Raw genomic sequence first — 72,089 nt, 5'->3', positions numbered from 1 at the left:
ACAGTACACAGGAACAACTAGTTTATATAGACGGTGGACCTTTTCTCTTTATTTACCTGGACCAACTGTTTTACATGACGCATTAAAACATCAGTTAAAAACAAGTCATACAAATAGAAGATTTTTTTGCTTTATAAAACTAGATTTGTTTTTCTTATGCAAATTATTTTTTTAAATGTGTAAACAATCAAAATGAACATAAAATTGTAAAATAATATCAGTCGGTGAATTTCGATTTTTAATATATAACTACAGTGACGTGATGTTTATTAATTTCAAGGACTGAAATAGCATAACACTAAGAAAATGCAACTATTCGTCATTCTACCAGACAAAACGAAAGCAACAGTACCTATAAGGAAATGCAAATGTGTGGTTATACCACACGAACCGAATTGGACATAGCACCTCCATGGAAATACGAATGTATGTCACTGTACCGCAAGAACTGAATTCCATTTAGCATCTACAAGGAAATACGAATGTATGTTACTGTTTCGCTAGAACTGAATTCAACTTAGCATCTACAAGGAAATACGAATGTATGTTTCTGTCACGAGAACTGTAAGTAACACAGCACCTCCACGTAACTGCGAATAAATATTACAAGAAGTAAATTCAAGATCACACCAACAAGGAAATGCGAATATTTGTTACTCTGCTACAAGAACTGAATTCAACATAACATCTCCAAGAAAATGCGAATCCATGTTACTCTGCTACGAAGATTGAATTCAACATAACACCTACACGGAAATGCAGTGTATGTCACTCTGCAACGATAATTGAATTCAACATAACAGCTACACGGAAATGCAATGTATGTCACTCTCCGGCATTTGATGCTTGGCAAAAGTGGCTATTCGTCGTGCACAATGACGTCGTTAGATAACAATTGTGAGTTCTTGCAGAATGGCGAAATATCGTTTAAGGACCTTCTAAATTCCTGGTAAGTACATAGTCATCTTTCTTTCTTTTTTCTTCTTTTTTTACGGAAGTCTTTCATGAATAAACGAAGTTTAAATTTGTGAAAATTGTATTATGTAAGTCTTGTAGTGTGTGGATGTCAGTGTTCTGTATTCTGTAAGTTTTATAAGATAAGGAAAGGAAAGCAATGTTTGTTTAACGACACCTCAGCACATTGTTAAATTAGGGAAAGAAAGAAAGAAATGTTTTGTTTAACGACGCACTCAACACATTTTATTTACGGTTATATGGCGTCAGACATATGGTTAAGGACCACACAGATTTTGAGAGGAAACCCGCTGTCGCCACCACATGGGTTACTCTTTCCGATTAGCAGCAAGGGATCTTTTATTTGCGCTTCCCACAGGCAGGATAGCACAAACCATGGCCTTTGTTGAACCAGTTATGGAACACTGGTCGGTGCAAGTGGTTTACACCTACCCATTGAGCCTTGCGGAGCACTCACTCAGGGTTTTTGAAGTCGGTATCTGGATTAAAAATCCCATGCCTCGACTGGGATCCGAACCCAGTACCTACCAGCCTGTAGACCGATGGCCTAACCACGACGCCACCGAGGCCGGTTGAGTGTTAAAATAGGGATGTTATCTAATAAAAGTTTATTTTGGCCATTGGTCAATACTGAATGAGTGTGTATGTGTGTGAGAGAGAGAGAGAGAGAGAGAGAGAGAGAGAGAGAGAGAGAGAGAGAGAGAGAGAGAGATTTTACAAACAGAGATGGGGTAGGGGGCACTTGCTGCCGTTTAATAGGCTATTCCGTGTTAATCCATATCTGTGACATCACACTATTGGTCAAGGTGTAGATTATTTTTCAAGAATCAATACCTGTGAACAGTGTAATTTGAACTTTCTATAAGTTTAGGTCAGGGATTCGAACCCACTACTGACAGAACTTGTACATTGTAAACACGAATAACGCTTCAGCCCACGAGGCTTAGCATCTGCATAATCAAATAAACATGTAATTTAAGCCTTATAAACTGGATACTAGTGATAGTAATGGATTCTGGCGGAACACTGCGAGGATTGTCGGAAACTAAATCGGAAATCATGTTTAGCACGTGCATCGCGCTTAATTCCAGCTATCCACTGCTGAAGTTTTGTTGTCCCAATCGTTCAGGTTAGGGAGGGGGGACGTAGCCCAGTAGAAAAGCGCTGGCTTCATGCGGGTCGGTTTTGGGATCGCAGTGGGTTATTTCTCGTTCCAGCCAGTGCACCACTACTGATATATCAAAGGTGTGGTGTGTGCTATCCTGTCTGTGGGATGGTGCATATAAAAGATCCCTTGCTGCTAATGGAAAAATTTAGCGGGTTTCCTCTCTAAGACTGTCAAAATTACCAAATGTTGGACATCCAATAGCCGATGATTAATAATCAATGTGCTCTAGTGGTGTCGTTAAACAAAACAAACTTCTTATTTTTCGTTCAGGTTAGGTCCGAAAGGATCCTACCGTTTTGGGTTATTAGTTTTGTAAATATTCTCTGCCATTTTAACCAATATTTTCATTAAAAAAGATAAAATAGAAGTTAATTCAGCAATCACGTAATTTGTTTTAATGAATAATGGATTAAGTTGGAGAATGCATTTGGAAGTGTAGATTCATGGAAAATAATTAACTCACCTCTACGGGGCTCGTGAATTATTGTTTATGAATCTACACTCCCTCGTACATTCTCCATTACGTAATTTGTCATTAGCAGCTAGGGATCTTTTTTGGTAATTCTGACACAGTCTTCAGAGAAAAGCCATTATATTTGTCCATAAGCAGCAAGAAACCTATACGCGCTTTCTCACAGACAGTGGACGTAACGGGAGTCCTCTCTATCTCGTCTGCCTGTCTGTCTGTCTGTCTGTCTCTCTCTCTCTCTCTCTCTCTCTCTCTCTCTCTCTCTCTCTCTCTCTCCCCCCCCCCCCCCCCCCCCCCCCCCACACACACACACCGTTCTGTTATCGTTAAGTGAAAACGCCGCCGCTGTTATTAATGTTGTCACCAATACGTAGCAGATTATGTCTATCTGTTCAAGAGCAAATCGATAAAACACAAGAGACGATCAACAAAACCTGTTTAGACATGCCGCTTGTAGTCTTGTAAATATGCAGGTCAGGAAATGGAACAGAAAATAAACTTAATAATAATGTATCTCTTCTTTGAACATTTTGGTACACATTCTAAAACCCGTTTTTTCGGAGGTTTTTATTTTTTTTCGGTTTACCTTTTACGTCCAGACATCCACAGCTTACTTCACTAAGCACTTTATTGCAAATTCCGCCTACCTTAAACTTGACCTCCACCCCCCCCCCCCCCCCCCCCCCCCCACCTTCTGCCATGGACTCTGTCGAAGTCAGAGGTTGGATATGCCTGAACCTTCAATGGATATAGGCAAGTTAATAGTTTCCCATCCCATTCCATCTTGTGTCAGATCTCATAACAGGCGCGTGTGCGGGAACGTTTAGCAGGTAGGTGCGGTCTAGACTGGCAAGCTAAATTTAACGCGGGTGGAGTCATTCTCCCAAGGAAAATATATTGAAAAACAATTGCTTGAGCAGGGTGGAGGTTAGGGTCCATCCCCGAAACCCTCCTTCTGCACATGTGCCTTCATAATTCTAACTAGGACGAGTTTGAATGTTAATGAGGGCTGGCCATGGTCCCGTGGTAAAACACTCGCCTGATGCACAATCGGTATAGGATCGATCCTTGTCGGTGGACCCATTGGCACTATGGGAAAAAAAATCAAGAGCCTGATATTATTAAATAAACATTAGTAAACCGAAGTGATCCATATATTTCGTGTTTTAAATAATAAACATTGTTTATTTTGGTAGAAGTTAAAATATTTCTATTTATATAGAATAGGTAAAAAATGCCGTACATGTTCGTCCTCTAGTGGGTTTCTACGGGCATGTCCCGTAGACTAGTACATGCAGAGAATACGACCTACAAGGCAATACTCTTCATATTGCACGATCGAACTTGTCTTGTCCTTCCCAAGACTTTGTACATGCAGAGAATACGACCAACAAGGCAATACTCTTCATATTGCACGATCGAACTTGTCTTGTCCTTCCCAAGACTTTGTACATGCAGAGAATACGACCAACAAGGCAATACTCTTCATATTGCACGATCGAACTTGTCTTGTCCTTCCCAAGACTTTGTACATGCAGAGAATACGACCTACAAGGCAATACTCTTCATATTGCACGATCGAACTTTGTCTTGTCCTTCCCAAGACTTTGTACATGCAGAGAATACGACCTACAAGGCAATACTCTTCATATTGCACGATCGAACTTGTCTTGTCCTTCCCAAGACTTTGTACATGCAGAGAATACGACCTACAAGGCAATACTCTTCATATTGCACGATCGAACTTGTCTTGTCCTTCCCAAGACTTTGTACATGCAGAGAATACGACCTACAAGGCAATACTCTTCATATTGCACGATCGAACTTGTCTTGTCCTTCCCAAGACTTTGTACATGCAGAGAATACGACCTACAAGGCAATACTCTTCATATTGCACGATCGAACTTGTCTTGTCCTTCCCAAGACTTTGTACATGCAGAGAATACGACCTACAAGGCAATACTCTTCATATTGCACGATCGAACTTGTCTTGTCCTTCCCAAGACTTTGTACATGCAGAGAATACGACCAACAAGGCAATACTCTTCATATTGCACGATCGAACTTGTCTTGTCCTTCCCAAGACTTTCGAAGGAAGGAAATAGTTTATTTAACGACGCACTCAACACATTTTATTTACGGTTATATGGCGTCAGACATATGGTTAAGGACCACACAGATACTGAGAGAGGAAACCCGCTGTCGCCACTTCATGGGCTACTCTTTTCGATTAGCAGCAAGGGATCTTTTATATGCACCATCCCACAGACAGGATAGATCATAACACGGCCTTTGTTATACCAGTTGTGGAGCGAGCACTGGCTGGAAAGAAAAGTAGCCCAGTGGGTTCCCAAGACTTTGAAGACTAAAGAACAACAACATCAGTTGTAAAGTGGTAAAGCGCTCGCCTGATGCGCGGTCGGTCTAGGATCTATCCATGTCGGTGGGCCCACTGGGCTATTTTTCGTTCCAGGCAGTGCACCACGACTGGTATATCAAAGGCCGTGGTATGTGCTGTCCTGTCTGTGGGATGGTGCATATAAAATATCCCTTGCTACTAATGGAACAATGTAGCCGGTTTCCTCTCTAAGACTATATGTCCAAAATTATCAAACGTTTCACAGCCAATTACCGATGATTAATGATCAATGTGCTCTTGTGGTGTTGTTAAAACACACACAAAAAAAACCACATTAAAATTGTCTGCTGCAAATTATATATTAGAATGCGTATCCTGATACAGGGAACGCAAAAGTTCTCATAATACCCATCACCATAATTTTTACATATTGTGGCGGCAAGAGTTGTTCTCTCTTGTTATCTCTCTGGCTATTGTTTGACGTCACATAACCGTAATTGGCCAAAGTAAGCATGTATGTCTCATTAGAAATCAGAAAATTGTAAAAAAAATTAAAAAATTAACATAATTAAATTAAATTAAAAATTAAAAATTAACAAAGGCACATTAAACATATTGAAAAGCATGCGTGTCTAAAGGATGTGAAACTCAGAAAATTGGGAAATCAGCTGATAACACACTAAAGGCGCAAACCCTGGTTTCAACCCGTAAAAACGGACACTAAGTTTAGTTAATCTACAAACCCGTAAAAACGGACACTAAGTTTAGTTAATTTACAAACCTGTAACTCATTTGCATAAAGTTACATCAGGGTGACTGTAATATTGATTTGATATCGAGTTTTCAGACCACTAAGTTGGTACTAATAATGAAACATATTAGGGGATGCTACAGTGGGAATAGATCCTGTAATCCTGCCGAGCAAGTGACAGTATATTTGAGCTAAGGGTATAACCCCAAAATGACAAAACAAGATTTTTTTTTTTAAATGTCAATGTAAATTATGACATTTGTGATATAAGATGCGTCATTTGTCGTTGTGACATTTGTGGTTGAGACCTGTGTGACATCTGTGGTCGATCGTGTGACATTTGTGGTCGATTAGGACATTTGTGGCAGTAACATTGCGACATTTGTGGTCGTTGTGACATTTGTGGTCGTTGCGACATTTGTGGGCACTACACGCGATACGCTGCACTATAGTTTGTATTGAGTATATATTAAGTATATACTACAATACAGCGTAGCGCACGACTCGTTCCATCGAGTGGTACTAACGAAACGCTCTGAAACTCCAACCAGGACCCGAACTCCCATGCTATAACCATACGTCACTTGTAGTACGTACCCTTATTTAAACATCGACAAATAAACCCCGATATTCCTTAATCCACGTAAACCCTGTACATATACAACGGTGAAGTAGTAGGCCTATAGGAGACGGGGTTTTGTGCGTGTCTTTGTTTTCCCCCTATAAATGTAGCTGTGTATGCCATGCATTAGACATTAATATTTAATCGAAAAGTCTGAAACATACAAAACGAAATCTGTGTGCCATGACAACTCTGTATTATTAATTATGAATGGATCTGTATGTCTCCGTCAACCGAGTCACAGCAAATGATAAAATTTTGGATTTAACCAGTAACGAATTGAGAGTTGTGTAACAGTTATAACGAGAATCAAAACTCAGGAGGCATGGCCTGGGAACGATTGTTTTACTTTTGTGACGGTGTGTTGTTCTATGAAAGGAAAGGAAAGGAATGATTGTTCATTACACCTGAGAACAAGATTTTTCATATACACTTTTTCCATAGACATAGTACACACTTTGGCCTTTGATTTCGCAGTTGTGGCCCAGGGGGGCACTGGTTAGGACGAGCAAAAAATCTCGAGTCATTTGAGGGTGATCGATCCTGCTATCCATCGCACCTCAGGCGAGCGTTCTGTCACAGCTACATCCCGCCCTGTTGTTTTTGTTCTGTTGCTGTGGATGCGAGTTCTTTTGAAACAATTCGGGATTTTTGAGGCCTCTGGAAGGACATTTCAAAGTCATTAAAATGGAAAGGAAATAGTCTTTTGCCTCTACTTAATTATTTAAAAGGTGGCGATTTTTATGCTGACGGATTGTGTATACACAGGGACGTGTCATTCACTGAGGAACGAGCAACTACGTTACAGCCTGTCTATAACGACCGCCTAAATAACGTACACAATGTGACATCTATAACGAGGTGATAATATTTAAGACCAAAACTTTTAAGTTTAGATAAATATTTAGCGGTGATCTGCACATATAATGCAGAAGGGACAGATTTGAACTGTTTGTTATAGACGGGTGGTTGGTTTAAACAGCGCCTTTCACAAAGGGTTCAAGTGAACGCAGTCGCTACAGTATTTGTTTCTTCGATAAACATCTTTATAACAATGCACAGAATGTGTATAATATGTGTTCTAGTCGTTTTACCATACAAAAGGCAACACTGCGTGTTTTAGAAACAATATCCACGTTGTTGCTATTTTATTTGGTTCTTTATTCATCGAGATTCACCTAACAGTTTCTCTGCATGCTAGCTGGTTGTGAAAAAAAAAATATATATATATCATTTGATAAACCACCTCAGGGAAAGTGTCTTAATACATGCATTGTGTAATACAGGACATTAAAAAAATCGATAGTCTAAGAGAAATCTGATAACCATTCGACTGTGAAAAAAAATATATAACTGTAACAAACGAATGACAAGGTTTGGGATAGCTTGTGCAATGACAAATATCCACCGCAATGGGATCTATGTATATGGGGGTCGACTTGCTAAACCACACCGGAGGACTCTTGTGCACGATGAACAAACGAAACTGGTCATCGGTCGTGACCTCAGAGGTCGTGACGTCAGAAGAGAAGTCGGGACGAGAATCTCGGTTTACCAGGCAAGTAGAAGAGACTAAGCTTAGTGTTAAAAGTAATGATATTCCGCGATGATTAGAACATTTATCACTTGGGAACTGGCGATGTGATAATTGATTATGAAATCCATGATCACCATGTTTAAAAAAACAAATCGATTATCGTTGAAAATTTTAACAAATGTTTTCCTTACTTACGGATAGAATTTTTAATTCACCACTTTTATGAGTTGTGTCCTTCAATTTTGTCAAACTGGTATATTAAACAGGGCCGTAGCTAACGGTTGCCCCCCCCCCCCCCCCCCGAAAAAATCTGGAAACCATTATAGAAACTTAAAGAAAATTCTCTTCTTAACTGTTTAAGAAGTTTTAGACTATTAACTACTCAGTTGCCCCCCCCCCCCCCCCCCCCCCAAAAAAAAAAAATCCTAGCTACCGCCCTGTTAAAACATTCAGTTGGTATTAATTCAGGTCCGGAAATCGTTTAAATTTAATAACTAAACTACGAACATCTCATATGATGAACTAGATGTAAAACCTGTTGGTGTTAAACATTGTTTCTATGCATATATGTAAAGACAACAGATAGGCTATATAGAATATATATTAATATGTAAAAATTTTAAACTTTATGTCCTTGTAAACACAGCAATAGATCCATAGAGCTAATGATTCAAAGTTTAAGTAATATTTCTGATCTATTGCATAATCGAAAGTTAATCGGTTGATGAAAATCGATTATAACCGATGATTTTAGAACATTCCAACTAAACTGGGTACATATGTAATTATTTTATAAGTATGAGGACTGTAACTTTGATATTTCATACTTATTAATATATTTGGATATTTGCCTCCGGTGAAAATATTAGGCCTATAGGTAAAATATTGTTAAAATAGCAACAGATTCAAACCTGAAGGTAAAACAATTTGACGCCAGTCAGGAGGGCAGTAAAGTTAGTTCTTTTTGTTTAATGACACTACTAGAGCACATTGATTTATTAATCATCAACCATTGAATGTTAAACATTTGGTAAGTCTTGGAGAGGAAACCCGTTACATTTTGTCCAATAGTAGCAAGTGACCTTTCATGTGCACCATCCCACAGACAGGATAGCACATACCAAGGTCTTTCATATATACTAATCGTGGTGCACTGGTTGGAACGGGAAATATTCCAATAGGACCAGCAATTGGGTTCAACCGCACGGCAAGCCACTGGGCTAAGTCCCTTTCCTAAAATGTGTAGTGCGTCATTCAATTTAACATTTCTTCCTTCCTTTCATTGGTAGAAGTTCAACTTATTTGAATCGGGACAAACTTCTGTTAGTTCTCACTACACAGATGTCATCTGCCATTGAAACCCATGTTAAATTGCCCAACTTCAAATGAAGATTGCCAGTAGAACGGGTTCTCGTTGGCACTAACGACATACACCATTGCGAACATACATTGTATAAGCATTTATTTTCATTCAAAAATTGAGAACATTTCCGTCTCAGTTGTTTGCTATATGACCGCATCTGGCTGTAGTACCGGTCCGAACAGGTGGTTTATAAATCGATTGCACTATACACCCATGTCCCAAAAGGTCAATGCACAATATTACAAAATAACAAGGGCAAGATACAGCCAGAAGGCTTACCATTAAACATACATATTGTTTTAATTCTTCATTATTTCCCGGAAGTGAATATGTAACAGTTAGGAACTATAGTGGACCGAGATCCGTGATGAATGAACTCTCATCCGGAAGTAATCTGTGTAGAAAGACCTCAGTCAAAATTCTTATTGCCAGAACTTTGAGTCCAATATAAACCCAATTTATTTCTCTTGACTATAATGGCAAAATGAAACATATAGAACATATTAGATGTTATATTTTGTTTGATTTTTTATACGTTTTCTGACGCTACTATTGTCATGTAATATTAATAGATCAGTTACAGAAAGCTTACGGGTTTATCCAAGCTGAAGGTTATTGTTGTTTTTGTTCGGCTGGGTTTTTTTAATATATATCTTTGTTCTGTTTGCCGTCTTTTATTTTGTTGTCGTTTTATTTTATTTATTTATTTTTATGTTTATTATTTATTTATTTATTTATTTTTTTTTTTTGGGGGGGGGGGGGGGGGGGTCGTTTATTTGTTACGGGTTGTTTTTGTGGGCGTTTTTTTTTTTTGGAGGGTGGTTTTTTGTGGTTGTTTTTAGGGGGTTCCTGGATTTTTTTAATTCTTTTTTTTTTTTGAGAGGTGGGGGCTGGGGTTGTTTTTGGGGGTGAACTTGTAGGTCTAACGGATATTAAAGGAAATGGAATGTGATCGTGCAACTTCAATATTGCTGATAATAGAGCGATTAAAATCTATAGTTTATCGACAAATCCATCTGATTTCAATGAATAACGGATGAAGTAAAACGTTTCGACATAATGAGTTTTCACTGAGAAAAACGAACGCGTCATTACGCTTAATTTTATAACAGGTAAAAGACCGGAAGTAATTGCTGTGGTAAGGAAATTAATGCCAGGTGGGAATAAGTGATTGGTTTAGCTTCAAAGAAATTGCTGAAAAACATTGTGTCCTACCGACCTTGATGGCACAATTATTAAGCCATTAGTTTCAAAGTTGCTAGGTACAGGGTTCGAATTTTAATACAGGATCCAGTACACCAGTAGTGGTGTAACAATACATCGAACTATCAATATGTTGCGATAGTCAGTGCCTCGATAGCAATGCATCGATAGTTAATTCAACTATGGATAACTATCGCAATTGTTTGCTCAGCTATCGATAGTTTCGATAGTATGCATAGTCAAATAATACAGTCTACGACGAACGCATGATTTCACTATCTAGTAACATTATTACAAATAATAAAGTACAAACACAGACATACGTACATACGCACATTCACACAGACCCCCCCCCCCCCCCCCCCACCACACACACACACATTTGACGACTCGGGGTAGTTTTGCGAAATATCTATTCATATTATTGTTATCAAGCGATTTAAGAATCGCAATAGTCACCTCTATACACCAGTTCGTGGGGATGTGCAGCTATGGCACCAATTCTCTCTCTCTCTCTCTCTCTCTCTCTCTCTCTCTCTCTCTCTCTCTCTCTCTCTCTCTCTCTCTCTCACTCTCTTTCTATCAAGATAGCCTAGATACCTGAGGTTTGTTACCACACTAACGTGGAGATGAAACAGCGGGGCAGTGCACATCATCCCACCCCATCCAATACAAAATCTATGGAAGTTACGCTGTTGTGTGCATTAGGTTTGTTTGACCTTCATTGCTGGGGGGGGGGGGGGGGGGGGGGGATAACTATAAGTACGAAAATTATTTAAAACGTATGGCACGAAATGTATGTCGTGTTGGGGTTCAAACCTGCAGCTGCTTGAATGCCATTGATTAAATGTCATTTCATTTTAACAATAATCTATCAACTGGATTGATTCTTTAAAATTTAAAATATCTTCATATTCAAAACGGCCAAGCTCTACAGCAAAAAAAAAAAAAAAAAGAACACACCCGTATGTTAAGAAAACGTCGCTATAATTAAGAATAAATAAATAATCAACTTTGTTTATCAGTCAGGTCAATCTTAATAATATATATCCTGTTTGGTACATTCTTGCGCTAAATCTAAACAAAAAATCTCACAATCTGAAATTCAAATAAATCGAACACAACGCATCTTTACACGCCATGACCTTGAACCGGGGGATTGTTTTACAAAGTTTATCGGATATATTCCAGATAGTATTTAATACTAATATTTTAATAACTTCAAGTAGAGGAAACTCACTCTACATCTGAAGTTTACACAAAGCATTCTGGGAATGGCGTTTCCATGTTGTTCAGATTAGTAAGTGCTGGACAAGAGTGCTCGAGTCTGCTGTTGCCGCGAACCGACCGGAATGTCGTCTGCACCCGGTCGTTAACGCGGGAAACTGTCTGTTCATGTGATTTAGAGAAATAACAGCTCCTACTATTTACTCTGCCTGTTGCGCGAGGACACGTAGTCTAGTTTGAATGGACTGTGACTGTTTTCACCAGGAGTTGCTGATGTTGACAGTTTGCTAATCTATTGCTAGAGATTACAGACAACCAGTGTGTTAAAATAGTTCCAAAGAGTAGACAAGCACAGTTCTGCTGTTGTTGACAGTTTGTTAAAATAGTTCCAGATATTGTAGACAAGCACAGTTCTGTTCCTGTTGACAGTTTTTTTAAAATGGTTCCAAAGAATGTAGACAAGCACAGTTCTGCTCTTGCTGACAGTTTGTTAAAATAGTTCCAGAGATTGTAGACAAGCACAGTTCTGCTCTTGTTGACAGTTTGTTAAAATAGTTCCAAAATATTTCCAGAGATTGCAGACAATCACAATTGTGCTGTTGTTCCAGATATTGAATACAACCACAGTTGTTGTTGCTGTTGGTAGTGTGTTAACATACTTCCAGAGATAGAAGACAACCATACTTCTGCTGTTGAATATGCTGTGAAAAATAACTTTCTAAAGTGAATGCTATATACATCTACAGGAAAAGTAATTGTTGTGGATTTAACTAATGCTTCTATGATATAATATCATGTTACGCCAGCTGCCTATGACAAAACACCGCAGTTTGTATGAAGGGACGACTGTTCGTCTTATTATTCTGTACCACCTAAGATGTACAAAATAGTGTAGGGTTTTTTTTTAGCAGGCGATATGTATATGGAGGTTACAGAAGCAAGTGCATGCAGAAAAAAGTCATATGTGAGGCGTCCGTTAGGGATAAGTGATTGCTATACAAAGTGCCCGCCATAGACAAATGATTTCTACACAGGGTGTCGTTTGTAGACAAGTGATTTCTATACAAGGTGTCCTTATAGGTGATTAGACTATATACCACTTACATTTATTTACAAAAAGAAATAATTAGAAATGGGTACGAAAACGAAAAGGGATTCTCAAGTGAAAAGATACTCATTGGGTTTTTTTAATGTACGTGATCAAATTTATCAACGAAATGTACACTTCCGGTGACAGCAGTGTACCATGCGATTTACAAAATATTATACATTTATATTTAGATTGGTTTTATTCTAAATAATGCATCAGTGAATCGGATTAACACGATTGGATCATTGGGTGCCAGAATTGTAGCATAGTGTTGAGAAGTTGTACGACCTGAACAATTTCAGTCACCATCGCTACAGATGAAATAAATGTACTAAAGTGGAATATTAAAATGAAAAAAAATAATTAATCGATGGTACATTATGAAAACAGAAAACACCAGTAACAAAAGAGGTTGCTTTTGTTTTGGGGTGGGGTTTGGTGGGGTGGGGGTTTTTGGGGGGTTTTTTTTACAGTTTTTAATCTGACGCCATCTAACATTTTGAGACATTTTTATTACGTTATGTAGACCGAAAACGGGTGTATCTAAAAGCCTTTCTGGCTGTCCTTGCAGTAACGCGTTTTGCCGACAGTAGTCTAGCTTTCAGACGTTAAACTAGTCTGTGATAAAAATTCTCACTTCTGCCAACGATGACTGAACTAAAAGGAAATTAACGAATTATTGCTTGTGATTTAATAGAAGGTACACTATTTCACGAAACTGATATCGATTCTTACATCAATATTTAACCCTGGAACTCGTTAGGCAGTTTGTTTCGTCTGCAATGTAAATCCAAGCTCGGACGCTCCGCGGCACGGCATCCACCCCGCGCACACTGATGACGTACCAGACGTGCACGTCCATGGACAAGTTCTCGCTGTCTTCGAGATCTCTCACTCTTGGAGAACCCCTCGTTATTTACCGTTGTTCTAAATTCAGGCCACCGACGGAGAATCGTCCAAGAATTGTCAGGAGAAAGCTTGGTGTCAACAGAGAGACAAGTGTTGTATGCTCGGAGACTGAAAAAAGCCGTCTGCTACAGGCAAATGTCGTCTGCTTGGAGACTGAAAAAACCCGTCTGCTACAGACAAGTGCCGTCTACCCGGAGACTGAAAAAGGTCGTCTGCTACAGACTCGAGAATGCGACAAGGAGGTGACGTCATCGGCACCGGTCCTACCCGATGCGGCCAAACCAAACTTTTCAAAGTTAGATCTGGTGAGTAAATGTTTTAGTGACACATAATGCTTGTTTGTTTCTTTCAACGATAGCAGTAAACGTGGACTTTCTTTTTACGACAAAAGCAAACGACGACAAGATAGATCTTTATTGTAAAATGCAAGTAGACAATGGACTTTTCCAAGTCAGAAATTGTTCCAGGATGTTATATCACTGAACTGAGGTCTACGATACACAATAAATATCTTACCGTATTTTCACTTGAAATCCATATTTCATAAAAGGTACAATTTTTTAATCACAAGGTTTTCTTCAAACACGGTCAGGTGCATTAGTAATGTTAATTTTTTTTTTTAAACGGAAACGTCATGTATCCAGTGTATGGTTATTGTAAGGAGATGCAAAGTGACGTCATTGGAATACTGACGTCGTTCAAATTCAAAATTAACTATATTATCACAATGCTTCGCCACATTAAAATAAAAACGGGTCTACTAATCTTTCTATAACAAGCAGACAAGGCTGTTTACATGTCAGTATTTTTTTTTTTATTATTATTTTTTTTTTATATAATTCTGGATACAATATTAAGTTTAAGTTTTAAAAGATGAAAGAAATAAAATAAAAAGTACCTTTTGTCAAATATATCATATCAAAAAATTACCGTTGGATATGCTATATTTATTGTGTTCCAAGCCAAAACAAGGGTGCGGAAAGTGACTGTCGTCGACCTTAGCTTCCTCTGATTACCAAATGTTTGACATCCAACAGCCAATGATTAATAAATCAATGTGTTTTAAGCCTAACGCACAGTGGTGTCGTCAAACCAAAACAAACGTTTTCATAAAGAAATTAGTGCATTCCAGTACTATATAGAGATTATTATACGAGCTCGTGTGTCGTACTGGTTTGACGAAACGAGTGGCAGCATTATTGTATTACCGGAGAGAGAGGTTAATACATGAATCCTGACACAAGTTTCGTAAAATCAGTACGATTCACACGCGAGTGTAATCATTCCTTTAGTATCCACATTATCCAAACTATTATTTTATGAATAACAAGCTAGGGCCATGTCAAAACGTTTCAAAGGTTACTAAAAAGAGACGACGAAACGGTGTCATTTTCCGAAATGACGTCATTTTGATAAACGTTTACACTGGGGAAGTCGCATTAAGTTATGACGTCGCTTCACAAAATTACGTCATTCGTTGTGCACGTGATATCATTATGACACAGGTGGGTCATACTGGTTATATGTCCCGGAATATCTTGATCTATGTGGATAATAAAAACATTTATTACCCATATGGTTAAAAATATCTTTGTACATACCAAAGTGATACGTCCTACTAGAATGCCAAGTGGACGTAACACTTTTGACGTCACACGATGGCGTCATCAACTACAACCTTACAGGAACGTCAACGAAACGAGATGAGTGATATAAATTAAGATCGATTATGGGTAATAAATAGGATATTAAACTCGCTACCATTTCGAATCATGTTTATATCCCTCGTGAAATAATTTTCATTGTCACTCGCTAAAGCTCGTGACAATTAAAAATTATTTCATTCGGGACATAAACATGATACGAAATGGAAGCTCGTTTAATATCTTATAAATACTCGTACAATAGTCATGGTTCCACCAAATTGACACACCCTTCTTTAATATGACAAAACACCCACCTCCACCAAATACACCCCTATCTCATTCGTTTAAATGTTCCAAAATGAACCCATATTTATTTATTTCAACTTATTTTCGTGCTTATATCCAATTAAGGTTCAAGCACGCTGTCCTGGGCACACACTTCAGCTATCTGGGCTGTCTATCCATGACAGTGGGTTAGTTGTTAGTTGTTAGTGGTTAGTGAGAGAGAAGAGGGTGTAGTGGTCTTACACCTACTCACTGAGTCGTTAAAACTCGCTCTGGGTGGGAGCCGGTACCGGGCTGCGAACCCTGTACCTACCAGTGTGGTAGTGGTTAGTGAGAGAGAAGAGGGTGTAGTGGTCTTACACCTAATCACTGAGTCGTTAAAACTCGCTCTGGGTGGGAGCCGGTACCGGGCTGCGAACCCTGTACCTACCAGTGTGGTAGTGGTTAGTGAGAGAGAAGAGGGTGTAGTGGTCTTACACCTACTCACTGAGTCGTTAAAACTAGCTCTGGGTGGGAGCCGGTACCGGGCTGCGAACCCTGTACCTGCCAGTGTGGTAGTGGTTAGTGAGAGAGAAGAGGGTGTAGTGGTCTTACACCTACTCACTGAGTCGTTAAAACTAGCTCTGGGTGGGAGCCGGTACCGGGCTGCGAACCCTGTACCTGCCAGTGTGGTAGTGGTTAGTGAGAGAGAAGAGGGTGTAGTGGTCTTACACCTACTCACTGAGTCGTTAAAACTAGCTCTGGGTGGGAGCCGGTACCGGGCTGCGAACCCTGTACCTACCAGTGTGGTAGTGGTTAGTGAGAGAGAAGAGGGTGTAGTGGTCTTACACCTACTCACTGAGTCGTTAAAACTAGCTCTGGGTGGGAGCCGGTACCGGGCTGCGAACCCTGTACCTACCAGTGTGGTAGTGGTTAGTGAGAGAGAAGAGGGTGTAGTGGTCTTACACCTACTCACTGAGTCGTTAAAACTAGCTCTGGGTGGGAGCCGGTACCGGGCTGCGAACCCTGTACCTACCAGTGTGGTAGTGGTTAGTGAGAGAGAAGAGGGTGTAGTGGTCTTACACCTACTCACTGAGTCGTTAAAACTAGCTCTGGGTGGGAGCCGGTACCGGGCTGCGAACCCTGTACCTACCAGTGTGGTAGTGGTTAGTGAGAGAGAAGAGGGTGTAGTGGTCTTACACCTACTCACTGAGTCGTTAAAACTAGCTCTGGGTGGGAGCCGGTACCGGGCTGCGAACCCTGTACCTACCAGTGTGGTAGTGGTTAGTGAGAGAGAAGAGGGTGTAGTGGTCTTACACCTACTCACTGAGTCGTTAAAACTAGCTCTGGGTGGGAGCCGGTACCGGGCTGCGAACCCTGTACCTACCAGTGTGGTAGTGGTTAGTGAGAGAGAAGAGGGTGTAGTGGTCTTACACCTACTCACCGAGTCGTTAAAACTAGCTCTGGGTGGGAGCCGGTACCGGGCTGCGAACCCTGTACCTACCAACCTGTAGTCCGATGGCTTAACCACGACGCCACCGAGGCCGGCATGAACCCATAAACGTCTATAATTATGAAATATTGCGTGGGAGTACTCCACCATGTTATATAAAAGCTCTCTACCTTCAATGTAGGTACGCGGTAGTATTATATATATATGTAACACTTACTGTCAACAAAATGTGAGATAATAAGATATAAATGTTTGACTGATGATAATTACAACAGAGCTGTTAGTACCTGAAGGAGATAGAACAAAAAGAAGAAGAATCAAGGCTCTATAATAAATAGGGGAAAAGATAAAGTTTGTTTTGTTTAACGACGCCACTAGAGCACATTGATTTATCAATCATTAGCTATTGGATGTCAAACATTTGGTCATTCTTACATATAGTCTTAGATGAAACCCGCTACGGTTTTTTTTGTTTTTTTCATTAACAGCAATATATTTTTATATGTACCTTCCCATAGACAGGACAGCACACACCACGGTATTTGATATACTAGTCGTGGAGCACTGGTTGTGACGGGGGGGTGGGGGGGGGACCAGAGAATGGATCTACTGAGGGGTTCATTGCTGCGTTCAAGAGCACCTCGGGCGAGCGACCGACTGAACTAGACCCTGTCACTTGGGGGAAAATAGTAACTGTTCTTTGTAAAACCCCAGTCACACTAGGTTTGCGACCACTTGCGACCACAAAAAATTCGGGTGGTCGCAATTTGGTTGCGTATGGTCGTAAAAACGTCTTTAGTGGTTTTAAATTGGTCTTCACTGATCGCCGATTACTTTTTCGTCATTTTGGTCGCAAGAAGGTTGCAGGTTTGGCACTAAAAACCTTCTTGCGACCAAATTGGTCGCCAAAAAGTCGCAAAGCTTTTTCTTAGGTGGGGGATTAGTTGCCGATCAGTAGGCGATCAGTCCCAGACCGGTTACAGATTAGTCGCAAAGTGATTTTCTTGGGTTTGGGGTGGGTGGGGTGGGGGGGGTGGGGTGGGAGGGAGGGGGTGGGGTATTTTGATCGCAGACCAGTCAGCGATCACTTGTCGATCATGGAAGTCTGATCGCCGACGATCGCCTACTGGTCGGCACCCGTGGCACACTGTGACAAACACCAGCAACCAATCAGCGACCAGTCTACGACCGATCGCCTACCGCTTGCGACATGCTTGCGACCACTCGCAGACCACGTAATAGCACCATATAAATGCATGTGCTGAGAGGTCTGCGATCATTCATTTGCTGATCGCCGACCAAGAGACAAAACCGAGAGAACAAACCTACCAGAGTAGAAATACTACAGCCACCCAAAGCCATCTCAAAAAGGTTGGCGATCGATCAGCAGCTGATCTGCAATCGAACTCCGATCACTCGCCTACCAGTCGCAAACCAGTCCCTAATCAGTCTCCAACCAGTCGCCAACCAATCGCCAGCCAATCTTACCTGGTCGCAAGAAGGTTGCTGATATTTGTGGGGGTTTTTGGTCGCAAGTGGTCGTAAAATGGTCTTTAGCTATGTGTGACTGGGGCTTAAGCGCTGTGATCAGTCGTTAGACTCATGTTTTGCGTCTGATACCGTCATAAATTATGTTTTTAATGTTTAGTGTAAATGACCTCTTTTTAGCTGTCATATCTACCACATATTTCAAGTGTATCATACATTTGACATCATATACTGAGTTCAAATGCAATGGTGTCCTTGGCTACCGTGCTATAAGCAGACAAACCTTACCTTACGTCAGGTTAAACTGTTTGATCTCATCGCATGTTATAAATCCAGCATGGATAATGAAAACTAATCGATTGAGTAAACAGCAAACATTTTGAACAACAGAGCGATTTATTATTGTCAGTGGAAGAACGAGTTGACAGCCGTCGTTTTGGGTTGTAGAACACGACAATGCTTTCTGCGTTTCCTTCGCTTCGTCACGAAGGTATTTTTATACATGAAATATGATCAATTGTAATATATTTTAGTTCTGGTGTCTGAATTCGGGAAGGATGCATGATTTTTATAGTGAGATGGTGCAATTTTTGTTTTTTTAAACTGATAAGTATATCTACTATTTTCCAAAGTACACTAATATACATTATGTTACACCCTCCTGTCCAGGAATTGGCCACTGGCGACGTCAGAGGTGAAGTTCGGGATGAGGGTGTCTTAGCTTAGCTTAGTAACTGGTTTAACGTGTCCATATACCACTAGGGTTTCAAACACGCCTATCCCGAGTCCGGCCTCCGATAGGATCGGGGGTCTGACTGAGGGTGTCTGAATCTCTTTTGGATATGGGCACGTTAAAGGAGTTCCCATACCCATTATATTACAATTTGTTCCCTCCATCCCACCCAGTGACCCTGACTGGTGTATCAAAGACAATGGTATGTGTTGTCCTGTCTGTGCTGCTAATGGAAAACAAACTAAATGAGCTTCCTCTGTTGAAGACTATGATAAAATTATCAAATGTTTGACATACAAAAGCCAATGATTAATCAATGTCTTTAAAGAAACTAGTTTTTATAAACGTGTACTTTAGTGATGTTCCCCAGTGATCGATTAGAATCGAAAATCGATCAGTTTGGCCCTACCGATGTGATGATCGATTATAAAACCCATAATCGATTGTGGGGGGAAATGTAAACTGTAAAAAAATGTCTCCAGTTTCGATGATGGAATTCATGTAAATATCTTAGGGTTGGGGCTTGTTTTCATGTATACGTAAGAAATACAAATATATTAAGCAGTTATTAAAGGTAAAATTAACAATTTGGAGTGTCCATCACAACAATAGGTACATGACACTTACAATTTAAATCATTCTGATGTTCATTTAAGTCTAACCGATTGTGTAATCGAAAGTTGATTGATTGGTGAAAATCGATTATAACCGATGATCGATGATGAAATTCCTACTGATTATTTATTGTTTGATTGTGCAGTTTATTTTATGCTACGCATTTAGAAGTTGTACCCCGATGTGACTACAATCGAGTGAAATGCTATACATTGTTTGATCTTGTACATACTTAAATAATCTTTTTAGTAACACTACTGTACACATTTCCCATCGTTAAGAAGAAAACAACGGACGTGTTAAGTGTAGACTGCGTTCATGACGGGTCGCAACGGTGGGGCAGGAAATGCTCATCATTCGCGAACACCTGACATCATCACTGTTTTGACAGAGATTCATGAGTACATACTATTTTGTTTAACGACACCACTGGAGCACATTGATTGATTAATCATCGGCTATTGGATGTTAAACATTTGGTAATTCTGACTCGTAGTCATCAGAGGAAACCCACTACATTTTTGCTAATGCAGGAAGAGATTTTTTTATATGCATTTTCCCTCAGATAGGAAAGCACATTGGTTGGAACGAGAAGAAACCCAAATCAATTGAATGGATCCACCGATGTGGTTCGATCCTGTAACGCAAACACCTCAAGCGAGCGCTCAAACGACTGGGCTAAATCCCGCCATCTGATGGAAACATGCAAACAAATTACCCACCTTCACACCCATAGGTGGGGTGATAAACATAAATAATGATTAATTTTGGTAGCACAATGTCGAACAGTTACATGTATCAGAGTCATCTTTATAACATTATTCACTACATGCATGTCAATTAATGTGTCGTGACCGACTCTGACAAGCAGAATAAGTCACAAAAGATTGAGTACCAGCACCACCCCCCCCCGCCCCGCCAGCGTAAAGGGAGATAATTCAGTGATTTACGCATTATAGCGGGCTTGATTCATTTAATAGGGTAACCAATGTCGAAAGAATCATGTTAAAAAAAACCCCAACAAAGACAAAACAACAAAAACAACAAAAAACAACAACAACATGGACATGGACCAGCTTGTGAAAAGGGCATCCCGATTTATTTCTATTTTTTTTACGACATCACTACTAGTGACACTAGTGCCCATTGAGTTATTAGTCATTAACCAGTAGCGTTCGAGTGTGAATCTACGCTTACTTGCTTCTTAGGTGGGTTTTTATAAGCAAATCGTAATGTTTGAGCATGCTGCCTTTTGATGTTTCGGTTTTGAGTTTTAAAACTACGAATTCCTGTGATGACCATATTGTTTATTGATGTCTTTTTTCTTTAGACGACCCTCCGTATGTTGGGATGGGCGCACGGACAACCACCGAAACAGCCAGATAATGAAACCACTGACAGTAAGTGAAATTAATTAATTAGTTAATTGTTAGATTGTTCATTTGACCATCATTTATCATGCAGATACTTCACGTTTTACTGATATTGATTCATTCATATACTTACGTCCTTTGTTTGACACATAGCACTCGTTACAACATTTCGTGCTGGGGTGTTGTGAAACATAGGCCTACATACATTCATTCATTCATTCATTCATTCCAACAGCCGGTTTCCTCAAATTGTTTATTTGGTCCTTAACCATATGTTCGACGCGTAAATAAAACTATCTAACTCTCTCTCTCTCTCTCTCTCTCTCTCTCTCTCTCTCTCTCTCTCTCTCTCTCTCTCTCTCTCTCTCTCTCTCTCAATCAATCAATCATTTTCTAGGTCACCATAGTACGTAAAATTACCACGAAAGGTTAGTTCTAAGGTAGAACATGTAGTAAAACGTGCTGGATTGGTTCATTTTCGTGGTGTGGGGTAGAGGCACGCAATTATATCGTGCTATTCCTTATTCCTACCCCACCCCCAGTGGCACCAGACAGCATCACTACACCTCGGGGGTGGGGGGGGGGGATGAAGGGGTTAGCTCAGTGGATAGAGCACTCGCCTGAGGCCGTGGTACGTGCTGTTCTGTCTGTAGGAAAGTGCATATAAAAGACCTCTTGCTGCTATTAGTAAAATGTATCGGGATTTCTCTGTTAGAATTAATAAATGTTTGACATTAAAATAGCTGATGATTAATAAATAAAGTGTTCTAGTGAGAGAGAGAGGGAGAGAGAGAGAGAGAGTCTAAGCGTGGGAGCCGGTACTGGGATGCGAACTGGGATGCGTACTGGGATGCGAACCAAGTATCTACACGCCTTTATGTCCGATGGCTTAACAACTAAAACCACCGAGGCCAGTAAAACCCAGTGATCCAAAGAAGAAAAAGGTTCATCGATTCAAACATTTTTCCGGTCAATATGCTTGAGCCAATTAATGAAATCTTTAGCCTAACGCTGTTAAAGCCATTCACCAGTTAGTGGACCTGTTCGGTTGGTGTTCACTGGTCAAACGGCAAGGTAGGCTTCTCAGTGGGGATGAAAACTGTGAGCTGTAGTTTTGTTACTTGGATATGGATACGGAGAACGGATACACTTTATGGATGTGGAGACATCTGATAAGCAAGTTTAAAAAACTACAAGGTAATGGCACGCCTGATAGATCAAATAACAAAGTTTAATGTTTGTTTTTGTTAACGACTCCACTAGGGGACATTGATATATTGATCATCGGCTGTTTCGATGTGAACATTTCGTACGTTTTGACACGAAGTATTAGAGAAAACCCGCTACATTTTACCATTAGCAACATGGGATCTTTTATATGCACTTTCCCCATATATAGGACAGTGCATACCACGGCCTTTGATATATCAGACGTTTAGCACTGGTTGGGACGTGGGGAGGGGGGGGGGGGGCAATCAGAGAATGCGTCTACAGAGGAGGTTCGATTCTGCGACCAAAGCATCTGAATGGAGCGCTCTGTAATGCCGCATATAGCGCGTACGGATAACGCTCACAGTTGTGCTATATGCGGCGCGCGCTATATGCGGCGTTACAGCGCTCTGCCGACTGAGCTAGATCGTACCCAACACACATCAGCTATTGGATGCCTGGTCGTCGTCCACTTTCAGTTACAGTCTAACAGTTGGAAATGTTACAAGCTGTACCGTGCTCAACGATCACACTAGGAAACTAGTCATTTAGCCCAGTCGGTAGAACGCTCACCTGAGTTGCTTCCATGGTCGTATGGTCGAACCTCATCGGCGTTCCAATCAGAGTCCGTGCTTATAAACCTTTTAGAGTCCAGACTCAATCTCTAATGACGTCACATGCATGCATACAATTGGTATGGCATTGTCATGACATTACTGTCTCAGACTCTAAGAGTCTTTGAGTCTGGACTTTAAAAGTTTTATGAGCACCAGGCCAGAGTGCTACGACTTGTATATCAGAGGTTGCGGTATGTGTTGTCCTGTCTCTTGGAAAGTGTTTATAAAAAATTCAATGCTGCTAATAGGAAAATGTAGCGTGTTTGTTTCCAGATGAAGATTACATGTCTGAATTACCAAATGTTTGACATCCAATGACGATTAATTAACCAGTGAGGCGGGACGTAGCCCAGTGGTAAAGCGCTCGCTTGGTGCGCGGAGCAGGACGTAGCCTAGTGGTAAAGCGCTCACTTGGTGCGCGGAGCAGGACGTAGCCCAGTGGTAAAGCGCTCGCTTGGTGCACGGAGCAGGACGTAGCCCAGTGGTAAAGCGCTCGCTTGGTGCACGCAGCAGGACGTAGCCCAGTGGTAAAGCGCTCGCTTGGTGCGCGGAGCAGGACGTAGCCCAGTGGTAAAGCACTCGCTTGGTGCGCGGAGCAGGACGTAGCCCAGTGGTAAAGCGCTCGCTTGGTGCGCGGAGCAGGACGTAGCCCAATGGACGTAGCGCTCGCTTGGTGCGCGGAGCAGGACGTAGCCCAGTGGTAAAGCGCTCGCTTGGTGCGTGGAGCAGGACGTAGCCCAGTGGACGTAGCCCAGTGGTAAAGCGCTCGCTTGGTGCGCGGAGCAGGACGTAGACCAGTGGTAAAGCGCTCGCTTGGTGCGCGGAGCAGGACGTAGCCCAGTGGACGTAGCCCAGTGGTAAAGCGCTCGCTTGGTGCACGGAGCAGGACGTAGCCCAGTGGTAAAGCGCTCGCTTGGTGCACGGAGCAGGACGTAGCCCAGTGGTAAAGCGCTCGCTTGGTGCGCGGAGCAGGACGTAGCCCAGTGGTAAAGCGCTCGCTTGGTGCACGGAGCAGGACGTAGCCCAGTGGTAAAGCGCTCGCTTGGTGCGCGGAGCAGGACGTAGCCCAGTGGTAAAGCGCTCGCTTGGTGCGCGGAGCAGGACGTAGCCCAGTGGACGTAGCCCAGTGGTAAAGCGCTCGCTTGGTGCACGGAGCAGGACGTAGCCCAGTGGTAAAGCGCTCGCTTGGTGCTCGCTTGGTGCACGGAGCAGGACGTAGCCCAGTGGTAAAGCGCTCGCTTGGTGCGCGGAGCAGGACGTAGCCCAGTGGTAAAGCGCTCGCTTGGTGCGCGGAGCAGGACGTAGCCCAGTGGACGTAGCCCAGTGGTAAAGCGCTCGCTTGGTGCACGGAGCAGGACGTAGCCCAGTGGTAAAGCGCTCGCTTGGTGCACGGAGCAGGACGTAGCCCAGTGGTAAAGCGCTCGCTTGGTGCGCGGAGCAGGACGTAGCCCAGTGGTAAAGCGCTCGCTTGGTGCGCGGAGCAGGACGTAGCCCAGTGGACGTAGCCCAGTGGTAAAGCGCTCGCTTGGTGCGTGGAGCAGGACGTAGCCCAGTGGTAAAGCGCTCGCTTGGTGTGCGGAGCAGGACGTAGCCCAGTGGACGTAGCCCAGTGGTAAAGCGCTCGCTTGGTGCACGGAGCAGGACGTAGCCCAGTGGTAAAGCGCTCGCTTGGTGCGCGGAGCAGGACGTAGCCCAGTGGTAAAGCGCTCGCTTGGTGCGCGGAGCAGGACGTAGCCCAGTGGTAAAGCGCTCGCTTGGTGCGCGGAGCAGGACGTAGCCCAGTGGTAAAGCGCTCGCTTGGTGCGTGGAGCAGGACGTAGCCCAGTGGTAAAGCGCTCGCTTGGTGCGCGGAGCAGGACGTAGCCCAGTGGTAAAGCGCTCGCTTGGTGCGCGGAGCAGGACGTAGCCCAGTGGTAAAGCGCTCGCTTGGTGCGTGGAGCAGGACGTAGCCCAGTGGACGTAGCCCAGTGGTAAAGCGCTCGCTTGGTGCGTGGAGCAGGACGTAGCCCAGTGGACGTAGCCCAGTGGTAAAGCGCTCGCTTGGTGCGTGGAGCAGGACGTAGCCCAGTGGTAAAGCGCTCGCTTGGTGCGCGGAGCAGGACGTAGCCCAGTGGTAAAGCGCTCGCTTGGTGCGTGGAGCAGGACGTAGCCCAGTGGTAAAGCGCTCGCTTGGTGCGTGGAGCAGGACGTAGCCCAGTGGACGTAGCCCAGTGGTAAAGCGCTCGCTTGGTGCGTGGAGCAGGACGTAGCCCAGTGGTAAAGCGCTCGCTTGGTGCGTGGAGCAGGACGTAGCCCAGTGGTAAAGCGCACGCTTGGTGCGTGGAGCAGGACGTAGCCCAGTGGACGTAGCCCAGTGGTAAAGCGCTCGCTTGGTGCGTGGAGCAGGACGTAGCCCAGTGGTAAAGCGCTCGCTTGGTGCGTGGAGCAGGACGTAGCCCAGTGGTAAAGCGCTCGCTTGGTGCGTGGAGCAGGACGTAGCCCAGTGGACGTAGCCCAGTGGTAAAGCGCTCGCTTGGTGCGTGGAGCAGGACGTAGCCCAGTGGTAAAGCGCTCGCTTGGTGCGTGGAGCAGGACGTAGCCCAGTGGTAAAGCGCTCGCTTGGTGCGTGGAGCAGGACGTAGCCCAGTGGTAAAGCGTTCGCTTGGTGCGTGGAGCAGGACGTAGCCCAGTGGTAAAGCGCTCGCTTGGTGCGTGGAGCAGGACGTAGCCCAGTGGTAAAGCGTTCGCTTGGTGCGTGGAGCAGGACGTAGCCCAGTGGACGTAGCCCAGTGGTAAAGCGCTCGCTTGGTGCGTGGAGCAGGACGTAGCCCAGTGGTAAAGCGCTCGCTTGGTGCGTGGAGCAGGACGTTGCCCAGTGGACGTAGCCCAGTGGTAAAGCGCTCGCTTGGTGCGCGGAGCAGGACGTAGCCCAGTGGTAAAGCGCTCGCTTGGTGCGTGGAGCAGGACGTAGCCCAGTGGTAAAGCGCTCGCTTGGTGCGTGGAGCAGGACGTAGCCCAGTGGACGTAGCCCAGTGGTAAAGCGCTCGCTTGGTGCGCGGAGCAGGACGTAGCCCAGTGGTAAAGCGCTCGCTTGGTGCGTGGAGCAGGACGTAGCCCAGTGGTAAAGCGCTCGCTTGGTGCGTGGAGCAGGACGTAGCCCAGTGGTAAAGCGCTCGCTTGGTGCGTGGAGCAGGACGTAGCCCAGTGGACGTAGCCCAGTGGTAAAGCGCTCGCTTGGTGCGTGGAGCAGGACGTAGCCCAGTGGTAAAGCGCTCGCTTGGTGCGTGGAGCAGGACGTAGCCCAGTGGACGTAGCCCAGTGGTAAAGCGCTCGCTTGGTGCGCGGAGCAGGACGTAGCCCAGTGGACGTAGCCCAGTGGTAAAGCGCTCGCTTGGTGCGCGGAGCAGGACGTAGCCCAGTGGACGTAGCCCAGTGGTAAAGCGCTCGCTTGGTGCGCGGAGCAGGACGTAGCCCAGTGGACGTAGCCCAGTGGTAAAGCGCTCGCTTGGTGCGCGGAGCAGGACGTAGCCCAGTGGTAAAGCATTCGCTTGGTGCGCGGAGCAGGACGTAGCCCAGTGGACGTAGCCCAGTGGTAAAGCGCTCGCTTGGTGCGCGGAGCAGGACGTAGCCCAGTGGACGTAGCCCAGTGGTAAAGCGCTCGCTTGGTGCGCGGAGCAGGACGTAGCCCAGTGGTAAAGCGCTCGCTTGGTGCGCGGAGCAGGACGTAGCCCAGTGGTAAAGCATTCGCTTGGTGCGCGGAGCAGGACGTAGCCCAGTGGTAAAGCGCTCGCTTGGTGCGCGGAGCAGGACGTAGCCCAGTGGTAAAGCGCTCGTTTGGTGCGCGGAGCAGGACGTAGCCCAGTGGTAAAGCGCTCGTTTGGTGCGCGGAGCAGGACGTAGCCCAGTGGTAAAGCGCTCGCTTGGTGCGCGGAGCAGGACGTAGCCCAGTGGTAAAGCGCTCGCTTGGTGCGCGGAGCAGGACGTAGCCCAGTGGTAAAGCGCTCGCTTGGTGCGCGGAGCAGGACGTAGGCCAGTGGTAAAGCGCTCGCTTGGTGCGCGGAGCAGGACGTAGGCCAGTGGTAAAGCGCTCGCTTGGTGCGCGGAGCAGGACGTAGCCCAGTGGTAAAGCGCTCGCTTGGTGCGCGGAGCAGGACGTAGCCCAGTGGTAAAGCGCTCGCTTGGTGCGCGGAGCAGGACGTAGCCCAGTGGTAAAGCGCTCGCTTGGTGCGCGGAGCAGGACGTAGCCCAGTGGTAAAGCGCTCGCTTGGTGCGCGGAGCAGGACGTAGCCCAGTGGTAAAGCGCTCGCTTGGTGCACGGAGCAGGACGTAGCCCAGTGGTAAAGCGCTCGCTTGGTGCACGGAGCAGGACGTAGGCCAGTGGACGTAGCCTAGTGGTAAAGCGCTCGCTTGGTGCGCGGAGCAGGACATAGCCCAGTGGTAAAGCACTCGCTTGATGCGCAGTCGATCCCATCAGGCTATTTTTTTTTGTTATAACTAGTGCACCACGACTGGTATATCAAAGGCTGTGGTATGTGCTATTCTGTCTGTGGGATGATGCATATAAACGATTCCTTGCTACTAATGGAAAAATGTAGCGGGTTTCCTTTATATGTCAGATTTACCAAATATCTGACATCCAATAGCCGAAGAATAATAAATCAATATGCTCTAGTGGTGTCGTTAAACAAAACAAACAAATTAACAGACCATTGGGGCTTGTTGGTTTTGGGGAGTGTTGACCTGCATTGTAAATAAATAAATAACTCGTGCAATTTATCAACTAAGATTCGCCAATCAAGGGAAAAGAAATAAAACCCGTTTTAAAACAGAGGCGACTAATTTAACATAAAAATACGATAGAAGTAACGGACGTTGAGATTAAATTTAATTATTAATGTACCTTCAATATTTATAGAAATGTCACCACCTGTATGTTGCTACAGCATTGATTCGTCGGCAGTTAATTGGAAATCAGTTATCGATAACAAATAACTGAACATTAGTTATCGATAACAGTGAATTGCAAATCAGTTAGTGGTAACAATTAACTAGAAACGTGTTATCGATTGTAGCTACTTGGAATTAGGATTATTAAATCTTGTCATGACCGTGGTGGTTAAATATTGAATGTAAACTTCTCGTTACAGTTAAATATTAATGTGTTTAACAACACATTCAAGGCGCAAGGTATAAAGACACTACACTAGACTGTAACTGCTCACCAGTTGTCAAGGAACACAATAATAGTCCAGTCGAACTTGGAGATTCCCAAATACCTACCACTATGAATTCTATTCACGTGGTTGAGAAGTCCTTGTATTGTCATTCTAGTACGACGTCATCTTGACCAAAACATAATTATACTAAAAGGCAAAAGTTATTGTGACACACAAAAGACAAAGATAATTGATGATATGTTTTTTACTGCCGTGTATGAAACGTTATAACCTGGAAAGAGAAATGGATGAAGGTATGGAAACGAGCAATAGTCCATGAAAAGGGCGCACCTGTCATATGCAAATGAGCCACTGGAAAGAAAGAAAGAAAGAAATGTTTTATTTAACGACGCACTCAACACATTTTATTTACGGTTATATGGCGTCTGACATATGGTTAAGGACCACACAGATTTTGAGAGGAAACCCGCTGTCGCCACTTCATGGGCTACTCTTTCCGATTAGCAGCGAGGGATCTTTTATTTGCGCTTCCCACAGGCAGGATAGCACAAACCATGGCCTTTGTTGAACCAGTTATGGATCACTGGTCGGTGCAAGTGGTTTACACCTACCCGTTGAGCCTTGCGGAGCATTCACTCAGGGTTTGGAGTCAGTATCTGGATTAAAAGTCCTATGCCTCGACTGGGATCCGAACCCAGTACCTACCAGCCTGTTGATCGATGGTCTAACTACGACGCCACTGAGGCCAGTCACATCACTGGAATACACACAGTCAGTAGCGAGTGTATCAACCTTGAGCATTGATATAGGCCTGGCACCGTTGTCTCATTGAGGCCACTAAACGCTGGAGAAAGTTCCTAGGAATGCCATTTCGCAGATGCATGGTTCGGATCCATGTGTCTTGGCGAGGGGTTGTCACGGGTGGTCGGCCGCTACGGGGACGGTCCCTGACCTGGTTGTTTTGTTGATATCGTTGCCATAAGTGCCATATAGTGTTTCTGTGGACGTTGAATTGACGTGCGACGTCAGGTCCCAGATTGAAGCATACCTATGACTCGCCATCTGTCATTTTCACCGAGGCGTGGCATGACGAAATTGCGTGTTCACTAATGGTGTTTTTCAGACTTCTGGTCTTCTGAAGGCTACACAGAGTGGCAATAATTTGCGACAGAATGTTTGGCCTTTTATGGTGAACACTGGACAGGATTTCTCCCGAATATTCTATGTTTCTTGCACAAAGCATGCAATCGCTGCAATAAACTGCTTGGTTGCATTTCTTCGAGCTGTTTCGTGCACATTTTCTCTGGTTTATATCCATAAATCTATTCACAAATTTATTACTCATTTGGAGTAAATCCATGTCACAATAACTTTTGCCTTTTAGTATAGTTTAGTAAGAAATAAACTATTAATTTTTATGTTCAAATGATCCTATATTATGTTTGTTACTAGGTTTGTTATTGGGTTTTTTGTTGTTGTTGGGGTTTTTTGTTTCTTTGTTTTACTTGGTTTTTTTGGAGGGGGTGTTTTCCTCTTCTTTTTTTTCTTTTTTTTTTTTAATAACACTCATACAAAATATTCATTACATCTCGTCCATTCAGAATAGACGTTCTCTGTTTAAATATAATACGGTAACTTCATATAGTGTCCGTCGGTCGTACTAATGGCCTAATGAGCACGACTTTGCCCCACCGATCAATGACAGAATGCAAGCAATGGCGTGTAAAGCTTGACACAAATGGCGATATTAATCTTTGTGTTTCTGTTTCTTTCCACAGGGGAGGCGCTTAATCGCATTACCAAGGTAAGCTTTGTTATCATTTCCTAGTTCATTGTCAGCGTAGCAATATACAGAGGCCCAGTCGTTATGTTAACTTTAATGTGACAAGTTTATGACTGCACTCTGATCTGTGCCGATATTAACTATTGATTGCATGAGAGCCCGCAAAGGATTTATATCTGTAAAGCCTGGTTTCCATAAACTTGGAAACACGTCTGCGACCGACGCAGATCAAAGGTTTTTTTTTTATTATTATTATTTTATAAAAAAAATTAATGGGGAAAACAGCCACAGAAATACGTCAAGGACTGTTTCCATTTAAAGAAATAGACTTTTTGTTATTGTTGTTTGTGGGTGTTTATATTTGTGTTGTTGTTGTTGGTGGGGTTTTGGGTTGTTGTTTTTGGGGGGAGGGGTTTTGTTTGTTGTAGAGTTTGTTGTTGTTTTTTTGTGTGGGTTTTTTTTTTGGGGGGGGGGGGGTTATGGGTTTTTGTTTTGTCTTTTGTGCCTAATGTAAAATAATTATGATATGATATGATAGAAGACGATAGCGTTAGTCTAATTGTTTGCGAGTGTTAGGCCTCCTGAACACGTCACTAGCTTAACGGAGGAGACTGTATAACTATTAATAGGGAGAGATGTGGTGGGGTATGAATGGGAGGATTTCTGGACATTGGTCTGGATTTTGATTGGGGGAGGGAGGCGGGTTTTTTTGTTTTTGTTGTTATTGTTGTTGTTGTTTAAAGGAAAAAGAAACAAACAAGCGCCTTATCAAAACAAAACAACAAAAACAATCGACAACAAAAATTGTTGTAGTTTGCAACCATTCCACAAAATACATTTGAACTTATTAAGATGTATTTACCGATAGTGCCCTGGTCAGTGGGAGGGGGTTAGAAGGGAAGCTGTTTGGGCCCAGCCCCACCCCCCAATTCTTACCGATTCCTAATAAATGGAAAATATTAATAGTTTAATTTTTCGACTTAGTGAAAAGCATCACAGTACACGTTTTACTTTTTAAACTATGTTTTAAAAACATAATGAAGATTTGTATAAGAGAACTATCCGGTTGAACCTGAAATTGTTACAAAGACATGTACATATATATTGCATACACATTACATAAACATTCATAGAGTATCTAGTACTAATTTTAAACGAATAAGCAGTGAAGAATTAGTCAAAACAAGAAAACCGTATTACAAATATAATTAAAAGACGAAATATGCAAGAGGTTGTACTGTAGCATATTAAAGACTTCCGTGTCAGAGGTCATGGTACATTAAGTAAAAGCAGCTCCAGCGTTGATTGGTTGTAATTACATGTACAAATACTATTACCTATATACATTATTATTCTTTCTTTAGTACACAGTTGTTGTTCACGGTACAAAAGTGTTTTTAACGTTCAAGGCACATTCAATTATAATAAAAATATGAAACTACGATGTTCTGCCAAAAATGAGGGTTGCTAATAAAAACATTCTTTAAATCTCATACTAGTATTTTCTTGCAGTTAGAGATATCACACTTTTTATACATTTTTTTTTTCTTCTCTAAACCTTTATTACCCCGAGATCACTGGCAATGTCAAGGTTGGGGTGCCTTGAATCATCGTCTTACAATATACAACAATAATAAAATTGTAAAATGATTATGTGTACCTGTATAACGGCACGGTAAAGGTTTTATATTTCATATTATGTATATAAACAATATGTGATATGTATGGGAATTATATTCATTACATTTCTTATCATATACTGCACAACCGTATTCATATACATACATATACCTACATATACATACATACATACATACATACATACATACATACATACATACATACATACATACATATACATACATACATACATACCTACATACCTACATACATACGCATTTTAAAATGATCTGAGGGTCAAGAATGATAGGTGAAACGAGCTTACATTGGAGTTTTCCGATGTGATCAGTGTACTCCATGTCTGTGATGTTGTGGCTGATCAACTCGTCTTTCAGAGACCGGATTCTGGCATCGACAGTGCGGTATTTTCGTTTTCGTGCCGGAGCTCGCCAGTGACCATCTAACTGCTGTAGGTTAACTTCCGCTGTAGACTGCTCACTTTTCAATAGACCTACCACCTCAAATATGTTCGGATGACTCTTCTGGGCGATTTTATTTATTTTATGGTGCCATCCTTTCAAATGGTTATTTGTCCGGTGGCTATGATTGTCAAAGTGGTTCCACATTTCTGGATTTCATGGTCCTTCTATCGAGGTGTTAGTGACGTAGTCCATCAGTAATGTTACCTTTTCATCCTGGGAACTGTCGGCAATTGTGTCAGCCCAAACGTCCCAAACTTTGTCCAGCGGAACCATCGGAAGGGCTGAAGCACGCCTTGCCACCTTTTATAAATCATCGTTTTCAATATATTCTCAATCGTGTGGTGGGGAATACAGTGCGTACAGCGTTGTGAGCAGATATAAAATACAACCCAGGACAGTAATTATTTAACAGTAGAGACCAATACGAGCAAAATAAAACAAAACTGAGGAGAAAAAGAAGAAATAACATTAATAATAATTTTAAGAAAAGAAAACACACACAAGCGCGTGCTCAGTTGCTACCCCGAACAGTAATGCTAGACTATAAACGCTTCTCATTTCGTTGGTAAAGAAAACACGGCTCACACTGCAACGCAGAACATGTAAACCAATTAGGTCCTTCTACTTCCCGGGACATTCATAATTCGGCAAACCAGTACTACACAAAATAGGATTTTCTACGTCCCGGGCCGACACCGAGAAGAAGGGGGAAAAAGAACACAAAGAAAGGTTTATCGACAACCAAAAGTTTTGTTGTTGTTGTTTTTAACTGTTTTACGTGGGTGTCTAACGTAGTAAGGACAACACGTTTTTTAACGAAGAAGAGGAAGAGCATAAAAAAAAAGTTTAAAAAAAAATTAAGACTTATGATAGGGGGACAGAAAAATGGAGAGGAAGGATAAACATGACGAAAGAATAGTTTCTATCCAAACGATGGGTGTTTCAAAGGTGTAAGATACCTGTTTTGATCTTTTTATACATACATAATATGTGTGTCATACCTGTTTAAATATATGAATGTACGCAAAATCTGCATACGTCTGTTTTTTCCTTCAGTACTAATATGTTCGTTAGGTATAGTGCAAACACTGTATAAATAGGTGTGTTATACCTTAATATGCATAAATTATATATTTACAGAATATTTATATACACAATCTACAAACGTATATTCTACCTTTTAGTACTAGTGAATTGGATAGCTATTATGCTAACATTGTGTATTGATAGGTATGTTATAGCTGAGTGTACATAAATTATATATTTACACACAAAATCTACAAACGTATGCATTGGAATTCGATAGGTATTGTGCTAACAGCATGTATATTAATAGGTGTGTCATATTTATTTATGCATAAATTATATGCTTATCGAATAGGCCTAGTTATATACATACCGGTATTATACACAATCCAACATACACATTGGACAGGTATTATGGTCAGTTAACCTCTGCAGGGGGTCTCTACGTCACGGGGTAGGACTAGAGGAAATGAATGAATCTCTATCGGCAAGGAGTACAATGGCGTGTTGGTGGATCGTCCGGTGCAATAACGAACACTCCAAGGGCAATGAATAAATCATGGCAAGCGGTGCGGTTATAACCTGATCATTGTTAGACTCACTCCTTAGGACCACTATCACACGCGGTCGATATTTGCACCGTGAACATCTCCCCCCCCCCCCCCCCTATTTTTTTTACCTTGACTTCCGGTATAGTAACACAGGTATATATTTACGTTGACGACGATTGGTATTCACACCTGTGGGGGTATTCATGCTAGTTTCTTCACGGACTCGGTGTATGTATTTATGTATCTGCCCCGACACGAGTGTGTAACACAAACAGCTCGGAACTCGTATAATGAACGGCCTTTGTGGACATTATACGAAAGCGTGATCGTACAAGATGTGATTTGTTAGTCCAGAGATAAAACAAGTATCTCGATCGACCACGTCGCTGGCGTAGCGAGTGTTATAACGACGACGTCATGACTCGGGACTACGTCAAATGGTGGGTTTTGTGTTATTGGAGTGCTGTGATGGTGACGTTGTCGGCGTAACCGGTGTTTAAACAACAAGGTTACAAGTTGTACAAAATGTGCGGCCGTTGAATGAAATATTATGATGGTGTTACGATGTCATCAGCATACTCAGTGTTTTCAGCAACAGTAACCAACGTTACAAGTTGTAGGTCTACACAGTTTACGATCGTTGATGCTGAATTAATTTTAATGAAGTGTTACATGGTGATAGCGTCAGCATAATCAGTGTTTTAAACAACAACAACGTTGCAAGCTGTACACGGTTTACCACCGTTGATTCTGTTTTCTGTTCAATGAATTGTTATGATATTATCAGCGCTATCAGTGTTTTAAACAACGTTACAAGTTGTACAGTTTACGGCCATTGATGCTGGATTCCTTTTAATGAAGTGTCACATGGTGATGATGTCGCCGTAAACAGTGTTTTAAACATCAACGTTACAACTTGTACAGTCTGCAGCCGCTGATGTCGTTTTCCTTTAAATGACATGTTGATGATGTCGGCGTAACCAGTAAGAAATGTGCAACAGCTGATGCCGTATTCATTTCAATGGAATTTTGCGGAAACATCATAACTGTTGTAGTTGCTGTTTTAAGCAACGACGTTACACAATCTATAACCACTATGCTTCCTTTAATGGGTGTTGGTGACGGTGTAGTTGGTGTAGCCAGATCTTAAACAATTGTTGTCGTTGTTATACCCAGTGAAATAAAAACAACATTAAATAAGTTGTGACCTTGGACGAAGTTCTCTTCTAGCAGAGAGCTGTCGGGAGTGTAAATTAAGTTTCAAATAACGCATGGCACATTATTTCACGCGAACCGTCGTTTTCGTTACGTATCGCTTCTGCAATTTTAAATTTATCCGAATTGCCAATTGATTACATAGTGGACCTTTAAACGTTCCGATATTAAAATTGCTAGCTTCAGGAGACAGCTAATTTCAATGCAGTATTTGATTTGATGACGCAAATACAATTCACGTAACCGAACAATCAGCTACCTAGGTAAAACTCACGTGAACTGACTTCCGGTTACCTATGGTTGTTAAATGTTGTTCCCTGCAGTTCAATGGTGCTGGCGTATCCAGTAATTAAATATCACCGCCATCGTACAATTTACGACCACCGGTGACGTTTTCCCCATAATGCAGTGATAGGCGGTCGATGTTGAAGATTGCCGACAGTGCTCAGACACAGACATCACAGAATTTACGACCACTTGAGGAATTTCCGTTAATAAAGTATTGTTCTGACAAACAGCGACACTATTACGTAAGCTGAACACAGCTTGCGACCATTGGTGGACGTTTCCTTTGAAGATTTTCTTCTTTTCCTTCCATGTTGGTTGTTTGTGTGATACGCTGTTTAGAAGAAACGGATGCCATGGACCAGTTAGCTGGGCGGTCCGTGTTTTAGGCAGGTCCTATGTTGTCTAACAGTCCGATTTGGGATTTTGGACAGGTGGAATTCAAGCGGCTCTCGGAGCATGTGCGAGATGTGGGCATGAATCTCAGGAATCACTTCCGCGGGTCCTCGTACGAGGTGAGTCATACACAGTTAAGTTTGTTTGTTTTGTTTAACGACACCATTAAGAGCACATTTGGTAATTTTGACATTTAGAGAGGAAGTCCGCTACATGTTTCCATTATTTTATATGAACCATCCCACAGACAGGATATCACATACCACGGTATTTTATATAGCAGTCGTGGTGCACTAACTAATACAGGCAATGTCTTGTGTTGAAATACATAGCATAATGGAATTGTGACAAATGTTGCCCATTAACCAAATAAAAAGCCATATAAATAAAAAAAAAATACCATGGCAAAACTACTTCCTTATTCCTGTTGGAACGAGGTTTAGCCCAGTGGGTCCACAGACGGGGATCGATCCCAGACTGACCGCGCATCAGGCGAGCGCTTTACCACTGGGCTACGTCCCGCCCCCTACATACACCGTTAAAGACATTCTGTTTTATAGCAATACTAGGGAAACCACTTATATGCTATATACATGCACATTACATTGTGTGTTATACTACTACGCGAGGGGGTGGGGGTGCGGGTCGGGGCAGCTGTGTGGGGGTGCGGGTCGGGGCAGCTGTGTGGTGGATGTGGGCAGTACAAGTTGAAACGTAAATAAATTAAAGAGATTGTCCTGATTTTGTTCCCATTGTAAGATTTCTTTTCGCGAACACCTGATTTCATCGCTATTCTGACAGTGATTCATGAGTGCAGGTCATCACAACTATATTTATTCCAATAAGCTCTGTCCTGTGCTAGTTTTGATTTATTATACTAGTGGCAGTCCTCTCTGTGGCAAGAATGGTGTATTATTCAGTATATGATATCCTGCTGTAGACTAGGCATGAGATAGAGATTCCTGGAATCGATCCCTATTTTGCTAAATGCCAATTCGACTCTGTACTGTGCAGAGATACGGTCTTGATCGCGGATAACGGTCTTGTCCTTCAGATTCGACTAGTAGAATCCTTTTTTTAACAACTTAAATTAATAATATCAAATACATTTACGGGTTTCAAATACCAGTCTGTACATTCAGTATGTTTCTCGTTGTAACTTGTCCTAATGTTTGCAGTTGCATAAACGTCATTTTACATCATAATATACGAAAGAAATAAGGGAACACATCAAATTGTACACCATATTTAATTCACTACTAGCGTAGTAATGTCTGTATTTCATACCAAGTTGTAATGTGGGATTGAATGTCTGTAGTGTTGAATGTGCTGCCTATATGTTCCCAGTAAACTTCTGACAACATCAATTGATTTTTGATGCAGTCATTATTTCTTGTTGCTATCTGTGTGATTCTTTATTTTTTTCTATCAGTATATATAGTTGTTTCATACGTACACTATTATTAGTAAAACCCAGTTTGAATTGCGATAACGACCAGAAGCACAGTGCATATACATGTACACACACTGATAGTTCTAAACCAGAAAATGTTTCTTACCATGTAATTTTGTCATTAAAAAGGTTCATTTCGTCAAAAACATTCTTCAGTGACATCAGTGGAATGTAGCTCTCGACTACTGAATTTCAAACATTTAACAATTCTGACAAATATTGTTTTTCAAAAGAAAGTCTACATTTTCCTATTAGCAACAAGGGACCTTTTCGTGTATGCAGTTCCATACAGACAGGTCAGTACATACCAAATGCTTTGATATACCAGTCACAGAGTTCTGAATAGGGACGTGAAAACTAGAGGCGCCTAATTTTAAAATAATATTGTTCGTGGGCACTCGACCCCCCCCCCCCCCCCCCCCCCCCAAGACGCCACTGACAGACGCTGGTTTAAACGCAATGTGCTCGGGGTGTCGTTAAACAAATATACCTTTCATTTCTTAAATACACCGATCTGCCGCTTATACAAACCTGTACTTATCGTCACAAGACTTGTAGTGCGTGTTTGTAGTTGGCCAAGCTGCTCAGAACTGTTTCCACTCGTAGTCAAGTCTGGAGGCACAAACTTAAGGATAAACACAGAGTGTAAATACACAATACTATAAAATATAAAAGCTATCTGTATAGCTTGGGGTCGAAACCCGTGTTAATGTTTGGTCAAACAGCGCCATCGTGCCTAGTGTGGCTTAACGAGATTTTAAGAGACTATCCTGAGTTTGTTACCATTGTATAATGTGTACGACTAACAGACACTTTTGGATGGCTAAAATCACATATTAAAGATATTGTCTTGCTTAGAATGTCAGTATATGTATAAATAAGGTGTAGTAGTCCAAACCAGTTTACCTTCCAGTATCTTTGTTACGTACCAAATATATATCACTAAGAAAATGAACAATGGCTGCTACAAACACGAGCACATGACTACAAACACATTGGTTATACACACACTGGTGTTCTAAACAAGAAAATTTCTTTCCGTCGATAAAAAGACTCTTTTCGTCATAACCATCTTACAGTGACTAAATACTCAGGACAGTCCCTTTAAAAATAAGAAAAGGAATGTCTGTTTGATGATATCACAACATAGTTAAATGCACTTGACCTTAAAATGCCATCGATTCCAATACCCATGACAGACGCGTTATATGTGACTCTTTGACGGATACTGACACGAAAAGAGTTTCATTGAGATTGTGGTACTGAAGCATGAATGCTGGGGCAGTTATCATTGTAATCAGCGTCCATTAACAAGTATCAGTGCCGTCCCTTTGTCTCAACTTCATAAGCCAAGGTACCCAATTGCCGATGTATATTTTTGTGCTGTGTGTCGTTAAACATTCATTCATTGCATTCCGTGTAGTATAATGCATATACCAAATGGTACCGTGTAGTGATGGATATTGTCAAAATATTGCGATACAGAAACCTGGCCCCGTGCTTATAAACCTTAAAGTCCAGACTTTAACGTCATGGCAACGCCATTCAAATAGCATTAGGTACGTTAAAGTCTGGACTTTAATTCTAGACTAAGTTGTATGAGCACGGGCCCTGAATTGCGATACCTACCACGATATATTGCAGACCAATTCTCAATTATTTAAATTTATAAAGTGCTCCGATTTCATGTTCATTTTGTATAACTTAATAAAATGATACACCTGTCAATCAAGGTTCGTTCCGAACGAGTGAAGCTATTGTTTCTTTTCTTAAACTGGTCGTTTTTGTTTGAAAATATAATACGTGTGACTCATACGCGTAAAAAAATATATAAGCGTAATGTACCGGTACGCTAGAAAAATATCTCGATACGTCTTGTTGAAAATGTATATTGCGGTATACCGGTTATACCGAGTATCTCTACCTCGTGGCTTGTGGAGATGTTTTGTCTTTAATATAATCAACTAGTGCCCCACAACTGATACACCATTAATTATGTCACTGGGAAAGTCTGGCCCGGGTTGGGTTCCTGGCTTCCCAAAAATCGAACTCCGAGGCGGACATGCTCGAAACCTCTGTGGTATACGGCCTCAGATCACAGTTATCTTCCCATTTGGTTGTCCGGAAATTTGTCCGCGCAAGTAGTCTGCTGTTTGACTGTGATTATTTCATGACAGACAGCTATGAAGTGGCAACCATGTGACTGAAGTGACAGGGGGGAGCATGTAGTTTGTAAACATGTGTAACTTGTTGACATTGAAGACTTGTTTGTGGTAATTCCGGCCCATGCAAAAGTAGTGCTTTTTGTGTAAAATGGGTGTACTCCGGCCAGATTTAGAGGGTGTGTTTGTTTAAACCAATATGAAAGAGCTGGACAACAGGGGTCGTCCTTTTCAGGGTATGTGTCCCCCGGGTAGGCAAAGGTACATACCAAAATCCATGGGCCTGCTGATATTAATAAAAAATGTATAGCCACTAAGGCTATATAGAAACATATAGCGAAATTAATTGTGGTCTGACTATATGAGCATAGTAAAAACCATCTTCATAAATCAAGGCTAATATTCGTTCCTCGTATTCAGCCTTGATACATGTAGTCAAGATTACTGATATCCACTACTAGCGCCCTCTATTGGAAGAAAATTTGTAACACCGATTATGTTCCTTACACGATGACATCGCTGACCAATCACAGCATCGGTAACATGTGACAATCTTGAAAGCAATATCAAAAATTAACCGCCGAAACCTTTTTTTTAGCAGATCGTGACAAACACGACACGTTTCCACGGACGCTGACGCTGCCATCTTTGTTTACAGTAACAAGGGAATCTATAAGGAGCGTTGCGATTCGTTGCAATCAGATCTCATCGCATCCAATGAAATTTAAGCATTTTGTGGCACGATTTCTTGACTACATGTATCAAGGCTGAATACGAGGAACGAATATTAGCCTTGATTTATGAAGATGGGTAAAAACTTACGCAACGCAACTGAGAAAGTGCATCTAAAAAAACCATTGCCGCTTCTTCATATGAGTAGCCTATGTGACTAACTAGTTTCTTCTCTCGAAATAACCATACTATTATGTTAGACACCAACAACAGTCGATTCCATGAACCAAGTTGATAAAAAAAAAAAAATTAGCCTAAAATTTAGGCCATCACTCGTCATTATGGGCGATAACTCTTGTGTAAATACATTTAGCAGTTACTCGAGGATTTCCGATACCAGCGATGACATCCGAGATATTCCGAATAAATAGTCGGTAGCTGTTGTTTTATTTAACTTCTTCGCACAGAAGATTTTAATCGTTTGCGGGACACTTACAACAACTGTTGAAGGTTGTTTTGTAAACGGGGTGTAAAACCTACTTGTGTCAACCGTAAAACGTTTCACTACAATCAACCATATAGGCGATCGGGCTCCCATTTTTGTAGGAGGGTAGGCTGATTTTTGCTCGTATTAAACGAAAATGCCCGAATCTAAATAACAGCATTTATTCATATTTGCATTAGCCTACTACCAAATAGATATGGAGGATCCAAACGAATCGCCACGCATTTTTACATACAACTAATATTGTGACTAGAATTATGGATATACATGGTGAAAAGTTTTCACGCCAACTCATTTTGCCTAGACGTCTCGTCTCCATCGTTCTTGCCCGAATGCGAAGATATGCAGTGTGTGTGTGTAGGCGGGGGGGGGGGGGGGGGGGGGGGGGGGTAGTGATTCCCCCTGAAACCCCCGCTAGTATGCATATACAATAAACTTAGCTACGATTATTTGAAGTTCTGGATTATTGGTCAGTTGTTCGTGGATTCTGCGAGAGAAATGTGGTTATACTGGCCATGCACCGCCCAACAGAGCTGAGAAAACTCCATTTAGATGGAACCGCTACCGGGATGCGAACCCAGCACCTACCAGTTTTATCGTCGATATTTTAATCACCACGTCACCGAGGACGGTTCCCAGACAAGCGACGTGGCGTAACATAATGAACTGTCAGTCTGTAAGTATTGTGTTTTGGTTACTGGCATTAACAGACATGGGAACAAACAATAGACACAATTACCGCTACCGGACAACTAGACTGGTTCCCTCGCAGGCGTTTAAATAGCAGGGATCTCTCGCAACACTTGTGTGAATAAGAACTGAAGACTTATTAATCTCTATAATCTGCTTAAGACTTTGCAGTTTGAACCCTGCATAGCGAAATCATGCTACCATTGCAGACGGGTCGGTTTCTATGTGCGTAGCTGTTGGCGTGTCGCGGGCACGTAACGCAAAAAGTCGTTGCGTAAAATAATTGATTTTTGGGGTATCAAGTTAAGTGTTTGCATATGAGCTGTGTGGTAGAGGCGCTCAAAAAAAATATGCATATGGGAAGTGGCTCTAGTATTGGGATAAATGTTAGTTGGTAAAGCCACAATTTATCTGGTGTATTTTATGCGGTAATCCATGATGAGAGTATGGTGGGATAAGAACCCCTTTCTGAACTTCGACCAGTCCCAAAAATCCCATATTTAACGAATAAACGCAGCAAATGTACAGAGGCGTGTGTGTGTGTGTGTGTGTGTGTGTGTGTGTGTTGATAGTGACACACGTACATATACACGCACACACTCTCCCCCCCCCCCCTCTCTCTCTCTCTCTCTCTCTCTCTCTCTCTCTCTCTCTCTCTCTCATGCATTAGTCCTCTCGCATACTCCTGCGTTGCTAGTGAAAGCACGCGAGTTTATTTAAACAGTATTTGTTTTTGTATCTTGCATTAGGATACGATGGTTGTAGAGAGACTCCAATATTCAAAAATTATATCCCAGTGTTCGTCGTTTGTAAGTCAAAACCTCTGACTGAACTTTGTAAACTTGACATCTGACCTAATTACCTACATAGATTCAGTGTCTCGGAAGTCGTGTTACTAAAAATAAACATCCAACTCAGCGAAATCTGTCTGACGTTTACGAATTAAATTTTTTAACAGAATGACAAAATGATCATTGCTTTAGCACTTGAACCGCCTGCGATGAAGACGTAAATATCACTGATCTAAGAGAAATGGCACTCGATATAAAAAGTCCTCGCTGTAATACGTCAATGGCGGGGCCATTAGTACACGCGGACTAAAAATAACCGACTGGTCGATTTAATAACACTCCGCTTAGCAAGGTCGTCGTTGGAACTAGACCATGCAGAGCACTAGGTGTTACGCTTTAGACTGAACGGTCAGGAATAGTAATAATTTAGTATAAGATGGGGTGCTCATTTCTTCATCAATAGGTTTACCGTTATATTCTAAAGTAGTCCGTTTTCGGGTTGTTTTTTTTTTGATATGCGATATTGAAAAAAAACACTGTGGAAATATGGGAACTGGCAAGGAAAAAGGTGTTGTGGATTTTCGTGGTAGTAGGATAGTGACGGTGTATGCATTTTTGGAGTTTGGTACTAGTAAAAGAAGGCGAAGGAGACACATTAAGAAAAAGAGCAAGAAAAAAGTAAGCTTATACATGTATACATTTGTAAGCCAAACGTGTAGTCATGTATGTATGTATGTCGTATGTATGTGTGTGTGTGTGCGTGCGTGCGTGCGTGCGTGCAAGCATGTATGGAGAGAGAAAGAGAGACACAGAGAGAGAGATAGAGAGAGAGAGAGAGACACAGAGAGAGATAGAGAGAGAGAGAGAGAGAGAGAATGAATTTCATAATGTACCATAATTGGGTTTATTTGATCCATATACCAAAACCACTCATGTTCTTTTATGTAGCCAATGTACATTTTGTGTAATTATAACATTTTGTGTAATTATAACAGTTTGTGTAATTATAACATTTTGTGACGTTGCATTTTCGATTATATTATCTTATAAATGCATGGTGTTTTGATACATTTTGAAAAACTGGATACAAATATATTAGCTTACAATGGCTGTCAGAGGTTGTGTTAACGTGGGCGGCCTGGGGGTGGGGTGGGGGGGGATCTTACATTTATATAGTATGAAGGAGCTTACTAGCCTATGTGGGATGCTGCATATAAAAAAAAATCCCTTGCTGCTAATCGTGGCGACAGCGGGTTTCCTCTCTCATTATATCTGTGGTTCTGAAACATATGCCAGACCCTCCCCGTGATAGAAAACATTTCAGTTTAGAATGCTATTAGCACTAAGTTCGTATGTCAGTATTACTACATTTATATACTTTATGCAACATGTAGGCCTACTAATACAAAACTGTTTTAGAAACTTGGTATTATACACCCTATAGCCGATGTGTATTTCTGTGCTGGGGTGTCGTTAAACATCATTCATTGTACTTTAAAAAAGTAAAGATAACTTTTGTTTTGTTTAACGACACCACTAGATCACATTGATTTATCAATCATGGGCTGTTGGATGACAAACCATCCAACAGACAGGATAGCACATACCACGGTCTTTGGTATACTAGTCGTGGTGCACAGGCTGGAACAAGAAATAGCCCAATAAGTCCACCGACTGGAATCGATCCCAGACCGATCGAGCATTACTTCGATCGCTTTACTACCGGGCTACGTTCCACCCCGACGTCTAAGAGCGGCTCTGAAAACCCAATGAACCTGTTCATAGCGCTAGAAAATGTTTTGTGGTTTAAAATGTCGGTATGAATAACTCATTAACGGGCGTGGTCTCTCGACACGTTTTTTTAATGAACCCCTAATGTACACGAACACGCCAAGCTGGAAAACACTCCACTGATAACGACGTAAGTACAAGGTGGGGTTAATTGCTTGAAACTAATTTTTAATTAACCCGAGCACTCAGTTTATGTGTCTGGCGTCTCCCGGTCAGTCTGCATAGTTATCTAAACTGAACAAAAACATAGTTGTTTATGGTCAAGTGCAAACATTGTGACAATATACAACACTAAATTGCGCTGAAAACTCGTCTCTGAATACGTTTATTTCAAACTTTTCCGGGATGCATGTCCCCGAACTCTATATACAGGCATGGCGGTCATAAAACGTTTAGTCTAGACTCGAGACTCTTAAGAGAGTCTGAGACAGTCAAGTCATGACAACGCCATATAATTTGTATGCATGTGACGTCATTAGAGATTGAGTCTGGACTCTAAACGTTTTATAAGCACAGTGGAAAAACGCTCACTTGATGCGCGGTCGGTCTAGGATCGATCCCCGTCGGTGTACCTATTGGGCTATTTCTCGCTCTAACCAGTGTACCACGACTGGTATATCAAAGGCCGTGGTATGTGCTATCCTGTCTGTGGGATGGTACATATAAAAGATCCCTTGCTACTAATGGAAAAATGTAGCGGGTTTCATCTATATGACTGTCGAAATGACCATGTTTGACATCCAATAGCCGATGATTAATAAATCTATGTGCTCTAGTGGTGTCGTTAAACAAAACAAATTTCTATTCTTCAATCTCTAATTCGCCTCCAAAACCACGGCTTCACCATGATGTGCATAGCTAGGCAACAAAGCTGTTTTGATACATAACCGTGATACGTGGCTCGTATAAATTTATAATGAAATCCTTTAAACTTAAGAAAAAGCACGCAAAATCGATTTATATACAAAGGGATTTAAGCAAACTTTAAAAAGCAATTTCAGATTCGTATAATGTTACTGCATGGTTGGGGTTATTTTTTTTCCTCATTTGTCGACGTGTTTTGTATCCGATACGAATACACTAGATTTGGAACCTTTTAAGCCGCTGACCTTAATTTTTGAGGACTACGAGTCAGAATTAACAAATGTTTGACATCCAATAGCCGATGATTAATATATCAATGTTCTCTAGTAGCGTCGTAAAACAAAACAAACTTTATTTTACTTTAATTTCTGAGGTACATACATATTATTGTATATATGCATTTGTATATTATATACTTAAATTATTTATTATTTAATAGTCTCCTGTAAACCCTGTCCTATCTTGTCATGCAAAATGGCGTTGCCTAACGGCCTGGGTGTAATAAAGTTGTTCTTTTGTTCTGTATCTTTTCTGTTTCGTATAAAATCCATTTTCTGCTACTACAAACATCAAAACGACCAGAAAGGCATTTTATTTACCAGAATTGATAATTTAAGCAACATGTTGTAAGTAATGTGCACGTTTATAGTTAAAATGTTTTACTCTGGGGTCAGCGACTTTAAAGGCGTGTTGTCACAGACCATTGACCTGTTTAGTGGATCAACAGAGTATTACCTGGAAATATATATATATAAACGCAAAAGGGTACAAATGGGTTATAACTCCGATTTTATGTTTCCTACCGGTTCAAGCTTTGTGAATATAAGGTCATTGCATGTCCCAAACACATTCCCACGGTTACATTCGATAAAACGCAGCTACTGTACAATAAAGTTCCAAAATGTGAATATTCGCAAAAACGCAGCCACATGCAAACCATGTCACCACTGCACGTGCGTTGTCTGCACGTGCAACATGAACACCGACAGTATAAAAGTGCAGGGTGTTCGCTTGCCTGGCCTCTGTATCTGGCCGACAGTTGACAATCCAGGACATGCCACGTCTCAGTGAACCGCAGAGAAACAATGCCATCGGCCGACTAGACGCAAGCGAATCCAGAACGGCCGTTGCCAGGGCATTCCATGTGTCCCCAAGCACCATCTCCAGACTGTGGGACCGTTACCAGCAACATGGATCAACACGTGACCTCCCTAGATCCGGTCGACCACGGGTCACTACCCCCGGGCAGGACCGCTACATCCGGGTACGCCACCTTCGGGAACGATTGACTACTGTCACCTCCACAGCCGCAGCAATACCAGGTTTGCGCAGGATATCCGACCAGACCGTACGGAACCGCCTACGTGAGGTAAGAATTCGTGCCAGACGTCCAGTTCGAGGTGTCATCTTAACACCACAACACCGTCGACTCCGACTGCAGTGGTGCCAGATTCATCGACAATGGCCTCAACTGCGATGGAGACAGGTGTGGTTCAGTGACGAGTCCCGATTTCTGCTCCGACGTCATGATGGAAGATGTCGCGTGTATAGGCGTCGTGGTGAACGTTATGCGGCAAACTGCGTGCAGGAAGTGGACAGATTCGGCGGGGGTAGTGTCATGGTGTGAGCAGCCATCTCACACACTGGCAGAACTGACCTGGTCCACGTGCAGGGCAACCTGAATGCACAGGGCTACATTGACCAGATCCTCCGGCCACACATCGTTCCAGTTATGGCCAACGCCAACGCAGTGTTCCAACATGACAACGCCAGGCCTCACACAGCACGTCTCACAACGGCTTTCCTACAGAACAACAACATTAATGTCCTTCCTTGGCCATCGATATCACAGGATTTGAATCCAATTGAGCATCTATGGGACGAGTTGAACCGACGCCTCCGACAGCGACAACCACAGCCCCAGACCCTGCCCGAGCTGGCAGCAGCCTTGCAGGCCGAGTGGGCCACCATCCCCCGGGACGTCATCCGTACTCTGGTTGCTTCAATGGGCAGGCGGTGCCAGGCAGTTGTCAACACACACAGAGGCCACACCCGGTATTGACTCCAGATGACCTTGACCTTGGTGGTGTGTCCTATCACTTACTCACAATGGACTAGAGTGAATTGTGAACAATCCTGCAATATTTGGTAATTATCGGACTCACCATTCAATAATTAAATCAATTCTCCAAATGTTACGACAATGTGGTTTTGCGTTTCTTCTTTTGAAGAGTATATATACACATGTACATTTGATTTGTCCCTAAAAGTACTTTATTCAACCATCTACATAACCAACATATCCCACTTCACTTATTAATGATATTTTGTAAAACATAATTGAATTATGGTTACCGTCCATAATTCAAATACTAAAATAGCCGAGAGGGTCGACATGGATTTCCCACCATCGTGTTTCAGTTTGGGTGGTACAGTAGCGAGGGTTGATATCTTAAATGAATGTAATTTTCAAAGAATGTCAAATTTTAAAGAAATAAGGTCGTTAAATCCGTAACAATATGCTTTTAAAACCTGGTTTTTCCATAAAACCTTTAACACGTCGGCGCCCAACGCAGACCAAAGACAATTTTATAAAAACTAGAAATAGAAAGGCAACGATGCAATCCCACACAGCAACAAGGGAGAAAACTCTTCTTTGACATGGATTATTCATACAGACAGGCGGCCGTTATGCAGACACTACATCCTGGTCTAAATAAAATCTGTAACACGGCACCCACCGACGCAGATCAATGCAGACCGACTAACGGAAACCCAATCACAGACTGCCTGATCCGCGACGGACAAGGGAAGATGAAATCTGTTCACATTTAGAGATTGATCCCAGAGCGTCTAGCTACGACGGTCGTTGTCTATTATAACATAAAAGTTTGTTTTGTTTAACGATAGCACTAGAGCACATTGATTATTTAATCATCGGCTATTGGATGTCAAACATTTGGTAATTTTGAAGTATATTCTTAGAGCTATATTTTTCCCATTAGCAGCAATGGATTTTGTATATGCACCATCCCACATACTGGATAGCGCATACCACGTCCTGTGATAATACCAGTCGTGGTGCTCTGGTTGGAATGAGAAATAGCCCGATGGGGATAGATCCTCGACCGACCGCGCTTTACTTAACCGGGCTACGTCCCGCCCTGCGATCTGCGACCATTATAGATTTTATGAAAACCAGGATTAATGGAGATGTGTCGGTGTAGCATTTTGAAATTTAGATTGGAACTGAAAAACGAAATTTTTCACTTATTGCTGACAATACAATTTGGGGGTTGTTTATTGCCTACCAGAATACATCCAGTTGTACAAAATCAGTTAAATGTATTATTTTTTGTTCTCGTATCCATTTTACGATTACAAATCTGACTGATGCGTTTTCAATGGAGTTCAGTATAGTATTAACAGTGCCAGTTAGCGAGCAGTTCAGATATATAGTGTCACACACCACGATCGGCCAGCCGTGAGATACTGGATAGAGACAAACACATAACAACGGGACGTGCGATATACAAACTTTATATACACCTCATGTAATAACAAGTGTAGCATATGTACCTTACTACAATAATGTAACATATGATGAATGAATGGAAGAACAGGAATGTTTTTAACAAACCCAACCCACCCTCCCCCAGCATATTGACAGGTGTCAAACATGCGGTATCTGTGATACATGTTCCCTGCACCGGCCTGGGTGGTGTCTTAGTTAATTAAGCAATCGAACTTAAGGCTGGTAGGTACTGGGTCCGCAGCCCGGTACCGACTCTCACCCAGAGTGAGTTTTAACGACTCAATGGGTAGGTGTAAGGCCAATACACCGACTTCTCTCTCACTAACCACTAACCCTCTGTCCTGGACAGACAGCCCAGATAGCTGGTGTGTGTGTGTGTGTGTGTGTGTGTGTGTGTGTGTGTGTGTGTGTGTCAAGGACAGCGTGCTTGAACCGCAGTTTGTTACAAAAATTAAGAACAAATGAATAAATGAATGTTCACTGCACGGGAAGGAACTCGCCGAGCCGTCTCGGTGTAGTTGCGGTTAAATAGTCATAGTAGGAGCTGGGTTCGTATTCCGATACCAACGTCTCTATCACTAACCACTAACCCAGTGAACTGGGCATACGACCAGATAGTTGAGGTGTGCCCCCAGGAGAGCGTGCTTGAACCTTAATTGGACAACAACACGGAAAAAGGCATTCGCAGCCACCATGTCACAGGTTACGGTTTTCAATGTGCATCGGGAGTGTAGACTCAAAAACGAAATCCGATACACTTTTCAATTAACCATAAGCGATCTTCAATATCTTCCCATAGATACGACAGTACATACCACGACCTTTGATATACCAGTCATGGGGAACTGGTTGGGATAGAAACTAAACCAATCAGAGAATGGGTCCACTGAGGCGAGTCGACCCTTCGATCCACGCCCCTCCGCCAAAAGCGCTCTACCAGCTGAGCTAGATCCCGCCCCAGCCTCCAGCAAGGAATGTTATATACACTTTTCCAGACAGGACAGCCTTTCATCATCATCATCACTATCATCATAAGCTCTGATCCACGGCCAAAAGAATATACCACGTACAATTTACAAAGTAATTTGGTCATCGGTTTTTTTGGGGGGGTTTTCGTAGCAAATCAATAATCGGATATACAACAGGAAGTGGGAAGTCCATTTCCGGTTATACTGCTTTTATAGCGACACAACGTACAGAACCGTAGCCAATTTAAAAAAAAAAAATTCGCTGGGGGGGGGGGGGGGGGGGGGGGGGGCGGAGGTTGTGCTAATCATAATATCAATACGTGACAATTGAAATACTATATCAGAAGAAAGTCGGTCCGCGCGTTCTTCATCGGAAAGGGGAACCACGCGAGAAGTACAATGACTTGAGGCCGATTTCGTATGCTGTCCACTGATAATTACATATTAAATCAGCATTTTCAGCTGTGCTGTAATTTTCTCATCTTTGTCACATTGGCGTAATTACGCCTGTGAATCCGGAACACGTGTCATCATCGTTGTCCTGGTTATTTATGTTCATGCTGTTTTGACATTTTCTTACTTGTCCCATGCATATATTTATGTGGGGGTTTTTTTTTTTAATCGATCCAGCACTTAGGAATACTATTCGGGCGTCCTTGTTTTACAGTATAAAACAATTTCAATACAAAATTAATATTTATAAAAAAATCTCGACGTCGTTGTTTAAATTTAACTTTGCGTTGGGAGCGTAGCGGAAAAGCAGCCATTTTGGTATTTTGATGACCTACATACATGTATAACATTGACCTGGTTTTAGTAGGATCACTATGACTAAATTAAAACTATATACATATCGTTGGTGGGAACAGTAGTTAAGTATAACGTTTAAAGAATCGTTTGGCAGTAACATTCTTCTCACTGGAAACAAATGTCTGAAATGAAACAAAAATATATTAAATATACATTAAAACAGAAGTAGATATTAGAAACATGCATCATATTTATCTGAATTATATACAGTCGACCTTCGATAACTCAAACTTCGATCTTTCGTAAACGTCGATCTCTCGAAGTGAAACGGCGGTCCCGGCCGAACTGCTATACAAACTAGTAATAACAGACTTCGAACACTCAAACTTCGAACATTCGAAAAACTCTATCTCTCAAAGTAATTTTGTGGTCCCACCATAAAAAATAAGGGATATTGCACTTCCAAAACTCGAAGTTTGTGGAGTGACTGAGCCTTTTAACTGTACCGGTAATACTTTAAAGAAAAATGAATTGTCACCCAAGCCAAGCGTGAGTGTCCCGACTGGTCTCGGCTATCGATGATACACGCGGTAATTACAGAATAATAGATCGCCGACTATGCGGAACGAAATGATCCTACATGCCTGCATTGGGTTGTCGGTGTTTGTACACGGCAGCGGGCTTCATTACACAAAGTATGGATAGTCTTGTAATCTTCAAAGACCTGTTGTAATAACAATTAACGCTGTTTGTTTTTTCTCTTAAACGAGTGCAAAAAAGTACATAACCAATGTGCTATTTGGCATACAGCGTTTTGATTTGTTATGCTATGTCTCGCTATGTTAGTGAGGGTTTTTAAAATGATTTTTGTGATTTACAATAATTTTGCTATTTATATTGTGTATTTTTTATTTGGTAAACAAACGTACTTAGTGCTAATCGACATTCAGTATTTTAATTTATTACAACGTTACGTTCCGCCTTGTTTTGACATTTGAAAAATATATCAACTTTAATTTATCGCTTACTTCCGGTTATATGTAAGTAAGTGCTTTCAGTTTTCGGGGGTTTTTTTTTACTTTACTGTCAATTAATACAATAAAAGTACATAGAGATGTACGTCAAATTGATCGGATTTATCTCGTTTCTGTTAATATTTACTTAGTTTTATCATATACACAGAAGAAATGTGCTAACATCCGATATCAACGAAATGATAATACTGCAATGCAGTTTCACTTTGAGGTCTGCTGTACGAATTTCGAACACTCGAACTCCCTGAAACTCGAACTATTTCGTCGTCCCCTTCAACTTCGAGTTAACGAAGTTTGACTGTATTTAAAATATGTCTGATATTATATGAAAACATCAACATACCGATTTATAGTTGCGGTTATTAAAAGTTACTGACCCCAGCAGGGTTTTTGCCAAAGGGTAAAACGGGTATGGCGCCATACCCAAATATTTTGGCAGATTTAATTTTTTTAAGGGAACTGTTTGACAAAATTAATGACTCTTATCATTACTGTATGATTTTCTTAACCCTAACCCTAAACTTAACCCATTTTCTTTCTGGAGTAGCCCCCAAAATGGTCGGATCTTTTCACCAACTTACAATGGCCATGGTGTCATCGTCGACCAGCTCCCTGGTGATGAACGATCCCACCTCGCCCGGCTTGGTTCCCTTCTGGTCGTGCAGGAGTTTGTCACCCTCCAGTCGGAACAACGACTGCAAACAAAACACAGACAGCCATTGTTATCTCTCCACTCGGGGGGAAAATGTGGGGACAGTTTGCCAGTTGTAAAAATGTGGATATGTTTGGCTAGCTATGAAAATGAGGAGCTTGGTAACCTGTCAGAAAACCCAATGACCATTTTGACACAATCATAGTATCACAGTGGAACATTTACAACTATATTTAAATTAAAATGATATATATTTAACTGTGTATATACGATTCAATTGTTATTGTGTCACCTGCATTTACGCAATAACGTAGGCATGAGTTAATTAGGGGATAGCAATCAGTCCAATTAGTGTGAAACTATATTACAGCAATTAAGAATCACTGACTTTTAATTGTTGCCACCAGCATCTCAGCTAAGGACTAAAACCTATGGCAATTACGAGTCAGCAAACATGTCTATCTTATAAATAATCGTTTTTCCATACATGAAAATATAGAGACCCAGAGATAGACCGGAAAGGTGGGACCCGGGGGGTGGGGTGGGGGGGGGGAGACCCTTGAGGTCTCAGTCGCAGTGTCAACTCTATCGTTCACCTAAGAGCTTAGCTATATATATTTTATCTGTATCACCATGTTGTTAACTTGTTAATCATGTTTAATGTGCGAAAGTAAAATACAAGAACCTACATCGCCAACTTGCGACTCCTGTTCAATTTCATTAATATTCCGGTAAAAACTACGCGGTGTTAATAGAAAGGAAACCTACATGTTTTCATTAGTAGCTAGGGATCTTTTATATGCACCATCCCACAAAAAAGGATAGCACATGCCGCGGCCTTTGATATACCAGTCGTAGTGCACTGGCTGGAACGAGAAATAGCCCAATGGGCCCACCGATGGGGATCGATCCTAGACCGACCGTTCATCAGGCGAACGTCCCGCCTCTAAATTGCGTGATACAATTATAATACTGTGTGGGTTATGGTAGACACATATTGCAAATCTAAAGGAATGTTGGGTTAATAAAACACCTTCTACAGTTTTGTTGTGATACAGGCTTAACACTTACATTTATACACGACACCTGATCTCCAAACTTGGCTACCCCGTTCAGGGCCATACATAGCCTACAGTAGCTGAGGTGAGTGTAGACCAAAAAAAAATCCACATGTCTTCAGCTAGGCAAAACCAGCACCTTTAACTTAGAAAGGGTAAATGTTCGTATTTCGCAAACCCCATCATGATAGTTACGGGACAATCTTTCCAGTTACATCGAGATTTCTTTTCATGCACTTTTTTAAGAATAATGCATCACATGTCACGGTCTTTGATATACAAGTTGTGGTTTGTTGTATGGTACAGGGTAAAGTACCGGATACACGAAGCTGATTGGTTGGTGTTCGTTCTTTAAAGATACCGTACCTTGACGTTTCTGCCGTCCATTGTGACTTCGTCGAATTCCACTCCCAGTTGAAACTTGAGGTGGCTGCTCTTAAACGTCGACGTGATGTGCAACTCCCACGTGTCTCCGTCCTGTGTGATCTCCTCATATGTCGTGATGTTGTTGCCCACTTTCCGGAGCACGAAGCCCACGCCTACACGTAGAACAATCACAGATGTGTAAGCGGTGATATGTTCCGGGTATAAAATATTCCGGCTGCAAAGAAGTCTGTCTGATACAGAAGTCGTGGAGCACTAGATGGGACTGGATCCACCAAGGTGGTTTTTTACCCTACGACTAAATCACCTCGGGCAGTACAAGATAACTCGGGCAGAACAAGATCACTTCGGGCAGTACAAGATCACTTCGGGCAATACAAGATCACCTCGGGCAGTACAAATGCTCTACCGAATACTGACTGAGCAAGGGGAAGAAGGAAATGTTTTATTTAACGACGCACTCAACACATTTTATTTACGGTTATATGGCGTCAGACATATGGGTTAGGACCACACAGATATTGAGAAAGGAAACCCGCTGTCGCCACTTCATGGGCTACTCTTTTCGATTAGCAGCAAGGGATCTTTTTAAGCATCATTCTACAGACAGGGTAGTACATACCACGACCTTTTATATGCCAGTCGTGGTGCACTGGCTAGAACGAGAAATAGCGTAATGGGCCCACCGACGGGGATCGATCCCAGACCGACCGAGCATCGAGCGGGCGCTTTACCATTGAGCTACGTCCTTCCCACGAGCAAGGGAAAGAATGAACGATACTGGGCTCCGTTTTCATAAACTGTAGAAATACATCATATTTATTTGTAAGGAAGTTTAAAACACTTCGACTGAATATCATTTAATTCGATTTTAAAATTTTGGAATCTGAAATGTCGGACACGTTCGTAGGTGGTTATATACTCGGAAATAAAATTCATATAATTATTAGTAAAACAACTCTACTATTTATTTCATGAAAATAAACGAATGTACGAACGCACGCACATACATACAAATCAAACCAAGAAAAAAAAACATGAAAAGTTTTAGGCAGAAATAATAGGACGTAAGAGGATCAAACACATTGAATAAAATGCATATTCGTGTTCGTACAAAAAAGTAAGAACGTGTAGACTCTGGCTGGGTAGACCACTGGCTGAAATTATCTTTCTGTAATGTTATGTTTTATGTCATTCATTTAAATTTACACAGTATCTAACATCATCTCGTGGAGAGGCACATATATAGGTGTGTTGCCCGTTTGCCGATCCACGTCATTTATTTGAATAAATATTGTTTTGAAAAAAAAACAAAAAAACATACCACTAGCTTTCATGTATTCATCCCAGTTCTCCGAGTCATGAAGCTTCCACTTGCCTTGCAGTTTCGACATGACCTTCACCTGATAAAAAATACTGTTATAATAGCCTTGACCTACATCGATGTTTAATATTGCAAATTCGTTACGACCTTGATCTTATAGAACATGTACTGTTTCAGTAACAATGGCCTATATGGATATATAGCACTGCAAACTTGACCATGAATTAATAGAAATGTACTATTACAATATCCTCGATCTGTATAAATATTTAACACTGCAAACTAGATAAAGATATGACCTTCAAAATAGAAGGGCGAGACGTATCCCTGTGGTAAAGCGCTCGCTCGATGCGCGGTCGGTGTGGGGTCGACCCCCGTCGGTGGGTCCACTGGGCTATTTCTCGTTCTAGCCAGTGCACCACGACTGGTATATCAAAGACCGTGGTATGTACTACCCTGTATGTGGGATGGTGCATATAAAAGAGCCCTCGCTGCTAATCGAAAAGAGTAGCCCATGAAGTGGCAACAGCGGGTTTCCTCTCTCAATATCTGTGTGGTCCTTAACCATATGTGTGACGCCATATAACTGTAAATAAAATGTGTTGAGTGCGTCGTTAAATAAAACCCTTCCTTCAAAATAGAAACTGTAATGTTACAATATCCTTGACATATATAGATATTAAAACATTCATGTCACAGGGTGTTACACACAGATAAGTTACAAATGGCTTTTCACATTTAACTGATTAACAGTGATTATAAAAATGAACAAGTCTTGTCAAATATATATATATATATATATATATATATATATATATATGTATATATATATATGTATATGTGTATGTATGTATGTACTATTTTGTCTCGCTGTGTGAGCTTTGATTATATATTTGTGGTTAAGGGTTTAGCACACTCTTATGCGAATGTGTTGGGTCTGTTTAAACAAATACCCTGTTTATCATAATTGAGGTAGGCACGGCTGATCTCAATAATTCTAAATCAAAAATATTAGTAGTAAATCTTAAGGCAGAGATGAATTTTACTTGCAGAATGTAGAACAATGCATTTCAGGACATTAGTTTTAAAACTTTTACGGTGGAGCATACCCCCGAACCCCTAGGAACTTTGCTTTGCACCCTCGATCTCGGTCAGCTCAACTCCCCCTCCCCCCAATGTCTACTTGCTTCCGCCGTGCCTGTGAGGTGGGTGGAGAGTAGTTGTGTTCGTGTTTTATTTAAAGCAAGTATAAATTATAATGCTAAATGATCTAGTTTTATTCTGATAGCAGAATATACTGAAAATTACAGTATATGCTACTGCACTTTTAACCCTAACTCCAGCCCTGACTCTACAGAGTTTCGATTAATCATTTCACCTTCACCCAAACCCTGATTAGATCTTTATAGATCTAAGAGTGATGACAAATTGGCCGATTCTTTTCTACAACCTAAGTCATTATTAAGATGCATATTTGTGCATATTTTAGCATATGACGTGAAAGAAAGAAAGAAGTGTTTTATTTAACGACGCACTCAACACATTTTATTTACGGTTATATGGCGTCAGACATATGGTTAAGGACCACACAGATTTTTTTAGAGGAAACCCGCTGTCGCCACATAGGCTACTCTTTTACGACAGGCAGCAAGGGATCTTTTATTTGCGCTTCCCACAGGCAGGATAGCACAAACCATGGCCTTTGTTGAACCAGTTATGGATCACTGGTCGGTGCAGGTGGTTTACACCTACCCATTGAGCCTTGCGGAGCACTCACTCAGGGTTTGGAGTCGGTATCTGGATTAAAAATTCCATGCCTCGACTGGGATCCGAACCCAGTACCTACCAGCCTGTAGACCGATGGCCTGCCACGACGCCACCGAGGCCGGTCATATGACGTGAAAGCAGACCATATCCGTCACTAATTTAATTGTTTCTCGTGGCGATACCGATCATGTCCAACACTATTAATGACGTAATTATTCCCGTCGGGCCGTCTGACCCCCAAGTGCCGCCCTCCTTTTGGTGAAGTAATTAATTTTGCCTTTGTAATAGGTGACAAGTTCATCAACTCATCAACGCTGCCAAACTTCATTACGTTAAAGGGACTGTCTCGATTTGCTATAACATGATTCTAACCAATAGAGCATTTTTAACATCCAAACTTGTATATTAAAGGGACATACACTAGTTTTTTTTAAACACTACAGCATATTTTTCACTATTAGAGCCGTTTATGATCACTGAAATCAAACATTACTTATATTTTATTGTTTAGATTATTCATTTTCGTACAACTGAAGTGTTTATGGTTATCCTGGTGTTCCTAATACCACAAAAGTGACTGTTATGGGAGTCGCGTTTTAGTCTATTTTTAAGGGTATTTCAACGTCACAGACTTGTTACTCTGTTATGTTACATGTTTTGTAAATTAACCAAACCTAGTGTCCATTTTTACGGGTTGAAACTAGAGTCCAGGTGAAAATTATGCCTTAGTGTTTAAAAACTCGGGTCTGTCCCTTTAAGTATATTATCTTCTTGTTTATAATGTATCAGTGGCAGTATATTCAATGTGTTGATGTAGGTTTCTTGTAATGTTTGTAGTAGCTCAAACTAGATTTTTACCTCTCAATAATGTTTGATACGTTGCAAAATAAAGATATATTAGGATATAAAATAACATTTATACTGCTACAAACATTAAGACGGTCAAAACACATTGAATATACAAACACTGAAATTCTAAAAAAAAAAAAATGTATTTAATATGTAAGTAACTGTTTAGTCGTTAAAAATGCTCTATTAGCCGTAAAATTAATTTTTCCTTAAGTCGCATGCGTATACGTATATACGTATACGTAATCCGCAACAATCACTTTCTATGCAAATGAGTTGAGTAGATTTTATTTATGCGTCCTCCGTACTCGATGCATTGTGGATTACGTATATACGCATAATTACGGTCAAATGGAATTTGCGCTTTAAGCTAGCTTTACTATTGTTAAACAATTCACCAAAATGTAATATTTTAAGGTATTTAACAGATACTTTTTGTTTACAATATTATCTGAGGATATTATTACCTATTTGTTATTCATCTCTTATCACAAAATTCGTGTTTCATCGCACCAATTACTCATTGAACAAGGAAGGTATTGTGGAACTGAACGATCACAGAGAAAATGTCGTATGTGTAATCGGGATGATATTGAAGATGAATTTCATTTTATTTTAATATGTCCATTGTATTTGCATACTCGCGTATTGTATGTAAGAAAATACTACTGGTTAAGACAGTCTGTTTTTAAATTAATACAATTACTGTCTGTTTAAATATTTAAATATGCATTACATTTAAGATCGCACCATGTATACTCTTCAAAAAAAGAAACGCAAAAGGGTACAAATGGGTTATAACTCCGATTTTATGTTTCCTACCGGTTCATGCTTTGTGAATATAAGGTCATTGCATGTCCCAAACACATTCCCACGGTTACATTCGATAAAACGCAGCTACTGTACAATAAAGTTCCAAAATGTGAATATTCGCAAAAACGCAGCCACGTGCAAACCATGTCACCACTGCACGTGCGTTGTCTGCACGTGCAACATGAACACCGACAGTATAAAAGTGCAGGGTGTTCGCTTGCCTGGCCTCTGTATCTGGCCGACAGTTGACAATCCAGGACATGCCACGTCTCAGTGAACCGCAGAGAGAAACAATGCCATCGGCCGACTAGACGCAGGCGAATCCAGAACGGCCGTTGCCAGGGCATTCCATGTGTCCCCAAGCACCATCTCCAGACTGTGGGACCGTTACCAGCAACATGGATCAACACGTGACCTCCCTAGATCCGGTCGACCACGGGTCACTACCCCTGGGCAGGACCGCTACATCCGGGTACGCCACCTTCGGGAACGATTGACTACTGCCACCTCCACAGCCGCAGCAATACCAGGTTTGCGCAGGATATCCGACCAGACCGTACGGAACCGCCTACGTGAGGTAGGAATTCGTGCCAGTCGTCCAGTTCGAGGTGTCATCTTAACACCACAACACCGTCGACTCCGACTGCAGTGGTGCCAGATTCATCGACAATGGCCTCAACTGCGATGGAGACAGGTGTGGTTCAGTGACGAGTCCCGATTTCTGCTCCGACGTCATGATGGAAGATGTCGCGTGTATAGGCGTCGTGGTGAACGTTATGCGGCAAACTGCGTGCAGGAAGTGGACCGATTCGGCAGGGGGTAGTGTCATGGTGTGGGCAGCCATCTCACACACTGGCAGAACTGACCTGGTCCACGTGCAGGGCAACCTGAATGCACAGGGCTACATTGACCAGATCCTCCGGCCACACATCGTTCCAGTTATGGCCAACGCCAACGCAGTGTTTCCAACATGACAACGCCAGGCCTCACACAGCACGTCTCACAACGGCTTTCCTACAGAACAACAACATTAATGTCCTTCCTTGGCCATCGATATCACCGGATTTGAACCCAATTGAGCATCTATGGGACGAGTTGGACCGACGCCTCCGACAGCGACAACCACAGCCCCAGACCCTGCCCGAGCTGGCAGCAGCCTTGCAGGCCGAGTGGGCCACCATCCCCCGGGACGTCATCCGTACTCTGGTTGCTTCAATGGGCAGGCGGTGCCAGGCAGTTGTCAACACACGCGGAGGCCACACCCGGTATTGACTCCAGATGACCTTGACCTTGGTGGTGTGTCCTATCACTTACTCACAATGGACTAGAGTGAATTGTGAACAATCCTGCAACATTTGGTAATTATCGGACTCACCATTCAATAATTAAATCAATTCTCCAAATGTTACGACAATGTGGTTTTGCGTTTCTTCTTTTGAAGAGTATATAACTGTCCATCCTCCAAATACACATCCACTTGTTTATGTTTATGCTGATTATTGTTTATATATGATTTATAATATTGTATATACTTGTATGCTTATGAGCCACACGGCTTAAAGTAAATAAACTATTACAACTACTACTACTAGAACACGTATCCGGTATTGGTCAGGTCCGTGAAAACTTCGCTGCAATACATTTACACTGTAGTGTATTCTACGGACGCTAGTTAACACTGCAGTGTAAATGTATTGCAGCGATTGTTTTACGGACCGCATCAGTACCGGATGTGTGTGCTAGTAAAACTAGCTTAAGTCGGAAATATATTAACAATAACAGCAAACCTAGCTCACAGTCAGGGCCGGATTTAAACATTGGGGGGCCCGGGGCACGTCAGGTTCGGGGGCCCCTAAACATAGAAATTAAATTACATGACAAATTTTAAAAAATGAACAAATTTTATAATTATTAAAAAAAATTATATAAAAGAAGTCCTTACTCTGGGGGGGGGGGGGTTAGTCTGTGGGGCCCTTCTGGCAGGGGGACCCGATGCAATTGCCCCCTTTGCCCCCTTATAAATCCGGCACTGAGCACAGTATCTTTAAAAACTTCTAGATCTGCACTTGATATAATATACAAATCCAGAGTCGGCCCTCTATATAAAGCATACTACTCGAGATGTACTAAAGGTATTACCTTGATGTGGCTCTCCCGTGGTGTCTACTTGATATTTATCTGTGTGTGTTACTACGTACAGCGGGAGTTCGAGTGGTACAAACGGGCAGACAGTCGGACAACCGAGTCGGCCAGCTCTCCATTGTTACCCGGCGAGATCCTGTGTGACGCTGTTCAAAGTGGAAAGGTCGTGCATTGCGCGGTTGTTAGTCAGATTAGATAAATAAAAATAAGGCGTGTTCAGGAGTCCGAGCGCTTGCGAACAGTTTTAGTGGTACCAAATTGTCTTCTATTACATAACATTCATCAAAGAAAGAAGGAAATAGTTTATTTAACGACGCACTCAACACATTTTATTTACGGTTATATGGCGTCGGACATATGGTTAAGGACCACACAGATATTGAGGGAGGAAACCCGCTGTCGCCACTTCATGGGCTACTCTTTTCGATTAGCAGCGATGGGTCTTTTATATGCACCATCCCATAGACAGGATAGCACATATCACGGCCTTTGATGTACCAGTCGTGGTGCACTGGCTGGAGCGAGAAATAGCCCAATGGGCCCACTGACGGGGATCGATTCCAAATCGACCGCGCATCAAGCGAGCGCTTTACCACTGGACTACGTCCCGCCCCTAACATTCATCAAAGGTTATGCGCAAAAACCATTGGGCGTGTTCAGGAGGTCCAGCGCTCGTGGTCAGTTTGACTGGTACCATCGTCTTCTATCACATCACATTCATTTAACGTTCGGCGGGAAAATCCAATAGCGACCGCGATCGCTAGCCCTCCTGAACATGCGTCAGGATCGTGTGTATACAGGAAACAAAGCTGACACAGTAAATGAAATATACGAGTTTTACGTGACGGTGATAGCTGAACTCAAAAACGAAGGTCCTCAGTGCTGGTGTTCCAGTTGCTACCTCAACACTGACTAGGCATACCATCTAGACGGAGTGCACCGTTAGGCTTAGTGGGGAAAATATGAGTGATAATGGTATGAGCTGTCCTGACTGTGTGTGTGTGGGGGGGGGGGGGGGGGTACTAAAGGTCCCATTCTAAGAAGCCTATCTGTTGGAGTAATTTATGTGGCGCACCGTTGATCCTCACCCCTTATCCTCTCCTCTTATCCTCTCCTCTTCTCTCCTCTCCTCTCTGTCTCTCTCTCTCTCTCTCTCTCTCTCTCTCTCTCTCTCTCTCTCTCTCTCTCTCTCTCTCTCTCTCTCTCTCTCTCTCTCTCTCTCTCTCTCTCTCTCTCTCAAACATGACATGATAAATATGAATTTATTTCTGTTACAAAAGATATACCAGCAAACCCACCAGATGTCATAAAAGCTGCATTCTCTAATTCCGATAGGTATAGCATCATTTCCTATTTCTGGGATTGATCCTCGTCGGTAGGCCGATTGGGCTATTTCTCGTTTCAGACAGTGCACCACGGCTGGTGTATCAAAGGCCGTGGTATGTGCTATCCTGTCTGTGGGATGGTACATATAAAAGATCCCTTGCTGCTATTGAAAAGAGTAGCCTATGAAGTAGTGACAGCAGGTTTCCTCTCTCAATATCTGTGTGGTCCTTAACCATATGTCCAATGCCAAATAATCGTAAATAAAATGTGTGGAGTGCGTCGTTAAATAAAGCATTTCCTTCCTTCCTTTCCTATTTCTCATATAAAAATACATTATCGCTACTTTGAACAAACAGTAATATTTCTTTTCTTTTATTTTTTTCGTGTAGAAGTTGTACAGCCGCTGCAACAACAGTAACAGCAGCGGCGGCGACAGCGTCTACCAGGACTACCACAACCAACTGACTGCCAGCCTGCAGGCTTTTCAGAATAAGCAATGGCCGCCACTGACTCGCAACGAACTGGGACCGACGGTCATGAGGTGTCGCCCCGTCAGCGGAAGACTGGACAGAAGGTGTGGTCGATAAAACACTCGTCTTTTCTTTCTGTTTTTTTTTACTTTAAATATCAGGGATCGAAATTGGCCGACATTCCTGCCGGAACTACACATTCTGCCGGCCCGAATCAAAACCTGCCAGACCAAACATGATTGACTGAAACCAATGAGTGAATATAAATATACAATTATTGCCGGTCTGTCGAGACTACAGATAAAACAATTCCCCGTCCTGTGGTGATGATGACCAGTTAAAAAACGGTCGAGCGGGTAGTATTTCGACCCCTGAATTTTTTTTTTATTATGATCAGAGAGGTTGTAGATTATTAGTATAGATCTTGTCTGAGGTATCCATCTTTTTTAGTGGTTAGAACACTGGAAACTTTTCTGTTCTAATCTGTAACCGGTCAACACACACACACACACATACACACACACACACACACACATACATACACACACACACACACACACACACACACACACACACACACACACACACACACCTCGTCCTTTTCAAAACCCCTCTTGCCAAAATCCATACCGGTCAGAGCCCATCGCGGTCAAAATCCCTTCTTCCTTGTGTGAGAGAAAAAAAGACGTATATAAATAAATAAATAAATAAATAAATAAATCGCACAGTCGGCTATTCTTGTAGCTATTTTCGTAAGAGTCACTCGTAACGTGTGACGTTGCCTTAAGAGTGTCTGTGGACGCCACATATGGTGGGATGGGCATATTGACATGCTTCGATTACATTGTTCGTGTGTGATCTTCCGTCCAGAGTTATGGAAGGGTGGGATTAACGTATTCTGATGGGTGGTACAGTGCCATCTGGAGGTGGGGGAAGCTGGATGCGAGAGTACTGCCCAGAAACCTGTATTATCGCAGTAGTCGTTGAGTGTAGCCTAAAACTAGATTCATATTTCACCGCCGACTCTTGTTGACGAGTAGCTGACTCACCCAGTTCTGCTTCTGTTCAAACCTATCTTATTTTACAGTGAAGTCAGGGTGGTTTTAACACACATATTTTGGTGTGCGTTCGTTCAACGCTTTTTCGTTTACAGTTAAAGTTTGTTTTGTTTAATGACACCACTAGAGCATATTGATTTATTAATCATCGGCTATTTGATGTCAACCATTTGGTAATTTTGACATAATCTTAGAGAGGAAACCCGCTACATGTTTCCGTTAGTAGCAAGGGATTTTTTTATTATGTACTATCCCACAAACAGGATAACACATACCACGGCCTTTGATGTACCAGTAGTGGTGCACTGGCTGGAACGAGATTTAGCCCAATGGGCCCACCGACGAGGATCGATCCCAGTCCGACCGCGCAACAAGCAAGCGCTTTACCACTTGGCTACGTCCCGCCCTCTTTTCGTTTACAGTGCGTCGACCTAATAAAAAATAAAAATTCCGTTTCGCATGAGGTCGGCACTCAAAGTATGAATTGACCTTTACAGTCCATCTGGTGTATGTATGTATATCCACAAATGGCTTACGGTCAGGTGTCGGGAATTAACTGGGAATTTAATGTTCAAGCACGTTCGTTGCGAGCACAATTTCCTACCAGGGTCAGAAACTGTAATCAAAACAAGATAGGGTGGGGGAAATGTTTTTAAAAAGGCGTTTGCTACAACAGTTTGTTCTGAATGTGTATGTTAAAACCTATGACCTGACCTGATACAACAATAAAAGGTTTATGCGAAAAGTTCAAAACGTTTATACAAATGATTTGGTAAACACACTGAATTAATAGTTAAATAAAATTTATTTACAAGTAACTTAAAAGGGGTTTATGCAAAATGATTAAACAAATGATTAAGTAATTGTTTTTTTAAAAATTGATAATATACTCTTCAAAAGAAGAAACGCAAAACCACATTGTCGTAACATTTGGAGAATTGATTTAATTATTGAATGGTGAGTCCGATAATTACCAAATGTTGCAGGATTGTTCACAATTCACTCTAGTCCATTGTGAGTAAGTGATAGGATACACCACCAAGGTCAAGGTCATCTGGAGTCAATACCGGGTGTGGCCTCCGCGTGTGTTGACAACTGCCTGGCACCGCCTGCCCATTGAAGCAACCAGAGTACGGATGACGTCCCGGGGGATGGTGGCCCACTCGGCCTGCAAGGCTGCTGCCAGCTCGGGCAGGGTCTGGGGCTGTGGTTGTCGCTGTCGGAGGCGTCGGTCCAACTCGTCCCATAGATACTCAATTGGGTTCAAATCCGGTGATATCGATGGCCAAGGAAGGACATTAATGTTGTTGTTCTGTAGGAAAGCCGTTGTGAGACGTGCTGTGTGAGGCCTGGCGTTGTCATGTTGGAACACTGCGTTGGCGTTGGCCATAACTGGAACGATGTGTGGCCGGAGGATCTGGTCAATGTAGCCCTGTGCATTCAGGTTGCCCTGCACGTGGACCAGGTCAGTTCTGCCAGTGTGTGAGATGGCTGCCCACACCATGACACTACCCCCGCCGAATCTGTCCACTTCCTGCACGCAGTTTGCCGCATAACGTTCACCACGACGCCTATACACGCGACATCTTCCATCATGACGTCGGAGCAGAAATCGGGACTCGTCACTGAACCACACCTGTCTCCATCGCAGTTGAGGCCATTGTCGATGAATCTGGCACCACTGCAGTTGGAGTCGACGGTGTTGTGGTGTTAAGATGACACCTCGAACTGGACGTCTGGCACGAATTCCTACCTCACGTAGGCGGTTCCGTACGGTCTGGTCGGATATCCTGCGCAAACCTGGTATTGCTGCGGCTGTGGAGGTGGCAGTAGTCAATCGTTCCCGAAGGTGGCGTACCCGGATGTAGCGGTCCTGCCCGGGGGTAGTGACCCGTGGTCGACCGGATCTAGGGAGGTTACGTGTTGATCCATGTTGCTGGTAACGGTCCCACAGTCTGGAGATGGTGCTTGGGGACACATGGAATGCCCTGGCAACGGCCGTTCTGGATTCGCCTGCGTCTAGTCGGCCGATGGCATTGTTTCTCTGCGGTTCACTGAGACGTGGCATGTCCTGGATTGTCAACTGTCGGCCAGATACAGAGGCCAGGCAAGCGAACACCCTGCACTTTTATACTGTCGGTGTTCATGTTGCACGTGCAGACAACGCACGTGCAGTGGTGACATGGTTTGCACGTGGCTGCGTTTTTGCGAATATTCACATTTTGGAACTTTATTGTACAGTAGCTGCGTTTTATCGAATGTAACCGTGGGAATGTGTTTGGGACATGCAATGACCTTATATTCACAAAGCATGAACCGGTAGGAAACATAAAATCGGAGTTATAACCCATTTGTACCCTTTTGCGTTTCTTTTTTTGAAGAGTATATAATATAGCTGGTTAATGAAACATTTATGTCGGAGGCGAGGAGAAGGGAAGGTCCGCCACATTCTCAATTCAGTTCCCTGGGCCATCCCATCCACGCGCTCCCACCACAAATGTAAGTGTTAGAACCATCTGGTGTGTTTTCCCTCGGGCACCAGTACCTTTTTATTCACCTCTTAACCCTTAGCTTTAATCCCCAATGATCTCCTAATAGCCTTCCTCTCATTAATTAAAGTCTTCTGTTAATACTTTAGTGTTTAGTCCTTAATGACCTCGTTCAAAATATATCTTTATCTCATCGGTTATGACCTACCAAACATATGTGAAGGTGGGGGAAAGAGTCCTGAGGGGCTTTGTCTGGGAGGGTTTGTGATTGGCAGGGGTTTTGATCTTCATTTGTTCTAATCAGAGCTGATATTAAAAACCAGTGTTTCTTTATTAGTGTTTAAAAAAGCCCCAAAAAACAACAACACACATAAAAGCAAACAACACAACGCCAATAGCCTATTGTGGCGACAATGCGTGTCTTCTTTAAGTTTAACACACATGCCTGAATAGCCGTGAATCCAGCCATAATATTACTTGACAAAATTAATTAATGGCTAGTAGACGTTTTGGTAAGGGTTTTTTTTTTATAGTGTTACTGTGTATATGATGTGACCAAATTTACGAACACAGATGATTTCTAAACTTTCTATGATTAAAAGTTGACCAGTGATGCTGGCACATAGGCAAGTTTTGTAGGCTTTGTTAAAACCAAAAACAAATGTATTTTGTACCATGTGTAAAGAAAAATACCAAAAGTATCTAGTAGCTCTTAATTCATTCATGTTATACATTCATTTTTCATTTTATTTCTACCTAGTTTCGTGCTTATATCCAGTTGAGGTTCAAGAACGTTGTCCTGGGCACATACCTCAGCTAGCTGGGCTGTCTGTCCAGGACAGTGGGTTAGTACAGGGACGGGACGTAGCCCAGTGGTAAAGAGCTCGCTTGATGCACGGTCGGTCTAGGATCGATATCTGTCGGTGGGCCCATTCGGCTATCTCTCGTTCCAGCCAGTGCACCACGACTGATATAGCAGAGGCCGTGGTATGTGCGATCCTGTTTGTGCGAAGGTGTATATAAAAGATCCCGGGCGAGGTGTAGCCCAGTGGTACAGCACTTGCTTGATGCGTGGTCGGTTTGGGATCGATCCCCTTCAGTGGTCCTATTGCGCCATTTCTCGCTCCAGCCAGTGCACCACGACTGGTACACCAAAGGCCATGGTATGTGCTATCCTGTCTATGGGATGGTACATATAAAGATCCCTTGCCGCTAATCAAAAAGAGTAGCGACAGCGGGTTTCCTCTCACAATATCTGTGTGGTCCTTAACCATATGACTGACGCCATATAACCGTAAATAAAATGTGTTGAGTGCCTCGTTAAATAAAAACATTTCCTTCCTTCATAAAAGATCTCTTGCTACTGATTGAAAACAATATCGGGTTTCCTCTATAAGACTATATGTTAAAATTAACAAAATTATCCATTAGCCGATGATTAATAAATCAATATCTTCTAGTGGTGTCGTTAAATATAACAAACTCCCCATCCCCTTTACAGTGTTAATATAACACTACTTATGGCCCTGTGTTATTGTTACGTATACAGTACACACGTTTTCCTCAGTTCTAAAGGCCAATCCAAATGTACACAAAGTGCAGACACGATTTAATAAGGTTCAAACTGTCTGTCACTTTGACTAATACGTGGATTTATTACGCGGTTATTACACACGGTTTGTTTGCACGGGTAAGTGTAATGGTGGTCTCAAATCGGACATTTATCGTCATGCGATGTGGTTCAAGATGTTGCCATTGGTACACGGATACAAAACATACTCCACATGGTCCTATCCGATCATAAAGTTTGCTTAACGACACCACTAGAGAAACATACAGTCTTTAGTTAACGTTTGATTTGTTGAACACCAACAGAACACATTGGTTAATTAAACATTCAGCTATTGTATGACATAAACATTTGACAATTCTAGCACGTAGTCTTTAAAGAAAACCTGCTACATTTGTCCTTTAGTAAGCTCATACCACTGCCATTGATATACCAGTTGTGGGTGGGACGGGGTACACGCCTTGATGTCGGTTAATCACGAAAAGTACTTCGTTGTCTTTTGGAACGGATAAAACTGAAACATATACATACACACACGGTAGCATTATGCTTCCACAAGAAATTATAGTGTTACCATAAGCCATTAGTTGTTTATGTAAACAAAACTTTCTTGTGTGAATAATGTATTTTTCTTGTGGGAATATAGATTTCGTGTGGAAACAACATTGGTTTCCTGTGGGAGCAATAAAGGGAGCAACATAGATTCTTTTTTTTTCTTTTTTCTTTTTTTATTGTCCCAGATCACAAACATAGCAGTGTCAGGGACTAGATTCTTGTTCGAACAACATTAATTTCTTTTGGGAGCAAAATCGGTTTATTTTAGGAAGAATCTAGATTACGTGCTGGAACCAAAATCGGTTTATTTTAGGAAGAATCTAGATTACGTGCTGGAACCAAAATCGGTTTATTTTAGGAAGAATCTAGATTACGTGCTGGAACCAAAATCGGTTTATTTTAGGAAGAATCTAGATTACGTGCTGGAACCAAAATAGGTTTCGGGTGGGAACATTTTTTTATTTATTTTTAGCTAGGTTTAAATTTTTCTCTTTTTTTTCTTTATTGTTTTGGGTGGGGATATTTTGTGAGAACACACATTGCTAGTAAACTTGATATATAAAAATGCTGATCCGCAACAGTCAACTGTATTTTTGATCATCCTTTTATTCCATTGTGTTTCAGACCGTCACCGCCATGTGGCACCACCTTATCGGCTGCGCAACGTCCCATCTCTCTGTCTCTCAATACTCTCCGCCCTTCCACTGCGCAATCCTTTCGGAAGAGCGAGACTCCGGAAGTAAATCAGGGCAACTTCGACACGCTCAACCCAGCAGTGTTGGCCGATCTCATCGGCTCGAACTCCTCGAGGCTGTCGTTTGGCGACTCGTCTGGTTACAAAGTGGATAGGAGTCGAGATGACGACAGCACCAGTAGGACCGAGAGTTCGAGTGACTCCGAAGACGACGATTCGTCCACGTCAGAACCGGAAGAAGAACTCTTCAGCGGCATCACTCCAATGCCGGAAGTACATCTCAGACCGGAAAGACTGGATTCGATATACGTCCCGGAAAATAAGAAAGATCCTAGACGTTTCGATTTTGATGCTGAAAATTACGATATCCCTCCTTACGATTTCGGACATCCTATTCCCGAACCGTATAACAAACTTGATTTGAAATTAATAGCAAAACAGAACTACGAGTGGAGAGATATAATTAAAACGAAACCGAAAGAAGAATATATAGAAAGGTATTTAGATAGGATTGTAGAAATAGAGAAGAATCAGCTAGAAACGGAAGAGTGGGAGAGCAGACGACTCAAACAGCTGCAGATCAGACGACCGCGCAATCTCAGCGCCAGACCACGTGATCGACGATGCTGCAGCACCTGCCTGCAACCAGCCTGCATTGGAGACTGTCCAGATAAATTTGTGTCGACCAATGTGTGCACGCTGTGTAGACAGCCTCTCTGTGAAGGTAGTTGCCTCGAAACCACGTACGAGGATCGATCGCGTCACGACAGAGAGGATGAAGAAGAAATAAAAACCTATCTCAAACCTTCCAGACGCATCTGCCAGTGTTGTCAAACCAAACACAATGCCAAACTAATCAACGCCAACAACTTAATCCTAGGTCGACCCAAATCTAGCAATTCGACCTACAGCCGCGGACAAGGTTCTACAAGACCGAAAGATCTAAGACCATGTTCAGTAAACGATATAAACGCGGAGGTGTTAAAGGATTTTGAGAAACTGGGAATCGAGCCTTCTCGTCCACCTCCGGCAAAGCCGAATCGGCCACGAAGTAGGAGCTTGTTGATACCGGGAAAGAGTTACTCTTCAAATCGGAAAGACTCGATTACCGATCAAGAACGTTTACGGAAACGAAAGTCAAAATCGGCCAAACTAAAGCGACCAAAGAGTGTATCGGTTCTCTGTTGATGACACGCCTCTCGCTAGTTTTGTTTTTGTTCAAATATACTCTCGCTATTAAAATGGCGTTTCACAAACAGTTGTTCTGAAACCCTTGGTATTAAACTGAAAATTTAAAGAATTTCTTATGAAATGCCATAGGCCCTATAGTTTCTATCTTCCGTTAGTCGGCATGCCTTAAAATGTTTTAGAATATCAAGACACATAAAAAAATATAGCAACATTAAACCGAATTGTTTCATCTATAATGTAGAAACATGCATTATGAAAAAATTATGTTGTGAAACACTTTGGTCGGTGTCATTGAATTTTTAAAAATCTGCAATGGAGAATATAATTATGGCGTCTCTAACCGCAAAGACCTATTTCTTGTTCACAGTTCAAATATGCTATTTTCAAAGCGTGATCTTCAACTATTAAACACATTAGTTATGCTTGAGCTATGCTATTCTAACAAAATGTGGTGTGTTGCTCGAATTGCTCACGACCAAACGCTGAAACCACCAATGTATAAATATAAGATAACCAGTCACTAACTTATGTTGACGTTGAAAAGAAACTTTACAAAGTTTGAAATTGCGTTGTAGAAAACCAACAAATGGTAAGGTGGGATAGGAAAGTATCATGAAGTTCAACGTCTAAACGTCACACTGCACTCCGTGATACATGGAACGTGTTTGTAAATAGATTTCTAAATGGTTTCGATTAGCAACAATATTTATCAAATTATTCAAATTTTATGTATGTAAAGTTTCTTTAGGACGTCAACAAACTTTGCCTGATTTTGAGTCAAGATCAAGAGTTTGTGTCAAGAAAAATGCATGGTTCAGTTAATTTTTAAATTTAATAGCTGATGTACCAGACAAGAAATTGGTCAAAGACGTTTTCTAAGATTGGCGCTAAATCTCGAGATAACATAAGGTCCTAACTATGTCTGTAGATGAAACATGGCATCCTAAGGACACACTAACACCTGGAGAGAATGCTCAGGTACAAATATGAACTGAACTGGCGCAGCTGAGGCTTCGTCAGCAGCAGATCTAGATACATTTATAAACAAAAAACAATTATGCACAAATCTTCGCAATACGATTGTTACGATGTCCGAAACGGACACTTCAGACGGTGTATCGGCTTTGTCTGAATAGGGCAAAATTACAGGTATAAAATCTAATAAAGTTCATATTTTTCGGAATTAATTTTTGGCTCGCTATTCTAACAAAAAAAACGTTGTGTGCAGTTGATGTAAGTGATATATGCATGAACGTATTCCACTCGCTATCTGAGAAATGGGTTCGCTTTAAAATGAACACTGCGTGTGCACACACACACACACACTATACACACACCTGTATATAAACACACACATACCTGTACATAAACACACATTCCACTAGTCATCCAAGAAATGGGTTCGCTTTCAAATGCGCGCGCGCGCACACACACACACACACACACACACAAAGCTTGTTTTATTAATATGTATACAGGCACCGACTGAAGTAAATAAATTTCTTGTCTGTCATAGAGTAACATTGTAAATACACACATACAAACTACACATGCTCAAACAAACACACACACGCAAACACACACACACGCGCACAAACACACGCACGTACACGCACACGCAGACACACACAAACACCGATGTGAGATTGACTATCACCAAAATCTACTGTCCACGAAACCAGTCAAACAAAACATTTTAATAAATTTTATTTACAAAATATGAATATACAATTAAGGATGACACTACTCCAACCCCAGAATATCATCTTCTAATGTCCACGATTCACACATTTGAGCCCACTATCTTTTCAATTCAGTGTCTGAGTCTAAATATACTACTCAAAAGAATTTAAGGGTCAGACGATATTTTCGACATTATTTTCTGAATGTCAATTATATTAGCTAGACCATAATGTCACGCATGGTACTGTTCCATTTTGACGAAAGTGGGTCTAAGCAACCCATAAATGAATTAAAATCCACTGTCATTGACACTGTCGACTAGTTCTAATGGCGAAAACATGCTTACATTTGCACGTAAATTAGGGTGAAAGCGAAAGGTCTGCTAAGTGCCCATAACTTGCTTTTTCACAAAGCGCTTCATTTGCACGCTTTGCATGTGTATTCCATGTTCCCAATGCTGAATTTCCGTATAATTGGAGCTTGCGTTCGTGTACGGTGCACACTCCAAATTCGACAATGGTACGACGTCAACTGACTATCGAAGGTCGAGGAAGGGCTATTGCTTGGCTTCAGGATGGCAATACGCAAAGAAATGTTGCTCTGAGACTTGGTGTCAGTCAGAGTGTCGTTGGCCGACTGTGGGAACGGTACCAAGCAACGAATTCTGTTCGAAATCGTCCACGTTCGGGAAGACCCCGAAGCACTACAAATAGAGAGGACCGCTACATCACCAATATGGCTCTACGTCAACGCACAACCACTGCACGCCGATTACGTGACAATCTGCGGACTGCGACTGGAACTCGAGTGTCTGATCAAACCATACGCAATCGTCTGAGAGCCAATAATCTACGCTGCCGTCGCCAGGCTGTTCGACCACCACTCCTACCACGTCACAGAACGGCCAGACGTCACTGGTGCACGCTTCATCTGCGGTGGCAACGTGTTCAGTGGGGTCGAGTGATGTTCACTGATGAGTCCAGGTTTAGTCTCCAGTTCAACGACGGTCGGGTTCGTGTCTACAGACGTCCTGGGGAGCGCTTCGCTGACGTTAACGTTAGACAACGTAACCGGTTCGGTGGTGGCAGCGTCATGGTGTGGGGCGGCATCTCTATCCACCACAGGACCCCCCTCTATGTGGTGGATGGCAATCTGAATGGAATCCGCTATCTGAATGAGATTATCCGGCCGATGGTTCTCCCAGGCCTTCAGCAGATTGGCGGCGGGGCAGTTCTGCAGGATGACAATGCCAGACCCCACCGCG

At 42.1% G+C, this 72,089-nt stretch overlaps 2 protein-coding genes across 4 annotated transcripts; one reads left to right on the top strand and one right to left on the bottom strand.

The window, feature by feature from the left end:
• Positions 1 to 13,204: 13,204 nt before the first annotated feature.
• On the top strand, positions 13,205 to 70,325 carry LOC121388155. 3 transcript variants are annotated; one of them, XM_041519391.1, is made up of 6 exons: positions 13,206 to 13,978; positions 21,203 to 21,272; positions 30,006 to 30,031; positions 35,624 to 35,704; positions 61,505 to 61,689; positions 67,882 to 70,325. In XM_041519391.1, the coding sequence occupies exons 1-6, from the start codon at positions 13,601 to 13,603 to the stop codon at positions 69,137 to 69,139; spliced, it is 1,998 nt and encodes a 665-aa protein (XP_041375325.1). In that variant the 5' UTR covers positions 13,206 to 13,600; the 3' UTR covers positions 69,140 to 70,325. The 3 variants fall into 3 exon arrangements, with proteins under 3 accessions (XP_041375326.1, XP_041375325.1, XP_041375327.1); XM_041519393.1 differs by lacking the exon at positions 13,206 to 13,978 and adding an exon at positions 21,064 to 21,080; XM_041519392.1 differs by lacking the exon at positions 35,624 to 35,704 and having other exon boundaries at positions 13,205 to 13,978.
• Positions 49,154 to 59,939, bottom strand: LOC121388156 (sodium/calcium exchanger regulatory protein 1-like). Its single transcript, XM_041519394.1, has 5 exons — positions 59,787 to 59,939; positions 54,219 to 54,297; positions 52,877 to 53,049; positions 51,382 to 51,495; positions 49,154 to 49,948 (listed from the first exon to the last, which is right to left on the bottom strand). Exons 2-5 carry the CDS (start codon positions 54,286 to 54,288, stop codon positions 49,889 to 49,891), a joined length of 417 nt encoding a protein of 138 aa, XP_041375328.1. The 5' UTR covers positions 54,289 to 54,297; positions 59,787 to 59,939; the 3' UTR covers positions 49,154 to 49,888.
• Positions 70,326 to 72,089: the final 1,764 nt, after the last annotated feature.

Source organism: Gigantopelta aegis, chromosome 14, assembly GCF_016097555.1.
Source record: "Gigantopelta aegis isolate Gae_Host chromosome 14, Gae_host_genome, whole genome shotgun sequence".
NCBI lineage: Eukaryota > Metazoa > Mollusca > Gastropoda > Neomphalida > Peltospiridae > Gigantopelta > Gigantopelta aegis.
Note: the sequence above shows the minus strand (reverse complement) of the source record. Positions and strands in the feature narration are given on the sequence as shown.

Coding starts and splice junctions, on each gene's coding strand:
- LOC121388155 (XM_041519391.1), top strand. CDS start 13,601: ATGACGTACCAGACGTGCACGTCCATGGACAAGTTCTCGCTGTCTTCG. Junction 21,273..30,005: donor AGATAATGAAACCACTGACA/GTAAGTGAAATT, acceptor TTCTTTCCACAG/GGGAGGCGCTTAATCGCATT. Junction 35,705..61,504: donor TCCGCGGGTCCTCGTACGAG/GTGAGTCATACA, acceptor TTTTTCGTGTAG/AAGTTGTACAGCCGCTGCAA.
- LOC121388156 (XM_041519394.1), bottom strand. CDS start 54,288: ATGTCGAAACTGCAAGGCAAGTGGAAGCTTCATGACTCGGAGAACTGG. Junction 53,050..54,218: donor TGAATACATGAAAGCTAGTG/GTATGTTTTTTT, acceptor TTCTACGTGTAG/GCGTGGGCTTCGTGCTCCGG. Junction 49,949..51,381: donor ACGATGACACCATGGCCATT/GTAAGTTGGTGA, acceptor GTTTCATTTCAG/ACATTTGTTTCCAGTGAGAA.